The sequence below is a fragment of the Hyperolius riggenbachi genome, chromosome 3 (genome assembly GCF_040937935.1).
Source record: "Hyperolius riggenbachi isolate aHypRig1 chromosome 3, aHypRig1.pri, whole genome shotgun sequence".
Classification (NCBI taxonomy): Eukaryota; Metazoa; Chordata; class Amphibia; order Anura; family Hyperoliidae; genus Hyperolius; species Hyperolius riggenbachi.
Window position 1 is genome coordinate 438,511,121 of NC_090648.1, and position 72,089 is coordinate 438,583,209.

The following is a 72,089-nucleotide window of genomic DNA, read 5'->3' on the forward strand; positions in this document are numbered from 1 at the left end:
CAGCACAACAAGCTGCTTCCCCCCCAATGATGACCTCTTTACCTCACTCTCTTCTTGCTTCTCCTCCTACTTTGACTGCATGCTGTTAGTGTAAACACAGTACAAACATGCCGCCCCTGTAATCTCTGCGCCTGATGCAAATGTTTCATGAGAGAACCAGCCCTGTGCATTGAATAGTGGTAATCCTTAACTGTTTTCTTACTCTGATTACACCTCTGGAACAATGACACTATCATTGGTAAGTTTTTGAGGCTTCATATCAATAGAGTGCTTGGGGCCCCATGTAAAACTCGCACTGGGGTCCAAGCTCCTTAGCTATACCACTGGATCTTGTCCATATCTAACATTTGTTTTTCAAAAATAACACTGTTGTAACCAGGTAGTACAAGTGAGAGGCAGCACACCGTCCAGTTAAGCAAGCAGGATGTGCCACGGCTATCCGGTCACCAGACAGCTACTCAATGTAGATATGTGAAGCCGGCACCATCCAATAGTATCATGCTCTTTTATAAGGTATTCATAGCAGTCACAGAAAACGACGTGTTAACAGGAAGTAATGTGAAGCTCTTGCAGATCAGAGAAGCCCTTGCAGATCGGAGACCTCCGTGGTGAATGGAGGGAATTATAGCTGCTGCCGCAGCAGCCACTTAGATAGATGCAGGAGGGGGAGCGCAGAGGGGAGAGCCAGAGGTTAGGGAGGGGGGGACTGTCCCCCCTCCCCGCTGATGTGCAAAGCTCTCCCCTAATGCTGCGACCCCTCCTGCCCCCCCAAAATGGCCATGAGCGCCCCCCCCCCCCTATTGTTACGCCAGTGGTTGTAACTATAAAAATAAATAATTTTCTTGTCTAGGAAGTCTTCTCCGCTACATTCTGTCACCACAAAAACTGCCCCCACGTGCTCATTATCATTTTGAATGGCACAAGAGGTAAATATTAACATTATTGTGAATATTAACGTCAGTCACTAGGATATAATCTGCTGGCGGGTTTGTAGAGACATAGGCTATCATTCATAAAAGTGTGTTCAGTAAAAAAAATCAGTGTGGGAAAATACCGCATTCGGTATTTTAGACTTCTGTGTGCTTATTCATAAAAATGTTTACAGTTGCAATAGCAGTGCGGTATTTTCCCGAACTAGGCTGGCTCTAGGCAGGCGGTAGGCTTGCGGAAACACGAGAAGCTGCCTGAGTTGATTCATTTTCTCCTCCAGAGACAGCGTTACAATAGAACAGGCAGCCCCAGCATCCCTTTACATGTGCATTTTTTTAAACTGCCTCTGTTTGCCCTGAATCTGCGCTGAATCTATCTATTTAATTGCCACAACTTAGAAGAACTTCAAAAAAAGTTACACATGCAGGCTTTCTGATGTGAAATATATCTGAAAACAGGTACCCAAGGGGTTAAAAAACACAGCCTGGGTATTCCAGGATGCCTTTTTTTGCTCTGCTCTCACTGCTGCTGCCTGGGAGGTCTGTCTCCATTAACTTAGCTGTTATCCGCATGCTTATCGCATGAACCAAGGGAGCGGTATTCTCCGTGCTGATACCGCTTGCTCTAATCTTTATGAATTGACATATGGTGACCAGGGCCGGATTTGTACTTTCCAGCGCCCTAGGCCGGCTGTCACCAACCGCCCCCCCCATTCTGTCCAACTCTAACTAGTGATCACTGGGTTGAATGGGCTCCCCTCTTTTTTGCTGCTTTGCCCCCATATTCAACAAAGAAGCAGTGCATGCTCTGGCCACTCCATGTAATTTTGCACTCCAGCCTGGATGCACAGCAGCCGATAGTGTTCTAGGCTTGCATAATTCAGAAATGATGCTCATCTATGAGCAGCACTTGTCAAGTACGCATACCCATAACACTCCCAGCCTTGGCTGCTGTGCACATCCAGACAGGAGCGCGTAATAACAAGAAGCCCGAGAGGACAGAGCATGCGCTGTTTCTTTGTTCTCTGTGCGACAGGCTGCAGTCAGAGCCACAAACAGGGGGCAGGGCAGTGCAATGGAGAGAAGCCCATCCAAACCAGAGAACAGGTAAGTAGAAGGATCCCAAACTATACACACAGGCATAGATGTAGTATAATGCTAGGTACACACAATGCAATTCTGAAAGAATTACTGTCAGATCGATTATTTTCAACATGTCTGGTCTGATTTCTGATCAATTTTTCAATCGATTTTCCGTTCATTTCTATGAAAATATCATTCAGAAAATCTATTAGCTAGCAGATCGGACATGTTGGAAATAGTCGATCTGACAGTAAATCTGTCAGAAAATTGCATCATGTGTACCTAGCATAAGCTCAGGTATACTTTACACAGTGACAATTTAGCACTTAGGGCAAGTTAAGACAGATCTTAAAATCAGTCAGCAGGAAGTTTTAACGTTTTGTAATAGAATTGATAATATTTATTTGCTAACCAAAAGAAAACAGTGAGCCTTTGGCTAATGAGCCATCTTCAGACTTTGTTCCTGTATACAAGATGTTAGGACACACAGCTATATATACAGTCAGCAGGAGATGCATACATTGTTTTGTAAATATAAATAAATGTAATACAGTTGTCATTCTGTTTCAAAACATCCTGCTTTCACTGATGGCTAACACAGTACAATTTAAAAAATGTCAGGAAAGAGTTAAACTGTAGCACAAAGAATGTTGCTGTCGTTCTCTAGGAAAGAAAAACAAACCATAAATTTAACAGGTCTCAGGTCTTTAACAGCTCTGACCAAGTATTAAACATCAGTCTGGGGGAGAGGAGAGCAAATAATTTCTGTCCGTGAATGCGTGCATAAAGAAACTAATCTGAACTCAAAACTACTACTTGAGCTCATATATTTTTCTTCTCACAGCAGCTTGTATAATAAGTGGGGACCACTTATTATACTGGACAAGATCCTCAGATGACAACAGATGCTGACTGTCATCACACACACTCTGCAGTGAGAGAGATGCAGGGATCTCTGGAATTCAGGCAGAATAAAGCAAAGCAGAAGTGATTTACTTTGACATGTGACCTCTAATCTCTCCAAGTCCTGCGCCCTGCTGAATTTTATCGCACTAGGCCATGACCTTTGTGGCCTTCCCAGAAATGTGTGGAGATAATCACCGCACAAGGCGGTAATTTATCACTCGGCTCAGGAATGTCAGCTTTTCATGCGGTAACAGGTTTTATGAATACACATTTTGCTAAGTGCTCGGTAAATACAGCTGTTTTCAGCATTTCCGCATGCGGGAATGGTTTATGAATGATAGCCATAATGTAGAAAAGCTCCGATTGCAGCATGTTGTGCCATAAAATTCACTTGTACAGCAGAGTAGGTTTACTAGATAGAACCAGAAAGAAAGTTGCCTTTTTAAAAAATATTTGCAAATATTTTTGTTTCACATAAGCAGAAGGAACTCTCATGACGTGTCATTTCCGCTCAGTGAGTGAATATGCAAATCATTCCTTTATGTCCCTTGGAAGGCAACACACACTTTCAGAACTGCTGGTTTTTAGAGTGCTTGTGGACTTTACAGAGTCTTTCTAATCCAACCTGCAGATGAGAGCAGGAAACTTGGACTCCTGTTAGCAGCAGAAGATTGAGCGCCGCCATAGGGGCCTATTGTATTATTGGTAAGCAGGGAAAATTTGGTTGCCCACAGCACAAGATGAATATCAGGAATCAGGGCTGTGGGTGCCCAAGTTCCCCTGCTTACCGGTAATTCAATGTGCCCCTATGGTGGCACCCAAAAATGATTGTGTTTACAGGGTTTTTTTGTTTGTCAGTGGGGACGGTAAAGGTTAGCCATGGGAGGAAGGAGGATTGTGGTTAGCCTGTGGGGGTGGGTGGTTAAGGTTAGGCGTGGGGAGTGGGTTGTTAAGATTAGCCGCGGGGTGAGTTGTTAAAGAGACTCCGTAACAAAAATTGCATCCTGTTTTTTATCATCCTACAAGTTCCAAAAGCTATTCTAATGTGTGCTGGCTTACTGCAGCACTTTATACTATCACTGTCTCTGTAATAAATCAATGTATCTTTCCCCTGTCAGACTTGTCAGCCTGTGTCTGGAAGGCTGCCAAGTTCTTCAGTGTTGTGGTTCTGCTATGAACTCCTCCTTCCAGGCCCCTCTATGCACACTGTCTGTGTGTTATTTAGATTAGAGCAGCTTCTCTCTTCTCTCTTATCTTTTACAAGCTGGATAAATCGTCCTCTGAGCTGGCTGGGCTTTCACATACTGAAGAATTACAGACAAGGGCAAAGCTGTTTGCAGGAAGAAAAGAGCAGCCTGAAACTTCAGTGCATGGGGGAAAGAAACACACAAATGATCTCTTGAGATTCAAAAGGAATGCTGTATACAGCCTGCTTGTGTATGGATGTATTTTTCTATGTGTGGACATACTGTACATCAACCTACTTCCTGTTTTGGTGGCCATATTGTTTGTTTACAAACAAACTTTTTAAAACTGTTTTTAACCACTTTTAATGCGGTGAGGAGCGGCGAAATTCTGACAGAGGGTAATAGGAGATGTCCCCTAACGCACTGGTATGTTTTCTTTTGAGCGATTTTAACAATACAGATCCTCTTTAAAGGAAAACTTAAGTCCAAAAAGATTTTAACTTACCTGGGGCTTCTTCCAGCCCCCTGGATTCGTACTGTGCCCACTACGTCCTTCGGATACCCTCCAGCCAGCAGAGGCGACCCCACCAGTCAGCTGTTACTGCATACGCAGAACGCTCCCGATGGCAGGAGCGCAGCTAGGATGCACGCAGCTCGGGGCCTCACATGTGCAGTAGCTGCCAGCAGCGACAGGCCAGCTTTGCGGGGGCTGTCAGGAGGACGTTGTGGGCACAGTACGAGTCCAGGTGGCTACAAGAAGCCCCAGGTAAGTTAAAATATTTGTTTATTTGACTTAAGTTTTCCTTTAAGGTTAGGCGTGGATGGTTAAGATTAGGCGTGGGGGTAAGGTTGTTAAGGTTAAGCGTGGGCGGTTAAGCTTAAGCGTTGATGGTTAAGGTTAGGTGTGGACGGTCAAGATTAGGCATCGGGGGGGGGGGGGTTAAGATTAGGTATCCATAGTAGGATGGTTCAGTGTGAGAATAGGTTTATGTTTAGCTGTAGTAAAATAGCGCTATATCATACCAATATTTTACTATTTTTTCCCATTTCAATAGTAGAATATCTGTAAATGTACCAATATTCTACTATTGGCTTTTCTGGGGGCCCAAATTTCCAGGCGCCCTTTTTTCATGTACGCCTTCACCAGTGCAAGGCATGGAGTGACGTGGCTTTATAGGTGAAGCCCTGAAGACCAGCAGTGCCTCTGTAAAGCATCAGCCCCAGATCTGCTACCTGAGGGGTTGTTTACTAATCCCTGATGAGTGACAATCATTGCATTGCATGTATGTACTTAGCTGGAAGCCCTGAACACACTGGCTGAAATGGATTAAGATGAGGCAAAAGAGCAGTTTGTGCCAATGCTGATAGTCATCCACCAGGCCCCTAGACTCTCTCCAGGCCCTAGGCAACTGCCTAGAATTGCCTTGTGAATGATCCGGCACTGCACACTGTTATGCTTCTCCCTGCTTCTGACCACTTTTCAGTACTATTTTACTGATCATTACATGAATTGTCAAGGAATATAATGTCAAGGAATATAAGGAGATTGAGAAATATAATGCCTTCCTTAAAAGGACTAAACAAAAGAAGTTTGAGCAGGATAGGTTAGATTGGAATAGCAGGGAAAAGTTCCCATTGGGTAGCAAGACGAGTCGTAAACAACATCGTAGAGGGAAAAATCAACCACATCGTCCGGGAGAAACCTCTGGCTCGGAGTGTGACGCCTCGGAAGGAGAAGATCTAGGTAAATCAGTTTCTTTTTTAGAGGCCCCAATCGTGCCCAGAGGTATCCTAAAAGTGACAGCTCCAGGTGGAGCCCTTCAGGAGAAGGAGGTAGTAAAGGAGGAAATGTCAGTGAAAGCTTTGCAAGATCCGGTGGAGAATGGTGTGGGAGGGAGGGGATTGGAGGAGGAGGCCAAGATAGGGGGAAGGCAGGTGGAGAGTCAGATGGGGATGGAATTACGGAGTGGGAAAACGTGGGGAGTGGACACATCTCTGGGTCCAAATCTGTGATTAATCTGTCAAGTATTGCCCTCACTAAAGATCACCTCTCTCTCCTGGAGAAGGGGTTGTCTTTCTCCCCAGTAAAAGGGGCAGATGTGTTTACCATTTTTAAAGATGTTTAGATGTCCCTTAGAAGGGTTCAGTTGAGGTTGGAATTTGAAAATCTAAGTGGTGATCGGGGAGGTGATGGTGCATCCCCCGAAATCGACCATGTAACACATGATGATTGGCTATCTTTGGTTGAGTTTCCGGAACATGTGGAGATTCACCCAAAGTCAAAATACATGCCAACACTAAGTTCGAACCGCTATCTGAGTACTTTCTTGGAGCTTTTTGAATCAGAAATTCAGAAGTATAGATGGGATGCCCCAGGTGATTACGACAACCTTACCCCAGGGGAGAGATGGGCACTGGATGACCTTAAAGGTCAAAGTAAAGTGATAATTGAACCTAGCGATAAGGGGGGCAATATTGTTTTGATGGACAGAGATATGTACACTAAAGAGATTTACAGACAACTCAGTGATGTGTCCACCTATACCAGAGTACAACGGGACCCTTTTCAGCATGTTGTGGACGAGTTAAATTATCGGTTGCTCCTGGGTTTGAGGCATGGCATCTTAGATAACAATGAATATGGGTACATGATGGTGGGGGGATATACAAAGCCGACCATATATGTTCTCCCAAAAATTCATAAAGGTGTCATGCCTCCCCCGGGTCGCCCGATTGTGTCAGCTGTAGCAGGACCATGTGAAGCAGTTGGTAGATATTTGGACCGAAAATTACAACCCCTAGTAAGGAGGTTGCCCTCTTACGTACGGGATTCATTGGAAGTGCTAAATAAATTAAATGGTTTTGTTATGGAAGATGATTGTATTCTGGCCTCCATTGATGTGGAGGGTTTGTATACATCTATCCCACACGAGGTGGACCTAAGTGCCCTCGAATATATGCTATTTGAAACCTTCCCCCTTCATGATGAGCACAACTCATTTCTAGTTGACCTCATGTCGTTTGTACTGCATAATAACTTTTTTGTTTTTGAAGGAAAATGCTACCACCAGCTGAGGGGGACGAGTATGGGGGCGGCATGCGCTCCCGCTTATGCCTGCCTCCATTTGGGAGTGTGGGAGGAGCAGGATGTGTATCCGAGTGGTCTGTTCCGTGGGGGTGTGTCCCTCTGGCTGCGGTACATCGATGATGTGCTCGTCGTGTGGAGGGGAACCGCGGAGAGCTTTGGGGAATTCGTGTCAGCATTAAATTGCAATAGGCGTAATATACGCCTGACATTCACAGTACACCCAGAGAGGATTTCCTTTCTGGACCTGGAAATAGTCAAAGTAGGCAATAGGCTGACAACGAGAACATTCCGTACGCCAACTGCGGGTAACACGCTCCTCCATGCGGCAAACCATCATCCGGTGTGCGTGATCGGGGGGATCCCCACGGGACAGTTTTTGAGAATTCGGAGGAATTGCTCTGACATTGAACAATTCAAATGTGAGGCAAAGGAGATGTATAAGCGTTTTCGCGAAAGGGGCTATTCGCACAAAATACTTCGTCGGAGTTACAATCGGGCCATTCGCACTAATCGTGAAGATCTGCTCCGCCCCCGTACTCGTCCCATGGCTGGTGGTGGAGGCCAGGGGTTCACAAGAGTTGTGACTCAGTTCAGCGCACACTGGGGAGAGCTTGGTAGGGCCCTAGGTGTGTGCTGGAAGGTGGAACAGCTAGACCCAAGGATTGGCAAAATCGTTGGCCCAAGGCCACTAATAGCAGCTCGTCGAGCGAGGAACTTGTGAGATACCTTGGTTAGATCAGAATTGCCCAGGAGGGATGAAGGAACTTGGCTTGACCGTATTCCCCCTCCGGTAGGAATGCATAGATGCGGGTCTTGTAAGGCCTGCCCTTTTGTACTGAGGACAGATAGATTTGCCTCCCAGGATCAAACCAGAGAGTATAGGTTGCGAAAATTCCTAAATTGTAACTCAATGTGGGTAGTTTATCTCATCATATGTCCATGCAACAAATACTATATAGGCATGACGACACGAGTATTTAAAGCGAGGCTCCTGGAGCACTTGGGGAACATTACTGGTGGGGAAAAGAAATCGCCAGTAGCGGAACATTTTCAGGAAGTGCACGGTGGGTCAATTGTAGGACTTCGTGCGATGTGTATCGATAGTTTAGAGATGCCGACACGAACGGAGAGGACGGAGGCTATGTTGTTGCAACGGGAGGCCATGTGGATGTACCGACTGAGGTCGAGGCATCCACATGGCTTGAATGTGGATTTTTCCCTTAGGAGTTACCTATGAGGGGTGTATTTCTCTCCCTCAGGGTTTGAGTGAGCCCTGGCATAATGGGTAATGGGCTGTGATGGGGAGCATGTCCTGAAAATTCGGTATATATCTGTGCATTGAGCAGAGTGCTGGTGGTGAGAAGTGGATGCAGGGTTGGGCTAGATTTGCCTGTCTGTGGGCTAATAAATGATTAAGTTGGTGGAGAGTGGAAGGAGATGGAAGTGCCTCAACTGTACATTGGTGCTCTTTGTGCTCTGTTTTTCCCCTCTTCCCCCCCCCTTCTCCCTTTCCTGTTCCCTTGTTCCTTCTTTAAAGAGCGCATATATTCATATATAATGGAACAAAAAGGAGTAGAGGCTTTCTCACCTTAAGATGTGATTAAAAGAGTGGAATCCACTTTGATTTCCTCTGCTATGATCTATGTTGGAGGAGGAATCGAGAGAGAAAGAAAAGGATTAATTAACTGTGGACTTTGTTCTGGCTTGTTCGTCTGTTAAGGGAACTATGAACTGTGAGGGAACAACCTGTCATTGAACATTTCCTGCCCGGAGGAGTTTGACAGTAGCACTGTTTCAACTAGCGTGAAGAGGGAGGAGCTGAGGGAAGCCCATTAAGGCTCAGCCCCCCTGATGGGAAGCCACGCCCTGATGAAGACCGGAAGTCCCGGTCGAAACTAGTCGGCTACACACACTGTGCCGCTCTGCCGACCCGAACCGCCGCCCAGTTAGTTTTCCCCAGTGGCGTCCCACAAACCGCCTCAGCAGATTGCGCTATGTGCTATGCGCTTTGACACCGGGACTCTGACCCCGCGAGGAGTGGTTACGGAGGCCCAGGAGTGGGAGGGCTGAGTCGTTCCACTTATCACGCACTGTCTGTGGAGGTACGAGTAACCCAGGAGTGGAGATTGCATGGCTGGTGACGCACACGGCAGGAGGATGAGGTGATTGGGGACGCAGCTGATGGAAAGAAGTCAAGTGCATGCACAGATACATACAGGGGCCCCTGAATGGACTTGTTCGTCTGATCCTTGGTGAAGTACATGTGATCAAGGGCGTGAGTATAAATGAGCCGGACGGCTGCAGGCTTCATATGCTTTGGACTTTCTCTGCTTCTTGCTGTGATTTCAACGCTTTGCAGTTAGCTATATGTACCTTGCTGGACTGACTTGCAGATTAACGGTTTAGCCACTCCTCTGCACCATACAAATTGGAACTAAGAGAGGAATAATGGACTGCCTTTGACTTGGGCCCGCGTGCATGCCTGATGGATGACTGGGTGATGTGTTTGGGTATGGTAGGGTGCTGCAGCTTTTTACAACAGCGCTGTTGTTTTTAATGATGTGTCCAGGCACACTTTTATGTTTTGCATTGTCACTGAGTAACCAATAAACCAATCCTTTTTCACGATAACCACGTCACAGATGAATTCATTGTAAAACAATTGTGGAGGTTGGGTACTAAAAACCAAGTGGAAAATAAGGTAAAATGGTGGGTGTCTACCTCAATCCTACCCCCCCCCCCTTCCCCCATATATAAGAAATATAATGTTACCAGTAGAGATGGCCTGAACAGTTCGCCCGGCGGGTAGTTCGTGCAAACTTCAGCTGTTCACGTCCGCTGCAAAATGCGAATTCTTTTCAAAAAAGTGTGCGTTCACATTTTCCCATAGGCTTTAATGGCACCGACTTTAATGGTTAATAGCTAAGCCCCGACATGCTATAAACACCAACATTTGTTTTTTTCAAAAAGACCTTATAGTTTTTGAGAAAATCGATCTTAACGGTCAAAAGTGATTTTCAACCTTCCAGTGCTCATCTCTTTCATTTACCAATAGCTTAATCACTACTAATCACAATGAAATGATCTATATTTTGTTTTTTTCACAACCAATTGGGCTTTTTGGGGTTGATATTTGTTTTCAGTCATTACTTTATTTTCTATGCATTTCGAAAGGGAAATACAAGGAAAAAAAAGAAAATATACACTATTTCTCCAATTTCATCCCCTATGGTTTTAATATAAACACTGCTACTGTACATAAAACCCACACATTTTATCTGCCCATTTGTCCTGGTTATCACAAGATTTTAATTATGTCCCTACTACAAAGTATGGTGACAATATATTATTTGGAAATAAAGGTGTATTTTTTCTTTGGTGGTTTTTTTTCTTACTATTTTCACGTGCGCACAGCTGCAGCAGCACTGTCTGACCTATAAAAACGTCCTGGAGCCATTAAGAGGCTCTATCAGGACGTTTTTTTTAACGGTAAATGTTTATTAATTTTGATATCAGGACGTTTTTATAAGTCAGCTTGTCATTGAATGGTTAAAGTTCTCCAACCGACCGTGGGAAAATGAAAAGCTCGCCAGAGTACCCAAGAGTACAGAGTACCCCTGCCATTCTGCTTCATGGCTGCGGAGATGATTATGAAACACTTGTAACTAGTGAAGGCTCAAACCTCAGATTTTGGGTTCGCGAACCTCAAACGTGAATTTTTATAAAAGTTAGTGAACAAACTGTTTGCAGCGGGCACCATAGACTTTAATAGGAAGGCGATGGGCTGCCGACTTTAGCGGTTAATAGCAAAGCCCCCTTAAATACCAGGAGCACCAAATTTGAAAGGGTATGTGGAGGGAGACAGTGACTACAAGAGTAAAAAAATTTTTCAAAAAGACAGTATAGTTTTTGAGAAAATAAATTTTAAAGATCTTGTTCTGAGTGTGGGAAATGTTTCAACCACCGACTTTAGCGGTTAATAGCAAAGCCCCCTTAAATGCCAGAAACACCAGATTTGCAGGGTATGTGGAGGGGGACAGTGTCTACAAAAGGAAAAAAATTCAAAAAGACCTTATAGTTTTTGAGAAAATCAATTTTAAAGATCTCGTTCTGAGTGTGGGAAATTTTTTAACCGCCGACTTTAGTGGTTAATAGCAAGTCCCCCTTAAATACCAGGAACACCAAATTTGAAAGGGTATGTGGAGGGAGACAGTGACTACAAGAGTAAAAAAAAATTCAAAAAGACAGTATAGTTTTTGAGAAAATCAATTTTAAAGATCTCGTTCTGAGTGTGGTAAATGCTATTAACCACTAAAGTCAACGGTTGAAACATTTCCCACACTCAGAACGAGATCTTTCAAATTGATTTTCTCAAAAACTATAAGGTCTTTTTGAATCGTTTTCCTTTTGTAGTCACTGTCCCCCTCCACATACCCTTTCAAATTTGGCGTTTCTGGTATTTAAGGGGGACTTGCTATTAATCACTAAAGTCGGCGGTTGAAACAAGTCCCCCTTAAATACCAGAAACGCCAAATTTGAAAGGGTATGTGGAGGGGAACAGTGACTACAAAAGGAAAAAAATTTAAAAAGACCTTATAGTTTTTGAGAAAATCAATTTTAAAGATCTCGTTCTGAGTGTGGGAAATGTTTCAACCACCAACTTTAGTGGTTAATAGCAAGTCCCCCTTAAATACCAGAAACGCCAAATTTGAAAGGGTATGTGGAGGGGGACAGTGACTACAAAAGGAAAACGATTCAAAAAGACCTTATAGTTCTTGAGAAAATCAATTTTAAAGATCTCGTTCTGAGTGTGGGAAATGTTTTAACCGCCGACTTTAGTGGTTAATAGCAAGTCCCCCTTAAATACCAGAAACGCCAAATTTGAAAGGGTATGTGGAGGGGTACAGTGACTACAAAAGGAAAAAAATTCAAAAAGACCTTATAGTTTTTGAGAAAATCAATTTTAAAGATCTCGTTCTGAGTGTGGGAAATGTTTCAACCGCCAACTTTAGTGGTTAATAGCAAAGCCCCCTAAATACCAGGAACACCAAATTTGAAAGGGTATGTGAAGGGAGACAGTGACTACAAGAGTAAAAAAAAATTCAAAAAGACAGTATAGTTTTTGAGAAAATAAATTTTAAAGGTCTTGTTCTGAATGTGAGAAATGTTTCAACCACCGACTTTAGCGGTTAATAGCAAAGCCCCCTTAAATGCCAGAAACACCAGATTTGCAGGGTATATGGATAGGGACAGTGTCTACAAAAGGAAAAAAAATCTAAAAGACCTTATAGTTTTTGAGAAAATCAATTTTAAAAATCTCGTTCTGAGTGTGGGAAATGTTTCAACCACCGACTTTACCCGTTAATAGCAAAGCCCCCTTAAATACCAGGAACACCAAATTTGAAAGGGTATGTGGAGGGAGACAGTGACTACAAGAGTAAAAAAAACATTTCAAAAAGACAGTATTGTTTTTGAGAAAATCAATTTTAAAGATCTCGTTCTGAGTGTGGGAAATGTTTCAACCACCGACTTTAGTGGTTAATAGCAAGTCCCCCTTAAATACCAGAAACGCCAAATTTGAAAGGGTATGTGGAGGGGGACAGTGACTACAAAGGGAAAACGATTCAAAAAGACCTTATAGTTCTTGAGAAAATCAATTTTAAAGATCTCGTTCTGAGTGTGGGAAATGTTTTAACCGCCGACTTTAGTGGTTAATAGCAAGTCCCCCTTAAATACCAGAAACGCCAAATTTGAAAGGGTATGTGGAGGGGTACAGTGACTACAAAAGGAAAAAAATTCAAAAAGACCTTATAGTTTTTGAGAAAATCAATTTTAAAGATCTTGTTCTGAGTGTGGGAAATGTTTCAACTGCCAACTTTAGTGGTTAATAGCAAAGCCCCCTAAATACCAGGAACACCAAATTTGAAAGGGTATGTGGAGGGAGACAGTGACTACAAGAGTAAACATTTTTTCAAAAAGACAGTATAGTTTTTGAGAAAATAAATTTTAAAGATCTTGTTCTGAGTGTGAGAAATGTTTCAACCACCGACTTTAGCGGTTAATAGCAAAGCCCCCTTAAATGCCAGAAACACCAGATTTGCAGGGTATGTGGATAGGGACAGTGACTACAAGACTAAAAAAAAAATTCAAAAAGACAGTATAGTTTTTGAGAAAATGAATTTTAAAGATCTTGTTCTGAGTGTGGGAAATGCTATTAACCACTAAAGTCGGCGGTTGAAACATTTCCGAAACTCAGAACGAGATCTTTCAAATTGATTTTCTCAAAAACTATAAGGTCTTTTTGAATTTTTTTCCTTTTGTAGTCACTGTCCCCCTCCACATACCCTTTCAAATTTGGCGTTTCTGGTATTTAAGGGGGACTTGCTATTAATCACTAAAGTCGGCGGTTGAAACAAGTCCCCCTTAAATACCAGAAAGACCAAATTTGAAAGGGTATGTGGGGGGGGACAGTGACTACAAAAGGAAAAAAATTCATAAAGACCTCATAGTTTTTGAGAAAATCAATTTTAAAGATCTTGTTCTGAGTGTGGGAAATGTTTCAACCGCCGACTTTAGTGGTTAATAGCAAAGCCCCCTTAAATACCGGGAACACCAAATTTGAATGGGTATGTGGAGGGAGACAGTGACTACAAGAGTAAAAAAAATTCAAAAAGACAGTATAGTTGTTGAGAAAATCAATTTTAAAGATCTTGTTCTGAGTGTGGGAAATGCTATTAACCACTAAAGTCGGTGGTTGAAACATTTCCCACACTCAGAACGAGATCTTTCAAATTGATTTTCTCAAAAACTATAAGGTCTTTTTGAATTTTTTTCCTTTTGTAGTCACTGTCCCCCTCCACATACCCTTTCAAATTTGGCGTTTCTGGTATTTAAGGGGGACTTGCTATTAATCACTAAAGTCGGCGGTTGAAACAAGTCCTCCTTAAATTCCAGAAACGCCAAATTTGAAAGGGTATGTGGAGGGGGACAGTGACTACAAAAGGAAAAAAATTCAAAAAGACCTCATAGTTCTTCAGAAAATCGATTTTAAAGATCTTGTTCTGAGTGTGGGAAATGTTTCAACCGCCAACTTTAGTGGTTAATAGCAAGTCCCCCTTAAATACCAAAAACGCCAAATTTGAAAGGGTATGTGGAGGGGGACAGTGACTACAAAAGGAAAACGATTCATAAAGACCTTATAGTTCTTGAGAAAATCAATTTTAAACATCTCGTTCTGAGTGTGGGAAATGTTTTAACCGCCGACTTTAGTGGTTAATAGCAAGTCCCCCTTAAATACCAGAAACGCCAAATTTGATAGGGTATGTGGAGGGGGACAGTGACTACAAAAGGAAAACGATTCATAAAGACCTTATAGTTCTTGAGAAAATCAATTTTAAACATCTCGTTCTGAGTGTGGGAAATGTTTTAACCGCCGACTTTAGTGGTTAATAGCAAGTCCCCCTTAAATACCAGAAACGCCAAATTTGATAGGGTATGTGGAGGGGGACAGTGACTACAAAAGGAAAACGATTCAAAAAGACCTTATAGTTTTTGAGAAAATCAATTTTAAAGATCTCGTTCTGAGTGTGGGAAATGCATTTAACCACTAAAGTCGGCGGTTGAAACATTTCCCACACTCAGAACGAGATCTTTAAAATGGATTTTCTCAAAAACTATAAGGTCTTTTTGAATTTTTTTCCTTTTGTAGTCACTGTACCCCTCCACATACCCTGCAAATCTGGTGTTTCTGACATTTAAGGGGGACTTGCTATTAAAAACTAAAGTCAGCGGTTGAAACAAGTCCCCCTTAAATACCAGGAACACCAAATTTGAAAGGGTATGTGGAGGGAGACAGTGACTACAAGAGTAAAAAAAAATTCAAAAAGTCAGTAGTTTTTTAGAAAATCAATTTTAAAGATCTCGTTCTGAGTGTGGGAAATGTTTCAACCACCGACTTTAGCGGTTAATAGCAAAGACCCCTTAACTGTCAGAAACGCCAAATTTGAAAGGGTATGTGGAGGGGGTCAGTGACTACAAAAGGAAAAAAATTCAAAAAGACCTCATAGTTCTTGAGAAAATCAATTTTAAAGATCTTGTTCTGAGTGTGGGAAATGTTTCAACTGCCGACTTTAGTGGTTAATAGCAAAGCCCCCTTAAATACCGGGAACACCAAATTTGAAAGGGTATGTGGAGGGAGACAGTGACTACAAGAGTAAAAAAAAATTCAAAAAGTCAGTATCGTTTTTTAGAAAATCAATTTTAAAGATCTCGTTCTGAGTGTGGGAAATGTTTCTACCACCGACTTTAGTGGTTAATAGCAAAGTCCCCTTAAATGTCAGAAACACCAAATTTGAAAGGGTATGTGGAGGGGGACAGTGACTACAAAAGAAAAAAAATTCAAAAAGACCTTATAGTTTTTGAGAAAATCAATTTTAAAGATCTCGTTCTGAGTGTGGGAAATGTTTCAACCGCAGACTTTAGTGGTTAATAGCAAAGACCCCTTAAATACCAGGAACACCAAATTTGAAAGGGGATGTGGAGGGGGACAGTGACTACAAGAGTAAAAAAAAACATTTCAAAAAGACAGTATAGTTTTTGAGAAAATCAATTTTAAAGATCTCGTTCTGAGTGTGGGAAATGTTTCTACCACCGACTTTAGTGGTTAATAGCAAAGCCCCCTTAAATGTCAGAAACACCAAATTTGAAAGGGTATGTGGAGGGGGACAGTGACTACAAAAGGAAAACGATTCAAAAAGACCTTATAGTTCTTGAGAAAATCAATTTTAAAGATCTCGTTCTGAGTGTGGGAAATGTTTCAACCGCCGACTTTAGTGGTTAATAGCAAAGCCCCCTTAAATACCAAGAACACCAAATTTGAAAGGGTATGTGGAGGGAGACAGTGACTACAAGAGTAAAAAAAAATTCAAAAAGACAGTATAGTTTTTGAGAAAATCAATTTTAAAGATCTCGTTCTGAGTGTGGGAAATGCTATTAACCACTAAAGTCGGCGGTTGAAACATTTCCCACACTCACAACGAGATCTTTCAAATTGATTTTCTCAAAAACTATGAGGTCTTTTTGAATTTTTTTTCCTTTTGTAGTCTCTGTCCCCCTCTACATACCCTTTCAAATTTGGCGTTTCTGGTATTTAAGGGGGACTTGCTATTAAAAACTAAAGTCGGCGGTTGAAACTAGTCCCTCTTAAATACCAGAAACGCCAAATTTGAAAGGGTATGTGGAGGGGGACAGTGTCTACAAAAGGAAAACGATTCAAAAAGACCTTATAGTTTTTGAGAAAATCAATTTTAAAGATCTTGTTCTGAGTGTGGGAAATGTTTTAACCGCCGACTTTAGTGGTTAATAGCAAGTCCCCCTTAAATACCAGAAACGCCAAATTTGAAAGGGTATGTGGAGGGGGACAGTGACTACAAAAGGAAAACGATTCAAAAAGACCTTATAGTTTTTGAGAAAATCAATTTTAAAGATCTCGTTCTGAGTGTGGGAAATGCATTTAACCACAAAAGTCGGCAGTTGAAACATTTCCCACACTCAGAACGAGATCTTTCAAATTGATTTTCTCAAAAACTATAAGGTCTTTTTGAATTTTTTTCCTTTTGTAGTCACTGTCCCCCTCCACATACCCTGCAAATCTGGTGTTTCTGACATTTAAGGGGGACTTGCTATTAAAAACTAAAGTCGGCGGTTGAAACAAGTCCCCCTTAAATACCAGGAACACCAAATTTGAAAGGGTATGTGGAGGGAGACAGTGACTATAAGAGTAAAAAAAAATTCAAAAAGTCAGTAGTTTTTTAGAAAATCAATTTTAAAGATCTCGTTCTGAGTGTGGGAAATGTTTCAACCACCGACTTTAGCGGTTAATAGCAAAGACCCCTTAAATGTCAGAAACGCCAAATTTGAAAGGGTATGTGGAGGGGGTCAGTGACTACAAAAGGAAAAAAATTCAAAAAGACCTCATAGTTCTTGAGAAAATCAATTTTAAAGATCTTGTTCTGAGTGTGGGAAATGTTTCAACTGCCGACTTTAGTGGTTAATAGCAAAGCCCCCTTAAATACCGGGAACACCAAATTTGAAAGGGTATGTGGAGGGAGACAGTGACTACAAGAGTAAAAAAAAATTCAAAAAGTCAGTATCGTTTTTGAGAAAATCAATTTTAAAGATCTCGTTCTGAGTGTGGGAAATGTTTCAACCGCCGACTTTAGTGGTTAATAGCAAAGCCCCCTTAAATACCAAGAACACCAAATTTGAAAGGGTATGTGGAGGGAGACAGTGACTACAAGACTAAAAAAAAATTCAAAGAGACAGTATAGTTTTTGAGAAAATCAATTTTAAAGATCTCGTTCTGAGTGTGGGAAATGCTATTAACCACTAAAGTCGGCGGTTGAAACATTTCCCACACTCAGAACGAGATCTTTCAAATTGATTTTCTCAAAAACTATAAGGTCTTTTTGAATTTTTTCCTTTTGTAGTCTCTGTCCCCCTCTACATACCCTTTCAAATTTGGCGTTTCTGGTATTTAAGGGGGACTTGCTATTAAAAACTAAAGTCGGCGGTTGAAACAAGTCCCTCTTAAATACCAGAAACGCCAAATTTGAAAGGGTATGTGGAGGGGGACAGTGATTACAAAAGGAAAACGATTCAAAAAGACCTTATAGTTTTTGAGAAAATCAATTTTAAAGATCTCGTTCTGAGTGTGGGAAATGTTTTAACCGCCGACTTCAGTGGTTAATAGCAAGTCCCCCTTAAATACCAGAAACGCCAAATTTGAAAGGGTATGTGGAGGGGAACAGTGACTACAAAAGGAAAAAAATTCAAAAAGACCTTATAGTTTTTGAGAAAATCAATTTTAAAGATCTTGTTCTGAGTGTGAGAAATGTTTCAACCACCGACTTTAGCGGTTAATAGCAAAGCCCCCTTAAATGCCAGAAACACCAGATTTGCAGGGTATGTGGATAGGGACAGTGTCTACAAAAGGAAAAAAAATCTAAAAGACCTTATAGTTTTTGAGAAAATCAATTTTAAAGATCTCGTTCTGAGTGTGGGAAATGTTTCAACCACCGACTTTACCCGTTAATAGCAAAGCCCCCTTAAATACCAGAAACGCCAAATTTGAAAGGGTATGTGGAGGGAGACAGTGACTACAAGAGTAAAAAAAATTCAAAAAGACAGTATAGTTTTTGAGAAAAAGAATTTTAAAGATCTTGTTCTGAGTGTGGGAAATGCTATTAACCACTAAAGTTGGCGTTTCTGGTATTTAAGGGGGACTTGCTATTAATCACTAAAGTCGGCGGTTGAAACAAGTCCCCCTTAAATACCAGAAACGCCAAATTTGAAAGGGTATGTGGAGGGGGACAGTGACTACAAAGGGAAAAAAATTCAAAAAGACCTTATAGTTTTTGAGAAAATCAATTTTAAAGATCTTGTTCTGAGTGTGGGAAATGTTTCAACCGCCGACTTTAGTGGTTAATAGCAAGTCCCCCTTAAATACCAGAAACGCCAAATTTGAAAGGGTATGTGGAGGGGGACAGTGACTACAAAAGGAAAACGATTCAAAAAGACCTTATAGTTCTTGAGAAAATCAATTTTAAAGATCTCGTTCTGAGTGTGGGAAATGTTTTAACCGCCGACTTTAGTGGTTAATAGCAAGTCCCCCTTAAATACCAGAAACGCCAAATTTGAAAGGGTATGTGGAGGGAGACAGTGACTACAAGAGTAAAAAAAAAATTCAAAAAAACAGTATAGTTTTTGAGAAAATGAATTTTAAAGATCTTGTTCTGAGTGTGGGAAATGTTTCAACCGCCGACTTTAGTGGTTAATAGCAAAGCCCCCTTAAATACCGGGAACACCAAATTTGAATGGGTATGTGGAGGGAGACAGTGACTACAAGAGTAAAAAAAATTCAAAAAGACAGTATAGTTGTTGAGAAAATCAATTTTAAAGATCTTGTTCTGAGAGTGGGAAATGCTATTAACCACTAAAGTCGGTGGTTGAAACATTTCCCACACTCAGAACGTGATCTTTCAAATTGATTTTCTCAAAAACTATAAGGTCTTTTTGAATTTTTTTCCTTTTGTAGTCACTGTCCCCCTCCACATAACCTTTCAAATTTGGCATTTCTGGTATTTAAGGGGGACTTGCTATTAATCACTAAAGTCGGCGGTTGAAACAAGTCCCCCTTAAATACCAGAAACGCCAAATTTGAAAGGGTATGTGGAGGGGGACAGTGACTACAAAAGGAAAATGATTCAAAAAGACCTTATAGTTCTTGTGAAAATCAATTTTAAGATCTCGTTCTGAGTGTGGGAAATGTTTTAACTGCCGACTTTAGTGGTTAATAGCAAGTCCCCCTTAAATACCAGAAACGCCAAATTTGAAAGGGTATGTGGAGGGGGACAGTGACTACAAAAGGAAAACGATTCAAAAAGACCTTATAGTTTTTGAGAAAATCAATTTTAAAGATATCGTTCTGAGTGTGGGAAATGTTTCAATCGCCGACTTTAGTGGTTAATAGCAAAGCCCCCTTAAATACCAGGAACACCAAATTTGAAAGGGTATGTGGAGGGAGACAGTGACTACAAGGGTAAAAAAAAATTCAAAAAGAAAGTATAGTTTTTGAGAAAATAAATTTTAAAGGTCTTGTTCTGAATGTGAGAAATGTTTCAACCACCGACTTTAGCGGGTAATAGCAAAGCCCCCTTAAATGCCAGAAACACCAGATTTGAAAGGGTATGTGGAGGGAGACAGTGACTACAAGAGTAAAAAAACATTTTAAAAAGACAGTATAGTTTTTGAGAAAATCAATTTGAAAGATCTCGTTCTGAGTGTGGGAAATGTTTCAACCACCGACTTTACCCATTAATAGCAAAGCCCCCTTAAATACCAGGAACACCAAATTTGAAAGGGTATGTGGAGGGAGACAGTGACTACAAGAGTAAAAAAACATTTTAAAAAGACAGTATAGTTTTTGAGAAAATCAATTTTAAAGATCTCGTTCTGAGTGTGGGAAATGTTTCAACCACCAACTTTAGTGGTTAATAGCAAGTCCCCCTTAAATACCAGAAACGCCAAATTTGAAAGGGTATGTGGAGGGGGACAGTGACTACAAAAGGAAAACGATTCAAAAAGACCTTATAGTTCTTGAGAAAATCAATTTTAAAGATCTCGTTCTGAGTGTGGGAAATGTTTGAACCGCCGACTTTAGTGGTTAATAGCAAGTCCCCCTTAAATACCAGAAACGCCAAATTTGAAAGGGTATGTGGAGGGGGACAGTGACTACAAAAGGAAAACGATTCAAAAAGACCTTATAGTTTTTGAGAAAATCAATTTTAAAGATCTCGTTCTGAGTGTGGGAAATGTTTCAACCGCTGACTTTAGTGGTTAATAGCAAAGCCCCCTTAAATACCAGGAACACCAAATTTGAAAGGGTATGTGGAGGGAGACAGTGACTACAAGACTAAAAAAAAATTCAAAAAGACAGAATAGTTTTTGAGAAAATCAATTTTAAAGATCTCGTTCTGAGTGTGGGAAATGTTTCAACCGCCAACTATAGTGGTTAATAGCAAAGCCCCCTTAAATACCAGAAACGCCAAATTTGAAAGGGTATGTGGAGGGAGACAGTGACTACAAGAGTAAAAAAAATTCAAAATGACAGTATAGTTTTTGAGAAAATGAATTTTAAAGATCTTGTTCTGAGTGTGGGAAATGTTTCAACCGCCGACTTTAGTGGTTAATAGCAAAGCCCCCTTAAATACCGGGAACACCAAATTTGAAAGGGTATGTGGAGGGAGACAGTGACTACAAGAGTAAAAAAAAATTCAAAAAGTCAGTATCGTTTATGAGAAAATCAATTTTAAAGATCTCGTTCTGAGTGTGGGAAATGTTTCAACCGCCGACTTTAGTGGTTAATAGCAAAGCCCCCTTAAATACCAAGAACACCAAATTTGAAAGGGTATGTGGAGGGAGACAGTGACTACAAGACTAAAAAAAAATTCAAAGAGACAGTATAGTTTTTGAGAAAATCAATTTTAAAGATCTCGTTCTGAGTGTGGGAAATGCTATTAACCACTAAAGTCGGCGGTTGAAACATTTCCCACACTCAGAACGAGATCTTTCAAATTGATTTTCTCAAAAACTATAAGGTCTTTTTGAATTTTTTCCTTTTGTAGTCTCTGTCCCCCTCTACATACCCTTTCAAATTTGGCGTTTCTGGTATTTAAGGGGGACTTGCTATTAAAAACTAAAGTCGGCGGTTGAAACAAGTCCCTCTTAAATACCAGAAACGCCAAATTTGAAAGGGTATGTGGAGGGGGACAGTGATTACAAAAGGAAAACGATTCAAAAAGACCTTATAGTTCTTGAGAAAATCAATTTTAAAGATCTCGTTCTGAGTGTGGGAAATGTTTTAACCGCCGACTTCAGTGGTTAATAGCAAGTCCCTCTTAAATACCAGAAACGCCAAATTTGAAAGGGTATGTGGAGGGGAACAGTGACTACAAAAGGAAAAAAATTCAAAAAGACCTTATAGTTTTTGAGAAAATCAATTTTAAAGATCTTGTTCTGAGTGTGGGAAATGTTTCAACCGCCATTTTTAATGGTTAATAGCAAAGCCCCCTAAATACCAGGAACACCAAATTTGAAAGGGTATGTGGAGGGAGACAGTAACTACAAGAGTAAAAATTTTTTCAAAAAGACAGTATAGTTTTTGGGAAAATAAATTTTAAAGATCTTGTTCTGAGTGTGAGAAATGTTTCAACCACCGACTTTAGCGGTTAATAGCAAAGCCCCTTTAAATGCCAGAAACACCAGATTTGCAGGGTATGTGGATAGGGACAGTGTCTACAAAAGGAAAAAAAAATCTAAAAGACCTTATAGTTTTTGAGAAAATCAATTTTAAAGATCTCGTTCTGAGTGTGGGAAATGTTTCAACCACCGACTTTACCCGTTAATAGCAAAGCACCCTTAAATACCAGAAACGCCAAATTTGAAAGGGTATGTGGAGGGGGACAGTGACTACAAAAGGAAAACGATTCAAAAAGACCTTATAGTTTTTGAGAAAATCAATTTTAAAGATCTTGTTCTGAGTGTGCGAAATGCATTTAACCACTAAAGTCGGCGGTTGAAACATTTCCCACACTCAGAACGAGATCTTTCAAATTGATTTTCTCAAAAACTATAAGGTCTTTTTGAATTTTTTTTACTCTTGTAGTCACTGTCTCCCTCCACATACCCTTTTAAATTTGGTGTTCCTGGTATTTAAGGGGGACTTGCTATTAAAAACTAAAGTCGGCGGTTGAAACAATTTCCCCTTAAATACCAGGAACACCAAATTTGAAAGGGTATGTGGAGGGAGACAGTGACCACAAGAGTAAAAAAAAATTCAAAAAGACAGTATAGTTTTTGAGAAAATGAATTTTAAAGATCTTGTTCTGAGTGTGGGAAATGCTATTAACCACTAAAGTCGGCGGTTGAAACATTTCCCACACTCAGAACAAGATCTTTAAAATTGATTCTCTAAAAAACTATAAGGTCTTTTTGAATTTTTTTCCTTTTGTAGTCACTGTCCCCCTCCACATACCCTTTCAAATTTGGCGTTTCTGGTATTTAAGGGGGACTTGTTTCAACCGCCGACTTTAGTGATTAATAGCAAGTCCCCCTTAAATACCAGAAACGCCAAATTTGAAAGGGTATGTGGAGGGGGACAGTGACTACAAAGGGAAAAAAATTCAAAAAGACCTTATAGTTTTTGAGAAAATCAATTTTAAAGATATTGTTCTGAGTGTGGGAAATGTTTCAACCGCCGACTTTAGTGGTTAATAGCAAAGCCCCCTTAAATATCGGGAACACCAAATTTGAATGGGTATGTGGAGGGAGACAGTGACTACAAGAGTAAAAAAAAATTCAAAAAGACAGTATAGTTGTTGAGAAAATCAATTTTAAAGATCTTGTTCTGAGTGTGGGAAATGCTATTAACCACTAAAGTCGGTGGTTGAAACATTTCCCACACTCAGAACGAGATCTTTCAAATTGATTTTCTCAAAAACTATAAGGTCTTTTTGAATTTTTTTCCTTTTGTAGTCACTGTCCCCCTCCACATACCCTTTCAAATTTGGCATTTCTGGTATTTAAGGTAGACTTGCTATTAATCACTAAAGTCGACGGTTGAAACAAGTCCCCCTTAAATACCAGAAACGCCAAATTTGAAAGGGTATGTGGAGGGGGACAGTGACTACAAAAGGAAGACGATTCAAAAAGACCTTATAGTTTTTGAGAAAATCAATTTTAAAGATCTCGTTCTGAGTGTGGGAAATGTTTCAACCGCCGACTTTAGCGGTTAATAGCAAAGCCCCCTTAAATGCCAGAAACACCAGATTTGCAGGGTATGTGGATAGGGACAGTGTCTACAAATGGAAAAAAAATCTAAAAGACCTTATAGTTTTTGAGAAAATCAATTTTAAAGATCTCGTTCTGAGTGTGGGAAATGTTTCAACCACCGACTTTACCCGTTAATAGCAAAGCCCCCTTAAATACCAGGAACACCAAATTTGAAAGGGTATGTGGAGGGAGACAGTGACTACAAGAGTAAAAAAACATTTCAAAAAGACCTTATAGTTTTTGAGAAAATCAATTTTAAAGATCTCGTTCTGAGTGTGGGAAATTTTTCAACCACCGACTTTACCCGTTAATAGCAAAGCCCCCTTAAATACCAGGAACACCAAATTTGAAAGGGTATGTGGAGGGAGACAGTGACTACAAGAGTAAAAAAACATTTTAAAAAGACAGTATAGTTTTTGAGAAAATCAATTTTAAAGATCTCGTTCTGAGTGTGGGAAATGTTTCAACCACCGACTTTAGTGGTTAATAGCAAGTCCCCCTTAGATACCAGAAACGCCAAATTTGAAAGGGTATGTGGAGGGGGACAGTGACTACAAAAGGAAAACGATTCAAAAAGACCTTATAGTTCTTGAGAAAATCAATTTTAAAGATCTCGTTCTGAGTGTGGGAAATGTTTTAACCGCCGACTTTAGTGGTTAATAGCAAGTCCCCCTTAAATACCAGAAACGCCAAATTTGAAAGGGTATGTGGAGGGGGACAGTGACTACAAAAGGAAAACGATTCAAAAAGACCTTAAAGTTTTTGAGAAAATCAATTTTAAAGATCTCGTTCTGAGTGTGGGAAATGTTTCAACCGCTGACTTTAGTGGTTAATAGCAAAGCCTCCTTAAATACCAGGAACACCAAATTTGAAAGGGTATGTGGAGGGAGACAGTGACTACAAGACTAAAAAAAAATTCAAAAAGACAGTATAGTTTTTGAGAAAATGAATTTTAAAGATCTTGTTCTGAGTGTGGGAAATGCTTTTAACCACTAAAGTCGGCGGTTGAAACATTTCCCACACTCAGAACGAGATCTTTCAAATTGATTTTCTCAAAAACTATAAGGCTTTTTTTGAATTTTTTTCCTTTTGTAGTCACTGTCCCCCTCCACATACCCTTTCAAATTTTGCGTTTCTGGTATTTAAGGGGGACTTGCTATTAATCACTAAAGTCAGCGGTTGAAACAAGTCCCCCTTAAATACCAGAAACACCAAATTTGAAAGGGTATGTGGAGGGGGACAGTGACTACAAAAGGAAAAAAATTCATAAAGACCTCATAGTTTTTGAGAAAATCAATTTTAAAGATCTTGTTCTGAGTGTGGGAAATTTTTCAACCGCCGACTTTAGTGGTTATTAGCAAAGCCCCCTTAAATACCGGGAACACCAAATTTGAATGGGTATGTGGAGGGAGACAGTGACTACAAGAGTAAAAAAAATTCAAAAAGACAGTATAGTTGTTGAGAAAATCAATTTTAAAGATCTTGTTCTGAGTGTGGGAAATGCTATTAACCACTAAAGTCGGTGGTTGAAACATTTCCCACACTCAGAACGAGATCTTTCAAATTGATTTTCTCAAAAACTATAAGGTCTTTTTGAATTTTTTTCCTTTTGTAGTCACTGTCCCCCTCCACATACCCTTTCAAATTTGGCGTTTCTGGTATTTAAGGGGGACTTGCTATTAATCACTAAAGTCGGCGGTTGAAACAAGTCCTACTTAAATTCCAGAAACGCCAAATTTGAAAGGGTATGTGGAGGGGGACAGTGACTACAAAAGGAAAAAAATTCAAAAAGACCTCATAGTTCTTGAGAAAATCGATTTTAAAGATCTTGTTCTGAGTGTGGGAAATGTTTCAACCGCCAACTTTAGTGGTTAATAGCAAAGCCCCCTTAAATACCGGGAACACCAAATTTGAATGGGTATGTGGAGGGAGACAGTGACTACAAGAGTAAAAAAAAATTCAAAAAGACAGTATAGTTTTTGAGAAAATAAATTTTAAAGGTCTTGTTCTGAATGTGAGAAATGTTTCAACCACCGACTTTAGCGGTTAATAGCAAAGCCCCCTTAAATGCCAGAAACACCAGATTTGCAGGGTATGTGGATAGGGACAGTGTCTACAAACGGAAAAAAAATCTAAAAGACCTTATAGTTTTTGAGAAAATCAATCTTAAAGATCTCGTTCTGAGTGTGGGAAATGTTTCAACCACCGACTTTACCCGTTAATAGCAAAGCCCCCTTAAATACCAGGAACACCAAATTTGAAAGGGTATGTGGAGGGAGACAGTGACTACAAGAGTAAAAAAACATTTCAAAAAGACCTTATAGTTTTTGAGAAAATCAATTTTAAAGATCTCGTTCTGAGTGTGGGAAATGTATCAACCACCGACTTTACCCGTTAATAGCAAAGCCCCCTTAAATACCAGGAACACCAAATTTGAAAGGGTATGTGGAGGGAGACAGTGACTACAAGAGTAAAAAAACATTTCAAAAAGACAGTATAGTTTTTGAGAAAATCAATTTTAAAGATCTCGTTCTGAGTGTGGGAAATGTTTCAACCACCGACTTTAGTGGTTAATAGCAAGTCCCCCTTAAATACCAGAAACGCCAAATTTGAAAGGGTATGTGGAGGGGAACAGTGACTACAAAAGGAAAAAAATTCAAAAAGACCTTATAGTTTTTGAGAAAATCAATTTTAAAGATCTTGTTCTGAGTGTGGGAAATGTTTCAACCGCCAACTTTAGTGGTTAATAGCAAAGCCCCCTAAATACCAGGAACACCTCATTTGAAAGGGTATGTGGAGGGAGACAGTGACTACAAGAGTAAAAAAAATTCAAAAAGACAGTATAGTTTTTGAGAAAATAAATTTTAAAGATCTTGTTCTGAGTGTGAGAAATGTTTCAACCACCGACTTTAGCGGTTAATAGCAAAGCCCCCTTAAATGCCAGAAACACCAGATTTGCAGGGTATGTGGATAGGGACAGTGTCTACAAAAGGAAAAAAAAATCTAAAAGACCTTATAGTTTTTGAGAAAATCAATTTTAAAGATCTCGTTCTGAGTGTGGGAAATGTTTCAACCACCGACTTTACCCGTTAATAGCAAAGCCCCCTTAAATACCAGGAACACCAAATTTGAAAGGGTATGTGGAGGGAGACAGTGACTACAAGAGTAAAAAAACATTTTAAAAAGACAGTATCGTTTTTTTAGAAAATCAATTTTAAAGATCTCGTTCTGAGTGTGGGAAATGTTTCAACCGCCGACTTTAGCGGGTAATAGCAAAGCCCCCTTAATTGCCAGAAACACCACATCTGCAGGGAATGTCAAGAAGAACAGTGGAAAGAATAGGACATTTTTTTTCAAAAGACCTTTTACTTTTGGACAAAATCGATTTTAAAATTTTAAAGGAAAACAGTATACATTTAAATTCGATAAATGACTGTTCTTAGGGAAACAATTCCCGCCGACTTTAGCCCCTTAAATCCTAGAAACACCAAATTTGCAGGATATGTTAAAAAGATAGCGGGAAACAATATTTAATTTTTTTTAGAAGTGCTGAGTGTGGGAAATCTGAGGAAAAAAATGATGTTGGGTCCCCCCCCCCCCCGAGCCTCTTTGACCCCTTGTCCCCCATGCAGGCTGGGATAGCCAGAATGTGGGGCCCCGGCCGACTGGGGCTTTCTTACCCTGAGCTATACCAGCCCACATGGTCCATGGTATGGGGGGGCTTTGGGGGAGAAGGGCGGCCAAGCCTTCCCCTCTCCCCCTGAGCCCTTGTCCAATCCATGGACAAGGAGCTCTTCCCCACCTCCCATGCCCCAGAAAGAAAATAAAAACACAATGATGAGAAAAGTCCTTCAATGTTCTTAATTAACCAGAAATACTTACCTGTACCTTTAAAAAAAATGTTCCCACGCAAATATCCTTGAAAAAGGTCCCACGCCAATATCTGCTAATCTTGCGACCTTCTTCTGTAACAACTTGATTGAAGATAACCGCCGCAGCTCTCAGCTATACTAAGTATAGCTGAGAGCGCATCCGCCTATGTGGATGCATTGCCGCCAGCTCCCGCTGTCCTCCCTGCCCCCCCACCTGTCACCCTCACCCATGCTGGCACCCAGTGCACCTATGGGTGCCAGCATGGGTGAGGGTGACAAGTGTGAGAGGCAGGGAGACAGCGGGAGCCGACTGCAATGCGTCCGCATAGGACGCTCTCTCAGCTATACTAAGTATAGCTGAGAAAAAAGCATCTTTAAATTTCCCTCAAAAGCTTTCCCTCCAAAGGTTTCTTAACTAGAGATTGCCCGAACCGTTCGCCAGGCGAATCTTTGTGGGCCCGGTACTACTTCCGGGTCGCTATGACCCGGAGTAGTACGCCTGCGCTGGCCTGGCAGTGCGTGTCCTAGATTGCGCTCCTGTTGCCGGGCACTCTCTGCGCATGAGCGTGACGTCATTCATGACGTCACGCACATGTCATGTCATTCATGACGTCATTCATGACGTCACGCACATGCGCAGAAAGTGCCCGGCAACAGGAGCGCGATCTAGGACGTTCACCGCCGGGCCAGCGCAGGCGTACTACTCCAGGTCATAGCGACCCGGAAGTAGTACAGGGCCCAGAGATGTTCGCCGGCGAACGGTTCGGGAACCATTCGCAACATCTGTTCTTAACAGACCAATGGGGATCAGAAGGATTTTTTTTCCTATTGTTCCCACTGTTCTTCTTAACATTCCCTGCAAATTTGGTGTTTCTGGCATTTAAGGGGGCTTTGCTATTAACCGCTAAATCGGTGGAGGTTGAAACATTTCCCACACTCAGAACGAGATCTTTAAAATTGATTTTCTCAAAAACTGTAAAGTCTTTTTGAAATTGTTTTTACTCTTGTAGTCACTGTCCCCCTCCACATACCCTGCAAATTTGGTGTTCCTGGTATTTAAGGGGGCTTTGCTATTAACCGCTAAAGTCGGCAGAGGTTGAAACATTTCCCACACTCAGAATGAGATCTTTAAAATTGATTTTTCTCAAAAACTATAGTCTTTTGACATTATTTTTTACTCTTGTAGTCACTTTCCCCCTCCAGATACCTAGCAAATTTGGTGTTTCTACTACGCAAGGGAGCTTTGCTATTAACCGCTAAAGTGTCGGCGGCCGTTCGCCTGCCATTAAAGTCTATGGTGCTCGCTACGAACAGTTTGTTCTTGAACTTTTACGAAAATCTGTGTTATAGGTTCACGAACCCAAAATCTGAGGTTTGAGCCATTACTAGTTACCAGTGTTTCATAATCATCTCAGCAGCCATGAAGCAGAATGGCAGGGATACTGTGTAGCATCACCATGGTTACATTGGCATGGCAACCAAGGAGGAGATTCATCTTTCACCTGGAGATAAATAAATTGCATTCAACATTATTAGATGTGTGCTGATAAGAAGAAACTGCAATAGCATACATTAAATGAATACCCTCCTCACTAAATCTACATAATATTGTCTTCGTAACTTCAGTGTTTGCAGCCTGTAACTTACCCATCCAGAAATCACCCTTTAGTGTTTAGATTACTAAATAATAGCAGGACTATATGGTTTACAGTATAACCGAAGAATGGCTTTGTATATCCATCCCATAGCCCTTCTGTCTTTTATACTTTTTTTAGTAGGAAAGAGGCAGGTCAACTACACTCACCTAAAGGATTATTAGGAACACTATACTAATACGGTGTTTGACCCCCTTTCACCTTCAGAACTTCCTTAATTCTACATGGCATTGATTCAACAAGGTGCTGAAAGCATTCTTTAGAAATGTTGGCCCATATTGATAGGAGAGCATCTTGCAGTTGATGGAGATTTGTGGGATGCACATTCAGAGTCCCGTTCCATCGCATCCCAAAGATGTTCTACTGGGTTGAGATCTGGTGACTGTGGGGATCATTTTAGTACAGTGAACTCATTGTCATGTTCAAGAAACCAATTTGAAATGATTCGAGCTTTGTGACATGGTGCATTATCCTGCTGGAAGTAGCCGTCAGAGGATGGGTACATGATGGTCATGAAGGGATGGACATGGTCAGAAACAATGCTCAGGTAGCCCATGGAATTTAAATGATGCCCAATTGGCACTAAGGGGCCTAAAGTGTGCCAAGAAAACATCCCCCACACCATTACACCACCACCACCAGCCTGCACAGTGGTAACAAGGCATGATGGATCCATGTTCTCATTCTGTTTACGCCAAATTCTGACTATCGAGAATCATCAGACCAGGCAACATTTTTCCAGTCTTCAACTTTCCAATTTTGGTGAGCTCGTGCAAATTGTAGCCTCTTTTTCCTATTTGTAGTGGAGATGAGTGGTACCTGGTGGGGTCTTCTGCAGTTGTAGCCCATCCGCCTCAAGGTTGTGCGTGTTGTGGCTTCACAAATGCTTTGCTGCATACCTCGGTTGTAATGAGTGGTTATTTCAGTCAACGTTTCTCTTCTATCAGCTTGAATCAGTCGGCCCATTCTCCTCTGACCTCTAGCATCAACAAGGCATTTTTGCCCACAGCACTGCCGCATACCGGATGTTTTTCCATTTTCACACCATTCTTTGTAAACCCTAGAAGTGCTTGTGCGTGAAAATCCCAGTAACTGAGCAGATTGTGAAAAACTCAGACTGGCCCATCTGGCACCAACAACCATGCCACGATCAAAATTGCTTAAATCCTCTTTCTTTCCTATTCTGACATTCAGTTTGGAGTTCAGGAGATTGTCTTGACCAGTACCACACCCCTAAATGCATTGAAGCAACTGCCATGTGATTGGTTGATTAGATAATTGCATTAATGAGAAATTGAAAAGGTGTTCCTAATAATCCTTTAGGTGAGTGTATGTTCTAATAATACGAATAAGTATTTTCTGTGTACTTCCCCTCCTGATTCTGAACCGTGTGTTAAGGTGGCCACTAATGGTCCAATTTCTAGCAAAAAATCATTTGAGCGATCAGAAATTCTGATCGGAAGTGAAATTGTTCACTACAACATCAACAAACCAATCTTTGCTTTCTATCTATCACAACCAACAAGAAAATCCAAATTTTGATTCAACAAAAATCCAATCGGACGACTATTTTTATAATCATTCATATTCCATCTCATATCTCAGCTTCTGGCTCTCCCAGCTCCTTCCTTTGCTCAGTCTTTCGAGAACTGCGCATGCGCAGGAGGCTTACCACAACGCGCGTGATGGAGCCAGGAGCACGGCCAGGCTGCGCATTTCTCTGAAAGGACCACTGCTATGAAAAGCTGTTACATTTAAAATACATCTGTACACTTACATATACATATCTGTGTTTATACATACATTTATCCCTGAGTGCAATCCTACCTAATAAAACGCAAGTGTCTCTGCGTCCCATTTCCCTGTGTGTGTCTTTTTTTGTTGTGCGCATGTGCAGGGAAGGACGCAGAGACACTGAGGAGGTTGCTGGGGGAATGAATGACGCAGCTTGGAGAGGAGGACGGGGCCAGGAGGGCAGGCGTGTGAGCGGTGGATGAGCGTGACAGACCTAGCCCGGTTTTAAACGATCCGGGAACGGACCGTTTTTTTAACACTAATGTGAACTTGGTCTAAGTGACAGCGACATAGTAAAATGTTAATTTTACTATGTGAAGAAATGGTCTGTTCTAAATAGAAAAATATACTTTGGGGATGTGGGTCTGGGGGGATGTGGGGAAATGGAACAGAAGCAGCGGAAGGCAAATGGAGAGGCAATGGAGTGAAAACAGATCCGATCGACCGATGATTAGAGATGGCCCGAGCGGTTCGACGGCGAACGGTTCCAGGCGAATTTCCAGGGATTCGCGACCACGGAGAACCGCAAACTTTACCGGAAGTTTGGTTTGCCCCCATAGTGCACCATTAGGGTCAACTTGGACCCTCTACATCACAGTCAGCAGGCACATTGTAGCCAATCAGGCTACACTCCCTCCTGGAGCCACTACCCCCCTTTATAAAAGGCAGGCATCGCTGGCCATTTTACTCACTCGTGTGCCTGCAGTAAATAGAGAAGGGACAGCTGCTGCAGACTCTCTCATAGGGAAAGATTAGTTAGGCTCTTGTAGGCTTCTTAGCTTGCTCCTTGCTGATTCTTATTGCAAAAATAGCACCCCACAACAGCTCTTTTGAGAGCTAATCTTGTTCTTGTGATCTATTTTTTTTTTCTGTGTGTCCCACTGACACTCGTGTTGCTGACACTCGTGTTGCATAGACAGCCTTGATAACTCATACTGTGTGTGCCACTGCCAGGCCCAGCACATTCAGTGACTACCTGTGTGTGTGACAGGTGCACATTACCCATCACTGCATATACCTACCTGTTGTTCACTGTGCACCCACCCACCTACGTGAGCGCACGCAGTGTCACTGTGCCTGTCTGCTACCTGTCTGTGTGTGACAGGTGTACATTGTAATACCCATTACTGCATATACCTACCTACCTGTTGTTCACAGTGCCGCCACCTACCTACGTGAGCTGAGCGCACGCAGTGTCACTGTGCCTGTCCGCTACCTGTCTGTGTGTACAATTCACAAATCTGATTTGTACAAAATACACAAGGTTGATCCTTTCAGAAGTATATACTAAAACATAACTTATTTGTTTATATAAAATCGCTATAAATGTTTTCACTTTTCAGTACATAACAAGGTAGGATTTTAGGTACTTGAAAGAGCACACGCACCTTTTGAAAGAAGTTTTTGTGACAGTGCTCAAAAACCCTAGACCTTGATTAGATTGCTATTTACTTTCTACATATAAAACAGTACCCCCCACCAATTCATGTTTCGACTCCTTACATGGAGTCGTCGTCAGGGAAAAAAGTGCTTAGTGTAAAGGTTGCTAGTGCATTCGGAAAGAAAAAAGCATTATATATACATCAAATAAAGAAAACAAAAACCGAGAGCAATGTGCTCTCCTGCTCTGTCAGCAGAGCAGGAGAGCTGACAGAGCAGGAGAGCACATTGTTCTCAGTTTTTGTTTTCTTTATTTGATGTATATATAATGCTTTTTCCTTTCTGAATGCACTAGCAACCTTTACACTAAGCACTTTTTTCCCTGAAGACGACTCCATGTAAGCAGTCGAAACATGTTGGATTGGTGGGGGTACTGTTTTATATGTAGAAAGTAAATAGCAATCTAGTCAATGTCTAGGGTTTTTGAGCACTGTCACAAAAACTCCTTTTAAAAGGTGCATGTGCACTTTCAAGTACCTGTCTGTGTGTGACCCGTGCACATTGTAATACCCATTACTGCATATACCTACCTACCTAACTGTTGTTCACAGTGCACCCACCTACCTACGTGAGTTGAGCGCAAGCAGTGTCATTGTGCCCTTCCGCTACCTGTCTGTGTGTGACAGGTGCACATTGTAATACCCATTACTGCATATACCTACCTGTTGTGTTCAGTGCACTCCCCTACCTACGTGAGTGCACACAGTGTGATATACCACTCCGTGCATACCTGTAACTGCACCTGTGTGATTGCACATTGTATTAGTCAAGTCAGTGCATACCTTTCACTTCATCCCCCCCAATATGGAAAAAACAAAAGGCAGAGGTAGGCCACCTGGCAGGTCTGTTTGAGGTCGCGCTGTCGTGATTTCGACCTAAGTACAGTGTTCAGAAGAAGGAGCGTGCCATCAACCCCCAATATTGTCAGGACGCAGTTGACTATTTAACACAGAATACCTCATCTTTCTCAGCTTCCGCACGGAAGCGTGACATATCTTCCTCCTCCTGCTCTAATGCTGGCACCCCACTTAACACTCAGTCAGCCGCCACCACCAAAGTGCCATCACCCCAGTGCTCAGCGGTGTGGACATTTTTTTGTGTGTCTGCCTCAGATGAGAGCAATGCCATCTGTACTCTCTGCCACCGAAAATTGAGCCATGGAAAGACCAAGACCCACGTAGGGAGAACTACCTTACGAAGGCACATAATTACAAACCACAAACTGCAATGGGATGACTACCTGAGGAAAAGCAGCACACAAAAGCAAAGCTAAACACCGCAATGAAAGACCGCAATTTTTTCTCAAAAAAGGCGATACCTAAACTGTTAACCAATGTGGCAGATGCGCTCCTCTTAGCACCTATATCTCAAATTAACTCAGGCAGTACAGAACTGGCAAGTGGATCGCCACACATATGGGTGGGTAAATTCACCCTAAACAGACAGAGATTGATATTAGAGTATGGCGCTCTACACCTGTCACGACACGACAACCACGAGTGGCGAGTGGAGAGACGCTAGTGCGGTGGTGGTGAGGACGTCCTGATGCTGTTTTACTTACATGCGCATGTTCTGAGTTCTAAATGTGAGTGTATTACTATCTTTTAAAACCTTTTAATAAACGGAGTTATGCTATGATACTCTTTATTTGAGTTCATAAAGGGAGAAGGTTGCTGATTATGCATAAGAAGTCTGATGGAAAACGTGATTGCTGAACTGTCATGGTCAGCCATAGCATTTGGTGAGCCTTGAATTTTACTACACTTGGAGTGGTGGTGCTATCTTGTTTCCTAGCACGGATTGGTGCTATCACTGTTGGTGGAGGGCTGATTGATACCTGGTCTCCATATAGTATGACACTATCTGCTGTTCCTTGTCTTTGAGCTTTTATCAGGAGGAAGAGGCTGATCGTGAGTGGCCATATTACGATATAAACGCGATTGATGCTGACTTTAAATAATCAGCCCACCTATCTGGTGAGAGTGATACCTACTAACATTGCAACTGTATTCCAATATTGAAACGGAGTAGAGGATTGCGGCAACTTCAAGTTTAATCACTGCCTAGGACAGTGGTGCATGGACTTTTGTGCAGAGTGGGACTATATTTGTATGTAGGTTGTCGTGTACTGACAGGTGTAGAGCGCCATACTCTAATATCAATCTCTGATACCTAAACTGTACCGTGATGTTGAAAGGCAAGTGGTGACATCTCTGGCACACAGCGTTGGGTCAAGGGTCTATTTGAGCACGGATGCCTGGTCTGCAAAGGATGCTCAGGCCTGCCCGAAGACTAAGTCAGTCCCCACACACAGCATCTCTGCCTGCACGCTGTGTGACTACCTGCCCCAAGACTAAGTCAGTCCCCACACAACATCTCTGCCCGCAGGCCGGTTGACTGCCTTTTCCGCCACCACCAACAGGTTCCAGAACTCCAGGCGGATTCCTGAATTTTTTAGGCCGCTGCTAGCAGCAGCCACTATAATAATTTTTCTGGTGCGTGTACATGCCTGCTTAATTTTTCTGGCTGAACTGTGGCTGCAACAACAAAACAAAAGTCATGTACATGTGCCAATACCCCTTCGTGATCGTTACTTTGCCGCAGTGAAGGGACTTGCGTATCACAATGAAGCAATGACCGACGGCTATATGAGTGTGTCGGGGGGGGGGGGGGGGGGGGCACACCCACGAAAATAAGGTCGTTGCTTCATTGTGGACAGACCAAATTTGATCAGCTGGACGGTCACTGTTCTGTCATTCAGCTACCTCAGCCCGGCGACCATATGAGCTTGAAAACTGCCACGGCCTGCACTCTCGCCATGGTGCGCACAAGTCCAGCACGGCCGTCACAACACAAACAGCTGTTTGCGGTGCGTTGCACAGTGAGTTTGGTGTGTCAGTGTGAAGCAGTACTCTAATTACACTCCCTGATTGATGTATACACATGCAAGATGTTTGAAAGCACTTTAGGCCTGCAATTTAGCATTCAATGTGATTTCTGCCCTTAAAACGCTGCTTTGCGTCAAATCCAGATTTTTCCCCGGGCCTTTTGGCGTCAATCCCACTCCGCCATGCCCCCCTCCAGGTGTTAGACCCCTTGAAACATCTTTTCCATCACTTTTGTTGCCAGCATAAGTGTTTCTATTTTTCAAAGTTCGCCTCCCCATTGAAGTCTATTGCGGTTCGTGGAAGTTCGCGCGAACCAAACTTTTGGCGGAAGTTCGCGAACCGAAAATCGGAGGTTCAGGCCATCTGTACCGGTGATCAGATCCGTTTTCACGAATCCGTTTGCAACTTCAATGCAAGTGTGAACCGGGCCTTACAGCAAGTATTTTAGCAGCCAAACAAACTAAAACTTTGGCTGCAGGGCCACATTTTTTTCTGCTGCTGGGGAAATGTGCCTTCCCCAGCCTGGCAGGGTATGCAGAGTGGAACAGGGAGCTTTCATAGTTACATGTTCCAGATGATGGACCGCCTTCCTCTCTTCATCCACCCGTCGTGTTGTTTAGGATTTAGTTGACAAAATCCACTCCCTAGAAAAAAAAAACCACAAAAAAAGATGGGGCACAGGTTCATTTGGAGGAACTAGATGGAGCTAAGGCCGAAGTAAATAGGAATCTGAACAGTGGAGGCACCAAACAGTTCCAAAAACTGTTGCTTATATAGGTTAAACTCTAAGGGCTCGTTAACATTAAAGGCGCTTTTTGGATTTTTTAAATGCAGGTGATTTGTACAAATCGCCCTAAAAGTGCTTACCAATGAGATAGTTCTCAGTGGGCCGTTCCATTAGCTTACCGCTTACTGAAGCGCTGCATGGACCATTTTCAGGGCGATTTGCCCTGAATGGGAGGTGTAGGAAAAACACAAAAAGGTCACAAAATCGATTTGTGCAGCGTTTGCATTTTTAAAGAATAAATACACTGTATTTATTCTTTTCTGGATCAAAGAGTTCACTTCCTGACCTGCGCCAGGGAGTGCATTAAAAAAACACTCTGGAAAACCGCTTAAAAAATGCTTAGCAAAAACTCCCAGCACACAAAAATCGCCCCGCCAAAAAAGCATTAAAAAACGGCCAACGTGAACGCTATCGGAGTGCAATGTGAACAAGGCCTAAGAGATTGGGGAGGGTTCTGTCAGAACGATTACAAAGAGAAAAATCCCAAAAATGTACTAAATCCACATAGGAAAAAAACACCTGTGGATTTGCATGCATAAGCGAATTCGCGTGCATTTGCAGGCATTTTTTTCATGCGTATTCCCATTAGAGATGGCCCAGAATAGATTGCTGGCGAGAACTATTCGGCAAAGATCGCGTATTCGTGCTTGCCGTGAGCACAGAGTGCTGTTCGAGTCACCCCCATACAACATCATTGGGCTAAACTTTGACCCCTTACACTATCCAGCCACCCTTATGGCCCATACTCACGAGGGACTTTTGTCGCCTCAACACGCGGCGCGCGCGTGTTGCGGCGACAGTTCGCCCGTGAGTATGGGCCGTTGCCCGCGCGCGCACCCCGAACTATCGCCCGTCGCTCATGTCGCCATGCGATTGAAAGTTTCAATCGCATGGCAACAGTCGCCGCCGCACCTCCGCCGCAACTGTCGCTAGTCCGCGTGAGTACGCGGACTAGCGACAGCAACATGATAGTAAATAAACGGCGCTTCCGGCGGGGGGAGGGACAACGGCGACAGCTTCCGTCGCATCAGTTGCCAGGTCCCTCCGCCGTGTGTATGCGGAGGGACCTGGCGACTAGCTGTCGCCAGCATGTCGCAAGCACACTCCCGTGTGCTTGCGACATGCAAAAAAGTTGCCCGTGAGTATGGGCCATGAGGTGGCTGGATAGTGTAATGGTTAAGTGCTCTGCCTCTGATGTAGGAGTCCTGGGTTCAAATTCTGGCTCTTCCTACTCAGTAAGCCAGCACCTATTCAGTAAGGAGTTCATTGGGCAAGACTCCCTAACACTGCTACTGCCTACTGAGTGCGCTCTTGTGGTTACCTCACAAGCGATTTGAGACCGACAGGAGAAAGGCGCTATACAAAAAAAGGAATTATTAATTATTATTATTACATCACAGTCAGCAGGCGCATAGCAGCCAATCAGCCTGCACTCCCTCACGGATACCCCTGCACCCTATAAAAACACTGCAGCACCCGCCATGTTCCAGTCTGTGATTGTCTGGAATAGCTAGAGAAGGGGAGAGACATTGCTGGAGATAGGGAAAGCGGTAGTTAGGCTTGTTTATTTTGATCCTCGCTGGCTGATAGCAGTTTAATCATCACAAACAACCCTTCTGGGGGGGGGGTGTCTGTGTGTGTCAGTGTGTGTGTGTGTGTATGCATGCGTGCGTGCGTGCCACTCCACAGCCCACAGGCACCCACCATGGTTCCCAGCGCCCACTACAAGCACAATAGTGCTCCAGGGCCTGTGTTATTATCACTGTATTGTGTTTGAACTACTGTTGCAGCATTGTCAGTGTCTGTGTGTGTGTTAGTGCACAGAGCAACACACATGCCCACTTACTCTGATATTGAATTGTGTGCCATATAAAAGCACCTTTTTTCCACAACTGCTGCAGGGCCTGTGTTATTATTATCACTAAATTGTGTTTGAAGTGTTGGTGCCTATTCTCAGTGTCTGTGTGATAGTGCACAGACAGCTCACTGGCACACAGGTTGATTCACTAAACCGTGCTAAATCATAGCACAGCCGCGCTAGCGTTTTGCGCATGTTATAATGCGTGTAATGGTTTTTCGCGTGCAAACTTTTGTACGCGAAAACCGTTATGCGCGTTATAACGTGCACAAAACACTAGCACGGCAGTGCTATGAGTTAGCACGGTTTAATAAATCAACCCCTTACAGTGATAACGAATTGTATGCCATATAAAAGCACCTTTTTTCCACAACTGTTGCAGGGCATCTGTTATTATCACTACTATTATCAGAGACGCCCACATGCCCACTTACAGTAATATCACATTGTGTGCCACATAAAAAAGGACAAGCACAGTTTTACCACTAGTGCTCCAGGGCCTCTGTTATCACTGTATTGTGTTTGCACTATTGCACAGCTCTGTGTCTGTGTGATACTCCGCAGACAGAACACTGTCACTGACGCACAGGTGTGGCCCCATCTAGTATGAGAGAATAGTGTGATAAAGTAGAGTGACCAGACGTCCCGGATTGCCCGGGACACGTCCCGGATTCGGGGTCCGCTGTCCCAGGCTTAATGAGGTCCCAGGAAACGTCCCGCTTTCAGCAGCGGGACGTCCCGGCCTCGGGACTCTGGCCACTCTCTCCTCAATGAACTGGCAGCGGCGTCTATAGACGCCGTGCCAGTTCATTGCCCGCAGCCCCGCTCCAGCCTCCTCTTCCGGTGTCTGTTTCCGACACCGGCAGGCGAGCAGGGCTACGGCAAGATGGCTGCCGGAGCCCTGTACTGGAGACCTATTTGTGTCACTAGTACAGGGCTTCGGGCGCCATCTTGCCGTAGCCCTGTCAGCGCGGGAGAGAAGAGCAGGAGGAACAAGACGGTCCCGGGACGGAGCAGCGCGCCAGAGGCCGGACACTTCTGCCAGGTGAGTAAATGCTTTCTTTTCCAGGTGAAATGTTTGCCCGCATTGTTTCTTTTCCAGGTGAAATGTTTGCCCGCATTGTTTCTTTTCCAGGTGAAATGTTTGCCCGCATTGTTTCTTTTCCAGGTGAAATGTTTGCCCGCATTGTTTCTTTTCCAGGTGAAATGTTTGCCCGCATTGTTTCTTTTCCAGGTGAAATGTTTGCCCGCATTGTTTCTTTTCCAGGTGAAATGTTTGCCCGCATTGTTTCTTTTCCAGGTGAAATGTTTGCCCGCATTGTTTCTTTTCCAGGTGAAATGTTTGCCCGCATTGCGTTTCTTTTCTGGCGAAATGTTTGCCCGCAGTGCGTTTCTTTTCTGGCGAAATGTTTGCCCGCATTGCGTTTCTTTTCTGGTGAAATGTTTGGCCGCAGTGCGTTTCTTTTCTGGTGAAATGTTTGCCCGCAGTGCGTTTCTTTTCTGGTGAAATGTTTGGCCGCAGTGCGTTTCTTTTCTGGTGAAATGTTTGCCCGCAGTGCGTTTCTTTTCTGGTGAAATGTTTGCCCGCAGTGCGTTTATTTTGTACTGACATGTTGCCTGCATTGCGTTTATTTTGTACTGACATGTTTGCCCGCATTGCGTTTATTGTCTGGTGAAATGTTTGCCCGCATTGCGTTTATTTTGTACTAACATGTTGCCCGCATTGCGTTTATTTTGTACTGACATGTTTGCCCGCATTGCATTTATTTTATACTGACATGTTGCCGATTGCGTTTATTTTCTGGTGTCCGGGGTAACTGTTACTGCATTTATTATTTAATGGTCATAGATGGCTATGTTTGCTGCTTTGTGGTTACGGTATACTATTAGCATCACACAGTTTCTGCACACCCATGATACAAAGTCTCGTTTGTCCACATCATGGCGTAAACACTGCTTTCTTATGCCTCGCTGTTACATCATTACGTTAGCTCCGCCCATACAATGTCATGGCCACACCAATTTTTTCGGCGTCTTCGCCGCTGCGTGCTCCTCACTCCTTCCCACTTTTCGCCGCGGCGCGCTACGCGCGCCGCCCCCCCCCCCCGTCCCAGGTTGGACCCACAAAAATATGGTCACTCTAGATAAAGCCCACATTACACAAGCAGCAGACTACTACCACTGCAGCAGGGACTGTTACCACTGTGTTATGTTTGCACTATTGCATAGCTCTGTGTCTGTGTAATACTCCACAGACAGAAGACTCTCACTGAGTGGCTGGGGGGGGGGGGGAAGGAGGAGACCTTTTGTGACCTCAGTGAGGAAGAGAAGCTGGCTATCTCGGCATCCATCCTTGTTCAAGTGGGGTCTTTCATGTTGTCCTGCCTGTTGAGGGGGAGACCCCTGTATAGAAATGGTTAAAGGAGAATGACCTGTACTGAGTGGCAATGCTACTGGACCCTCACTAAAAGCACAAAGTGGTGGAACTGTTAGCGGAGGTCTCACCTCTTTTAACCTGCCTGGCGTTCTATTAAGATCGCCAGGCAGGCTGCGGGAGGGTTTTTTTTTAATAAAAAAAAAACTATTTCATGCAGCCAACTGAAAGTTGGCTGCATGAAAGCCCACTAGAGGGCGCTCCGGAGGCGTTCTTCCGATCGCCTCCGGCGCCCAGAATAAACAAGGAAGGCCGCAATGAGCGGCCTTCCTTGTTTTGCTTACATCGTCGCCATAGCGACGAGCGGAGTGACGTCATCGACGTCAGCCGACGTCCTGACGTCAGCCGCCTCCGATCCAGCCCTTAGCGCTGGCCGGAACTTTTTGTTCCGGCTACGCTGGGCTCAGGCGGCTGGGGGGACCCTCTTTCGCCGCTGCTCGTGGCGGATTGCCGCAGAGCGGCGGCGATCAGGCAGCACACGCGGCTGGCAAAGTGCCGGCTGCGTGTGCTGCTTTTTATTTGAGCCAAATCGGCCCAGCAGGGCCTGAGCGGCAGGCTCCGGCGGTACTGGACGAGCTGAGCTCGTCCAGACCGCCCAGCAGGTTAAACCCTTAGCTCCTCTTGATGTTTGTATGCCCCTCTTAGTAAGCATACTGTGATGCCCAAGCCCGGTTAGTGGGATACTTCCACTCAACACATTATCTGTTGTTTGGTTTGTTATTTCACTACTCCCCCCCCCCCCCCCCAAAAAAAAAATTCCTAAAATAAAAAATTATTTCAAGCTAAATCCGTTTTGGAAGAGATCTAGAGCATGATCCCTGGGCAGAAAATTAAAACCAAAAGGGAAGGCTATTCAAAGAAAGGTAATTTTGTGGGGGATGGGCTAAAAACTATGCCCGTTGTTCCCAACACTTAAAGAGAGTCTGAAGAGAGAGTCTTATTCTCGCTTCAGACCTCATAGATAGCAGGGGCATGTGTGCCCATGCTAAACCGCCGCTATCGCGCCGCTAAACGGGGGTCCCTTCACCCCCAAATCCCCTCGGTGCAGCGGGGGAGCGCTTCCTGGTTGGGGCAGGGCTAACCGCCGCAGCCCTGCCCCACGCGCATCTGTCAGCGCGTATCTCCGCCTCTCCCCCGCCCCTCTCAGTCTTCCTTCACTGAGAGGGGCGGGGGAGAGGCGGCGATGCGCCGCTGATAGATGCGACTGGAGGCAGGGCTGCAGCCATTAGCCCTGCCTCCATGAGCGACCAAGTCTGCGACCAAGTGTTGCAGAGGGGGGTTTTGGGGGTGAAGGGACCCCCGTTTAGCGGCGCAATAGCGGCGGTTTAGCAGGGGCACACATGCCCCTGCTAACTATGAGCGCTGAAGCGAGATTTATTCTCGCTTCAGAGTCTCTTTAAAGAAAGATGAGCTTATCACACAGCTGAGTGGAAGGCTCTTGATGAAGGAACTGCCCGGACAGGAAAGCCAGCTTGTGGGCATATTTACAGGGGCGCTGGCACTCGGATGGTCCCAGACCAGTTCCAGTACATGTGGCACAATTTTAAAGTCACCCTTTTTGTAGATAGCGACCAACAAATGCAGCAATTATTCCCATTATGAGAAAGGCTACTACCATTCCCACCTCAGCTGCAGCCACAATTCTGCCTCTTAAAGCGGACCTGAACTCAGAACTTCTTCTCTGCTATAAAAGATAAGTAACCAGGCCAGGATTTACATCACATGAGCCTATAGGCACAGATGTCTTGGCACCAGTGGCGTACCTAGGGCATCTGACACCCGGTGCTGGATATTAAATGACACCCCCACCCCGCCCCCCAAAACAGGAAAGGAGTGCGACATGCTAAGGGCCACAGTGGGTAATGCCAGGTATAGATGCCACCAGTATAGGTAGCCTGGAATAGTTGCCCAGACACTAGGTAGCCTGGAATAGAGTCCCCCAGTATAGGTAGCCTGGAATAGTTGCTCCCAGTATAGGTAGCCTGGAATAGTTGCCCAGGTAGAGATAGCCTAGAATAGTTTCCCCCAGTATAGGTAGCCTGGAATAGTTGCCTCCAGTATAGGTAGCCTGGCATAGTTGCCCCCAGTATAGTTAGCCTGGAATAGTTGCCTGCAGTATAGGTACCCTGGAATAGTTCCCTACAGTACAGGTAGCCTGGAATAGTTGCCCCCAGAATAGGTAGACTGGAATAGTTGCCTCCAGTATAGGTAGCCTGGAATAGGTGCAGCCAGTATAGATAGCCAGGAATTTGTGCAGCCGGTATAGGTGGCCTGGAATAGTTGCCTCTAGTATAGGTAGCCTGGAATAGGTGCAGACAGTATAGATAGCCAGGAATATGTGTCACAGGACCCCTAGTGGCCGGACCGCAAAATGCCTTCCAATCAGTTTCAGCACACAGACTATGCAATCTGTGGTCGCAATTGGTGCGCAGAAACCGCTGGAATTGTGGCAGCAGACCGACTAGAAGGGAGCCTGTGAGTTACGGTAATACAATTTACACACTATTTCAGGGTGTAACTGCCACCGCCTCTGTTACCATGGGACAGAGGAGCCCACTGACTGGCTGATTCTAGACCTGCAAATAAAATGGTTAAACACACTCTATTCTGTCTAGCTATCAACAATAGTAGCGACTCTTCAGAAGTCAGGGTTCAGTTGGTGCGGCTGAATAGCAGGGTGGCTGAATAAATAAATGACATTAGCGTCGTTTATTACAAATGCAACATAAATAATTAATATATACAGAAAATCATTAAAATCAACAATTGTAGAGACGAATAGCACAGTATAATAAAATAAAAGGGAAGAAAAACGGATACTTAAAGTTCATGGAAATATGTTTTCTGGGAAAACCTGTAAAGTTCCTTTGTTTCAGTTCAAGAGCAAAGTTCAGACAAGATGGCCGCTAACCACATGGTCCTCTGGCTAGCAGCATGCTCTCGTGAAGATGGAATTTGGAGGACTAAAGTCCGCCTGCTGCCAATGTGCTTTTGATGAAGCTGGTTCGGGGGTGTGGCAATGCCTGCCCCCTCTGACTTACAAACCAATCACAGTTCAAGTCCTTGGAGAGAGATTTAGGTTCAAACTTACCAAACGATGTAACTCAAAACCGACAAATGCCACATTTGCGCTGAAAACAGATTAATATTCCTCAGATTATGACAATTCCTATGACATCAAACTTGGGTGCTGTCGCATGCCCAGTTACGAAATAGCGGAATACCTCAGGTTCTGGTTATGTCAGTGGCCTCAATTTAATACCAAAATATTTACCAGATCCGGACCAGCAGAATGAGATAACGTTCACATCTCTCCTATGAACGGTATTCCTTAAACATGCTAAACATCATAAACTCTATGTACTTCTAAACTGGCTCCCTGGCTCCAGCAAGTCTGAGCCCTGGCTGGGGGAGCTTCCTCTGAATGAAAGGACTTTTGGCGTGGTAATTAACATCTGAGTTAGGGCTGGTTCAGACGGACGTTTGTGCAGCGTTTACTGCCAGCGTTCAGGGCTTGGCGTTAAACGCTCCCATTCAAGTGAATGGGAGCGTTTGTACCAAGCTTTCACGCGCGTTTACACGAACGCGGCGTTCGGGTCCCGATTTTCACTGGCGTTCAAGGAGCCCCTGGAAGCTACATGTTGCTTCCAGGGGCGGTTAACCGCGACGGGTAATGTTCCCCTAGGGGAAGAAAAAACGCGACCGCATCCGAACGCAATGTGAACGCTCCTGAAAGCCCGAACGCATTGCCGCCGCGACGCCAACGAACGCGACGCCTCCAAACGTCCGTCTGAACCAGCCCTAAGATCAGCTCTGACAAACTCTGACACCTCTGCTAAGGCCCAGATTCCAGTCACATGCTAATTAACAAGTCACTGGCCAGGAAGGGGACTCTTTGATCAAGTTAAAAAAAGAAAATGTCATTTTCTGATCGCTGCAAAAACTGAGCAAATCTAACCCGGGCGATCAGAAAATCGACTGCACGAATCTTCCCGATTCGCCTGCGTTTCTCACGGATGTTCCGTGACAATAGGTGCAACCAGTATAGATAGCCTGGAATTTGTGCAGCCGGTATAGGTAGCCTGGAATAGTTGCCTGCAGTATAGGTACCCTGGAATAGTTGCCTGCAGTACAGGTAGCCTGGAATAGTTGCCTCCAGTATAGGTAGCCTGGAATAGTTGCCTGCAGTATAGGTAGCCTGGAATAGTTGCCTGCAGTACAGGTAGCCTGGAATAGTTGCCCCCAGAATAGGTAGACTGGAATAGTTGCCTCCAGTATAGGTAGCCTGGAATAGGTGCAGACAGTATAGATAGCCAGGAATATGTGCAACCAGTATAGATAGCCAGGAATAGGTGCAGCCAGTATAGATAGCCAGGAATAGGTGTAGCCAGTATAGGTAGCTAGGAGTAGGTGTAGCCAGGAATAGGTGCAGCCAGCATAGGTAGCCAGGAATAGGTGCAGCCAGTATAGGCAGCCAGGAATAGGTGCAGCCAGTATAAGTAGCTAGGAATAGGTGCAGCCACTATAAGTAGCTAGGAATAGGTGCAGCCACTATAAGTAGCTAGGAATAGGTGCAGCCACTATAAGTAACTAGGAATAGGTGCAGCCAGTATAGAAAGCCAGGAATAGGTGTAGCCAGTATAGATAGCGAGGAATTGGTGCAGCCAGTATAGGTAGCCAGGAGTCGGTGCAGCCAGTATAGACAAAGCCGGATTTGTCTTTTTTACTGCCCTAGGCCAACTGTTAACATCACTCCCCCCACCCCATACAATAATGTAGTGCCATGGTGCCTCTGATTACCTGGACCCACTCAACTCAGGGCTGTTTCTGACCTGTTTGGTGCCCCTGGCAAGTCAGCCTTTATTACCCTTCTCCCGCATCCTCAGGAGATTGCTTCAATGTTCCTTGCAATGATTAGGCATAGATGGCAGATTACGTTAGGGTTAGGCACCTCCAAAATATGGGGATAAAGTTAGGTGCAAGTATCCCACATGAAGAAAGCTGAGGCGGGGAATTAGTGCAAGGCATTTGAACAAGTTATGCTGGGAACACACGATGCAACTTCCCGTCTCAACAACAGGAATCAGTTGATTATTTCTAACATGTCCAATTTGTTTCTGATCGATAAAGGGATCGATTTTGTGAAGTTATCATCAGACAATCAATCCCTTTATCAATTCAGAGCAGTTGGACATGTATACATAATACTACTGATCACCCATCGATCGGACGAGAAGTTGCATCGTGTATTCCCAGCATTAGGAATTAGTAGAAAGCATCAGGTTAGGCTTACTAATTGGGAGATAAGGGTGGTTAGATTTTGAGCTTCCCTGGGGACAGTCAGTGACATGACTATGTACTCTGTAAAGTGCCGCAGAAGATGTCAGTGCTCTATAAATACATAATAATAATAATAATAATACATTGGGACATTAGAGTATGGCTATGGTAGGGATTAGATTGTGAGCTCCTCTGTGGATGGTCAGTGACATGACTATGTACTCCGTAAAACGCTGCAGAAGATGTCAGTGCTATATAAATACATAATAATAATATGGTAGGACATTACACTTTCACTATAGTAGGAATTAGATTGTGAGCTCCTCTGAGGACAGACAGTGACATGACTATGTACTCCGTAAAACGCTGCAGAAGATGTCAGTGCTATATAAATACATAATATACAATATGGTATGATAGGTATGGAACAAAGGGAGAGTAAGTGGCAGTGCATGAAAATATTAGGGGGAGAGAGGAGAGGAGAGAGAAAGATTGGAGAATGGAAACACAAGAGACAGGAGAGCGAGACGGTGAAATGCAAGAGACAGGAGAGCAGGACGGTGAAACGCAAGAGACAGAAGAGCGAGACGAGGAAACGCAAGACACAGGAGACCGAGATGGGAAAACGCAAGAGACAGGAAAGCAAGACGGGGAAACACAAGAGACAGAAGAGCGAGACAGGGAAACGCAAGAGACAGATGACCGAGATGAGGAAGCGCAACAGACAGAAGAGCAAGACGAGGAAACACAAAACACAGGAGACCGAGATTGGAAAACGCAAGAGACAGGAGAGCGAGACAGAAGAGCGAGATGGGGAAACGCAAGAGACAGAAGAGCGAGATGGGGAAACGCAAGAGACAGGAGAGCGAGACAGAAGAGCGAGACAGAAGAGCGAGATGGGGAAACGCAAGAGACAGGAGAGCAAGATGGGGAAACGCAAGAGACAGGAGAGCAAGATGTTTCACCAGGACTTCAGTCTGCACCAGTCCCGTTTGGAAGGGACATGTTGAGAAAACAACCATCATCCCTGCACTGTGGAGGAAATAGAGGACAGAGAGAGGAGACCATGTGGTGGGACGGGGAGAGTGAACAGGCCAAGAACTATTCAGCTGAGGCAAGCTTCTTATCTAAATTGCAGGGAGCTTATTCTCTCTGCTCCATAACTACAGGCATCTGCAACCAGCTTGTAACACTGAACTCTGCAGCACTGGACTGCCCGCACTATTGATTAATCCTTCTGGTCAGCACATACGCTGATCAGAATAATTAATGAATAATGTAGGCAGTGGGTGTCACAGGAGTCAGTGTACACACACTGAGGCCTAGTGCACACCAGAGCGGTTCTGCTGCGATTTGCGATCCGCTTGCGGGTGCGGATCCGCTAGGGTGATGTATTTCAATGGGCTGGTGCACACCAGAGCGGGAGGCGTTTTGCAGAAACGCATACTCCCGGGCTGCTGCAGATTGTGGATTGCGGATGCGTTTCTGCCTCAATGTTAAGTATAGGAAAAACGCAAACCGCTCTGAAAAACGGCACTTCAGAGCGGTTTGCCAGGCGTTTTTTGTTACAGTAGCTGTTCAGTAACAGCTTTACTGTAACAATACATGAAATCTACTACACCAAAAACGCTTCCCAAAACCAGAAAATGCTAGGTGAAACGCTACAGAAAAATAAGAAAAAGCGTTTCAAAATCTGCTAGCATTTTGCGGATCTGCTAGCGGTTTTTGGTGTGCACCAGGCCTGATAGCTGATTTCTGTAGTGCGGGGAGAGAGCAGCTCCATTAGCACAGCTTACATGTCCACAGGGGAAGGCTGCACAGATAAGCTGCTCCCAGCCAGCCAAATCCCAAAATGCCATAAGGGCTGCAAACAACAAAGCCACGTGCTTCCTGCTGGAGACAGGAAGCTGTGTGGAGCCCTGATTTGCTGGCGTAATGAGGTGACCAGGGGGGTTCTGGGCAGTGGTATCCCCCAGCTGCAGGGGTTCAGCTGTCACCCCCTTGCCTGCTGAGAGGGGGATGGGCCGCTCCTGGCACCACCCCCTTAAGACGCCACTGCTTGGCACCCTTGACTTTGCCCTCCATGAACCTACAAACCCCCCCCCCACCCCGAACCGCATCCCAAGTGTGCTGACTGTCCCAGCTGTCCCCTCTCCCCTACTTCCCCTGCACATTGTAGGTAGCTACAGGTGCCCCTTAGCATTAGGTAGCCCGTGCTATCCTCAGTATTAAATAGCTAGTGGTACCCCTGACTAGAGGGAGAACGTGTCAGTGGAATGCCAAGAGCAGGGTGAGTAACCTCTCATCTACACTCTGCTCAGGATTCTGCATAGAGAAAGAGGGGGGAGGCACTAGGGGAGGGGAGTGAGCTGACTTTCCATTATCGGGCGCCTGTAGGCACGTGCCTACAGTGCCTTATGGTAAATCCGGCCCTGTAGGCAACAGCATAATAACCTTTACGGAAAAACATTTATTTGTTGCAGCCCACAGAACTCCTGCAAAAATCTGCAGTTCCTGGAAGCAGACAGAGGGTTAACATCCTGTGTTTACAAATTATCTTACGCATCTGAGATTCCTGTGCTGACACAGCTAAGAGCTCAAATTACAATTGTGATTATTGGCAGCTGATGGGGAATTAGATTGGCCCTTCACTCTAAGGCCACATACAGACATCAGACCATAGTCTTTGGAAAATGAAAGATCACAGACCAATCTTACCACCCTTCCTGTAGTATAAGAGCCATACTCTACACAGTCTTTTCTATGGAGCTGAACTCCACATCAGAAAAAAATCATTGCAAGATGCTGCACACACAGATGCTGTACAGACACAAAAGATCAGTATCTGCAAAAGATCTGTTCCTGCCAAAAATCCATTCCTGCAAATTGCAATGATAGTCTATGAGATCTGCAGATCATCATACAGGCTTAGTGCACACCAGAGCGGTTCGGCTGCGTTTTGCGATCCGCTTGCGGCTGTGGATCCGCTTGGGTAATGCATTTCAATGGGCTGGTGCACACCAGAGCGGGAGGCGTTTTGCAGAAACGCATACTCCCGGGCTGCTGCAGATTTTGGATTGCGGATGCGTTTCTGCCTCAATGTTAAGTATAGGAAAAACGCAAACCGCTCTGAAAAACGGCACTTCAGAGCGGTTTGCCAGGCGTTTTTTGTTACAGTAGCTGTTCAGTAACAGCTTTACTGTAACAATACATGAAATCTACTACACCAAAAACGCTTCACAAAACCGCAAAATGCTAGCTGAAACGCTACAGAAAAAGAAGAAAAAGTGTTTCAAAATCTGCTAGCATTTTGCGGATCTGCTAGCGGTTTTTGGTGTGCACCAGGCCACACACATGATTTAACTGACATTCATCTGCAGATCAGATCCACCAGGATGGATTTTCAGATCTGCAGATGAATGTCAGTTAAATCATGTGTGTATGATGATCTGCAGTTCTCATAGACTATCATTGCAATTTGCAGGAATGGATTTTTGGCAGGAACAGATCTTTTGCAGATACTGATCTTTTGTGTCTGTACAGCATCTGTGTGTGCAGCATCTTGCAAAGATTTTTTTCTGATGTGGAGTTCAGCTCCATAGAAAAGACTGTGTAGAGTATGGCTCTCATACTACATGAAGGGTGGTAAGATTGGTCTGTGATCTTTCATTTTCCAAAGACTATAGTCTGATGTGTGTATGAGCCTTAAACACAAACAGGGTGGATTAGTCTGTGTTTCCCTTGTGTCCTGAGCATGAATTCAAGTCCACTTTGTTTTTTAACTCTTTATTTACTCACAGAGATCAGAAAATACAGGTATCCGAGGTTTACAATATTTGAAACAAAGGCATACACAGAAAAAAGAAATAGTGTATTCTAACAAACAATTTATGACAAATTTTCAACTGACTCTCTGAAAATGTTTCCCCCTTTTTCAAACCGTCCCACCGCCCTCCCCTCAGCTCCCATCTAAAGGATTTTTAAGGTAGCATTTTACATATAAGCTATATCTGGGAAACTTCCCAAATATTCCCTTCCCCCCCAAACAGAACACCTCAGACATCCCCTTCTGGCACCCGTCATATCGGAGCCAGGGAAGTCCAAGGTCACACATCACAGCCATAAAACGTCTTCACAAAAAAGAAAAATAGAGTGGCCAAGGTAGGTCTGGATGTAGATATCAGGGTTAGGGTAAAAGACAACAAAGTCAAACTGTAGCAAAATAAAAGGAAAGAATCATGTCTCATCATCACTCACTTCCAGAGAGCCAAGGGACCCTGCAATCTTTCCTCTTAAGCTACATACTCACGGGGGACAATTGTCCCCCGTTGCATGCGCGCACGCGACCAGGGAGCGACAGCTCCCTGCCGGTGACAGCTGTCCACACGTCTCGCCAGAAAGGCAGAGACACGGCGGAAGCTGTTTGTGAATGGAGCATCCGCCGGCCGGATGCTCCATTCACTCGCGTAGGTCTCCTGTCGCTAGCCCGCGTACTCACGCGGGACTAGCGACAGTTCCGGCGAAGTTGCGGCGACAGCTGTAGCCGGTGATTGAACATGTTCAATCGCCTGGCGACAGCTCCAACGGGCGACGGTTCGGGGCGCGCGCGTTATACACACGGGCGACCTGTCGCCGCAACACGCGCGTGCCACGTGTTGCGGCGACGGCCGTACCCCGTGTGTATGGGCCTTTAGATACCAAGAAGTGTAGGTGAACGGTCTCATAATCTGTCTATCACGCTAGGTGCTATGTGGACCAATACACAATGGGCTCTATTCACAATGCCTTACCGCATGCGGTAAATTAGTATGTGCAAAATATCACCCAAAAGATCACCATTGTGTAATTCTCAAAGATTTATCTCCTTAATTTTCCGCATGCGGTAAATGTGCGGTAAAAAGGGACTACATTTCCTACACTTTGAAATTCTTAATTAAATAAATGTGCGGATAATTGGTGATAAATAAGGATTTTTTATCACCTATAGAGGGCAGGTGATAATTTTCATTTCTCTGCTGTTGGGCTTTAGGATGTAGCCTTTTGAGCTTTGTTTGCTTGAGTTTATATCAATTTTACAAAGGAGGCAGAGAAGACGAGTGTGTCTAATCTCAAGGCGCACTTTCAGACCTCGTACAGTCTTTTATATGATTTTATAGATGCTGAGGAGGAAATTCCTCTTTGCTCTAAAAGAGAAGCAATAGCATAAAAACCTTTAAAGAAAAACATTTTTGTTAAGCCTAGTGCACACCAAAAACCGCTAGCAGATCCGCAAAACGCTAGCGATTTTTTCTTCTTATTATGAAGCGTTTTGCGGTTTTGTGTAGCTTTTTTTGTGTAGCAGATTACAGATATTGTTACAGTAAAGCTGTTACTGAACAGCTACTGTAATAAAAACGCCTGGAAAACTGCTCTGATCTGGCGTTTTATCAAGCGTTTTGCGTTTTTCCTATACTTAACATTGGAGGCAGAAACGCCTCCGCAATCCAAAAAATGCTGCAGCTCGGGAGTATGCATTTCTGCAAATGCCTACCCCTCTGGTGTGCACCAGCCCATTGAAATACATTACCCAAGCGTTTCCACATCCGCAAGCGGTTCTAAAAACGCTACCAAAACCGCTCGGTGTGCACCAGGCCTTACAGCTGATACAAATCCTGCAATAAATCTCCAGTGTGCCTACTTCCTGCTTTTATGGAAGCAGACATATTGTTAACATCCTGTGTTTACAAATTAGCTGCTCTGCTAAAGCACCAAGATGGCACAGTTGAGAGCTCAAATTACAGTTGTGATTAGTCACAGATGAGAGGGAATTAGACAGGCTAAACTCTCTAAATACACATAGGGCTTGATTCACAAAGCGGTGCTAACTGTTAGCATGCCTGTGAAAACCCCCTTAGCACGTCTAAACGAGCTTTTCGTGCGCAAAACTTTATGCGCGTAAAGTTTTACGCGCGCACTGCACAGAGCACTCCGCGCGAAAAACTTTATGCGCGTAAAGTTTTACGCGCGCACTGCACAGAGCACTCCGCGCGAAGTGCCCATTAAAGCCTATGGGACTTAGCGCGCGCACAGGACTTTGCGCAAAACTTTGCGCGCGATCTGATTGAGAAATCCGGTGCTAACCTACTTAGCACCCTGGTTAGCACGTCTAAAGACTTTAGACGTGCTTAGTAGGTTAGCACCGCTTTGTGAATCAAGCCCATAGGGTGCATTTCTATAGGTTTTCCCTCTGTCTTGTGCAAGAGTTCAGGTCCACTTTAAATGTGGCAGGCTATCCTGGGTCATTTCTGTGTAATGGGTGGCAAGCATATGGCCTGCCCTACAGTGGTCAAAAAAGCATTACTTTCGTACATGTTACCGACCAATTACCAAACACTTAACACATTTACTGCAACATTACCTAACGATTACCGACCGTTTATCGACCATTTTACAGCACTTGTATCGAACATTTATCACACTCTGAAAATTTTTGTGAATACTCAAAAAAGTCGGTAATTATCACTGGAGGTAATTTTGCGACTCCCTAAAAAAAGTTACCGCATGATATTGTGAATAGAGCCCAATATCAGCTGGCTGCAGTACGGTGAGCTAGGCAGGATTGGAGTCGATAACAGGCTAGGGTCATACACGTTAGATCAGATGGCTGCAGTACAAAGGACTAGGCAAGAGAGTGGTCAGTATCTAAAGGTGCCCATACACTTGCACGATTTACCACCAACAGACAGCAGATTCAATCACTGTGATCAAATCTGCTGTGAAATTGATGTGCAAACATTGACCGTTTGACCGATTTCCGCCTGAAAATGATTGATCCCGTCGATCTGTCCACGTAGAAAATTTTGCTCGATCGCCGACGGGTCAGAAGTGCGTCGATAGCAGCGTTCAGATGTCTGACGACCATCGCTAGCGGCAATACATTACCTGTTCCACCGAAGCGTGTCCCTGCCGTCCCTTCTCCATACGTGGGCTCCAGCTGGCTTCACTTACTTCCTGTCGGGGGAAGTTTAAACAGTAGAGCGCCCTCTACTGTTTAAACTTCCCCCAACAGGAAGTAAAGTGAAGCTGGAGTCCAGAGCGGAGTAGAGACAGCAGAAAACGGGGGAGTCATGCCGGCCGGATCAGGTAATTTATGCAGGGGACGGCGACGGCAGTGGCAGCTCCACAGATTGTGGATAGGTTGCATAGTGAAATCGATTCAAAATCTGTTTGCAGTGTCGGCAGCCAATAGATCCCTCTTTGATCAGATTCGATCACAGAGGGATCTATCTGCTGGTCGATCTGGTGGCATAATCAACCAGTGTATGGCTGCCTTTAGTCAGTCTGGTAGTCACATTGAAATTCAATATGATTCTCACAGAGGGCTCTATTCATAAAAAACTTGTGGCGTAAATACTCGTAGAGGTAAAATACCGCAGCGGTATTTTACACTTCTGGGTGGTCATTCAAAAAAATCTTGCCAGCTGCAATGCAAGAGCGGAGATCTCCCGCTGAAAGCTGGCAGTAAGCTGTTGGAAGGCATGCGGAAACACTTCAGCCGGCAGAGTCCCTCCGTGCACTGCTCTCTCTGGGAGGTCTGTCCCATTCACTTGGATGTAATCCACAAAATCAGAGGAAGCGGTATTTCCCGTCCACATACCGCTTCCTCTAAAGTTTATGAATGGCCATTTTGTTACTTTTTTCTAGATAAATCTAGAAAAACACTGGAGAAGGTGGAAATTTCTCGCTCTGCTGGGGGATTGTAGATTTTCATGCGGGAACAGCTTTTATGAATGCCCACTTTGCTAAATGGACGGGAAAATCCGCTGTTTTGAGCGGAAAACTTGCGGTAACCTTTTATGAATAGAGCCCAGAGTGATAAAATACCCAGCAAAACCAGCATAGATTGCGATCACAGGCAGTGAGCAACTGAATCAAGAGAGCTTATACACAGGTGGAAAAGATCACAGACCAGCCCAGAAAAGGAACTGGCAAATCAGCAAAGGTTCCAGCAGAAGAGTGTCAGCTGACTAGTGTGTCAGCTGACACCCACTAGACCCGCCTCCTCAACCTATAAGAACTGCTCTGGGATGGGCGCGTTCCCCTGGGGAGGCTGGAGAGACGTCCATGCTGAGTCACAGCCGCAGGGGTGCTGGGGACGGAGCAGTGCTTTTCAGCGCTGCTAGCTTTGGGCGCAGCCAGCGTCGCCATAGACTGTAATAGGAATCAGTCTATAGCGGCGCTCAGTGAGGAAGGTCGGCTCCGTCAGAAGACGGAGCCGAAGTTGTTTAAAAAACACAATAATTCGGCCTCCAGCAATCGCTGGAAGCCGAATTATTTCATTCCCCCACTATCCATGTCGGCCTGGAGGGGGAATAGTAATTAAAACGCCCCGGACTTGTGCAGAAGCAGGACCAGCCATTTAACAGCTGGATCCTGCGCCCAAGTCTACCAGCGCCGTATTCAAATGTACGCGCTGGGGATGCCGCTGCAGAAATTGAAGAGGAAGCTTCCTGCAGCAGCCTAGTGCTGCCTGAGCGCTTGCTGGAACCTTTAGCAGGTAAGAGAGTTACACTGTCTGATTTCCACCCTAGGAGCAAATTGTAGGATGAATGGGCTCCAAAGCTTAAAGAGCTTTTTTGTATTAAGTGATTTTGTTTGCTCTGCATTGAATTTAGCTATATATAACAATTTACGCATCATATCTAAAACCTGTTTTTGGGAGGGAAGTTCAGAGTGCATCCATTGGCTCAAAATACATTTTTTTTGCTGCCAAGAGAAACAGATGTTCCAAAGGTTTTAAAGTAATCATTTTTTCTGACCCTTGTGAAGGCATGCTGTGAAATAAGAACAGCACCAGATCCAAAGGCCTAGTTATTTTAGTGATTACAATAAAGAAAAAATGTGTGCATCAACCAAGTTAAAACCTGATAAATCTGGCTTTGCAAATTTGGCCTAATTGGCTAATCACGAGACATTACTCATGCAAATATGCATTTGCTTCCGCATGCCAAAATATGCAGGGTCTAAAACTACTACCGCAGAGCGATTGCCCTCCGGGGATTAGTTGATGCTACATTAGCACTATCCAGCAGTGCCAGGGCCGGCCTTAGGTTTCACAGCGCCCTGAGCAGAACCAGATTTTGGTGCCCCCCCCCCCCCCCCCCAAATTCATCCTCTTCGCGTGTGAGCGCACCACACACATACACTAATGGGGGGGGGGGATCTGCTGCCTAAATACACTAAAAGGGGATCTGCGACTGTAAGACTAGTAGCCTAAGCCTATATACACTAAAGGGGGGATCTGCCTACAGTAAAGGTTAGATAGGTAGCTGCCCCCAGTATAGATTAGATAGGTAGCTGCCCCCCCCCCAGTATAGGTTAGATAGGTAGCTGCCCCCAGTATAGGTTAGATAGGTAGCTGCCCCCAGTATAGCTTAGATAGGTAGCTGCTGCCCCCAGTATAGATTAGATAGGTAGCTGCTGCCCCCAGTATAGATTAGATAGGTAGCTGCTGCCCCCAGTATAGATTAGATAGGTAGCTGCTGCCCCAGTATAGATTAGATAGGTAGCTGCCCCCCCCCCCCAGTATAGATTAGATAGGTAGCTGCCCCCCCCCCCCCAGTATAGGTTAGATAGGTAGCTGCCCCCCCCCCCCAGTATAGGTTAGATAGGTAGGTTCCCTCAGTATAGTATAGATAGGTAGCTGCCCCCAGTATAGGTTAGATAGGTAGCTGCCCCCAGTATAGGTTAGATAGGTAGCTGCCCCCAGTATAGATTAGATAGGTAGCTGCCCCCAGCATAGGTTAGATAGGTAGCTGCCCCCAGCATAGGTTAGATAGGTAGCTGCCCCCAGTATAGATTAGATAGGTAGGTGCCCCCAGTATAGGTTAGATAGGTAGCTGCCCCCAGTATAAGTTAGATAGGTAGCTGCCCCTCCAGTATAGGTTAGATAGGTAGGTGCCGCCAGTATAGGCTAGATAGGTAGGTGCCCCCAGTATAGATTAGATAGGTAGCTGCCCCCCCCCCCAGTATAGGTTAGATAGGTAGGTGCCCCCAGTATAGATTAGATAGGTAGCTGCCCCCCCCGTATAGGTTAGATAGGTAGGTGCCCCCAGTATAGATTAGATAGGTAGCTGCCCCCCCCCCCAGTATAGGTTAGATAGGTAGGTGCCCCCAGTATAGATTAGATAGGTAGCTGCCTGCCCCCCAGTATAGATTAGATAGGTAGCTGCCCCCCCAGTACAGGCTAGATAGGTAGGTGCCCCCAGTATAGATTAGGTAGGTAGGTAGGTGCTCCCCTCCCCTCATACTGGAGGGGGAGCCGCGGGGAGGGCAGCCCGACCTCTCCCTCCCTTCCTCTCCGGGCCACCCTCCGTGCTCCCCCCTCCGATGCTGCTGCAGACTGCAGAGAGAACAACTCACCTCCCTGGTTCCGATCGCCGGCGCCTCTCACGGTGTATCACTTGCCGCTGGTCTCCTCTTGTACATTGACACTGATACACAGTAAACTTCCGGCGATCGGAACCAGGGAGGTGAGTTGTTCTCACTGCTGGCTGCAGTCTGCACTCTGCAGGGGGGAGCACGGAGAGCGCCCGGAGAGGAGGGAGGGAGAGGACGGGCTGCTCTCCCCGCGGCTCCCCCCTCCATCACGGTGGCCGCACGGGGGGGGCGGAGCGAGACGGACACAGCCAGCTACATGCGGCCAGGCGGCAGGAGCGCCCCCTGGAAGCCGCCGCCCTGAGCGATCGCACAGGTCGCTCAGGTCAAAGGCCGGCCCTGAGCAGTGCCACGGGGAGGCTCCCCAATGCCCCCATACAACCGGGGGGCACTACTGGATAGTGCTAAAGTAGCATGAACTAATCCCCACAGGGCAACCGCTTTGCGGTATTAGTTTTAGACCCTGCATATTTTGGCATGCGAAAGCAAATACATATTTGCATGAGAAATGTCTCGTGATTAGCCAATTAGGCCAAATTTGCAAAGCCAGATTTATCAGGTTCAACTTGGTTGATCCCTGACCTATTTTGAAGTATTTAATACTCCCGTATAGTTCTGATATCGATATCTTTTCTGTTACATTACCTAGCAGTTTCAGAAAGCTGTCATGATTTGGCAATGCTCCCGAACGTCCGAATGTAGATTTAAAGAAGTGCTGAAGCTGCAAATAAAGAAATATATGTGAGCCAGAAGAAAGACGAAAACGAGATCACAATTCTGAAAAGGTAAGTAAAGTCCCTCTCTGACTTATATATGTGACAGGATCGGTACCCCCTTCTGATGCCAAGATTTCGCCATAACTCCTCCTTGACCACCTGGGAAAGAAGGAGAAGACCAAAGGCATCGGAGGGGAAACATGACCTCAGGTCAGCTTTGAAGAGACACTGAAGCGAAAAAAAAATGATGATATAATGAATTGGTTGTGTAGTACAGCTAAGAAATAAAGCATTAGGAGCAGAGACATAAGTCTAATATTTGTTTCCAGTACAGGAAGAGTTAAGAAACTCCAGTTGTTATCTATGCAAATAGCCATTGAGCTCTGCAACTTTGAAAGTGGTGGAGAGCTCTGACTTCTGATGGTTTTTATCTCAACTGTATTGTTTTTTTCTTTTGCAGAAAACGGTTCAGGACAGGCCAAAAGTTCACTGCCTGTTCTGCAAAAACTTTTAGAATGCTGATTAATGTGTAAACTGCAAGTATTAGAGAATGATGCAATGTTATAAAAAAAAGCCGTATAACTGAAAATATTTTTTTTTTTTTGCTACAAATATTCTAGTAATTACCCCTACTACACAACCCATTCATGATATCATATTTTTTTTTGCTTCAGTGTCTCTTTAACCCTCCTGGCGGTCTCAGAAAACGAAGAAGGTCCGCACGATGCTCCTAAGATCCTTTGTCTTTATTTATGGACGTATCCAAAAGGGTCAACACATAACACCAGCTGGTGTTATGTGTTGACCCTTTTGGATACGTCCATAAATAAAGACAAAGGATCTTAGGAGCATCGTGCGGACCTTCTTCGTTTTCTGAGTTTTGTATGAGATTGGCAATCCTGGTCTGGCACTGCCCTACCGGGGGTGAGCGGTTTCCACCTTCCTTTCTACCTCCTGGCGGTCTATTAGAAACCGCCAGGGGGCAGCGCAGCACTATTTTTTAATTTTTTTTTTAAATCATGTAGCGAGCCTAGGGCTCGCTACATGATAGCTGCTGTACAGCGGCATCCCCCCGCCCGCTTCGATCGCCTCCGGCGATCTTTGATCAGGAAATCCTGTTCAAAGAACGGGATTTCCTGAAGGGCTTCCCCCGTCGCCATGGCGTCATGACGTCTAAGGGAGTCCCGATCCACCCCTCAGCGCTGCCTGGCACTGATTGGCCAGGCAGCACACGGGGTCTGGGAGGGGCGCGGCATGGCGCAGCGATTTAGTGCGGGGCGGTGGCGATAGGAATGCACACGCAGCTAGCAAAATGCTAGCTGCGTGTTGCAAAGAAAAAGCAAGCAAATCGGCCCAGCAGGTCCTGAGAAATCCTCCTGCGTGGCGAAGTGACAACATTTCCATGAACACCCCCCCCCACCACCACCACCACCACCACCACCTCACTGGCCTCCCAGGATTTTTATTGTATGGATGGAGATTCACTTTAAGTGGAAGCTGAAAGGCTCATGCTCCATCAAGTGTGCGCACCCTTGCATAAGACATTCCTGGCAAGCCCGCAGCTGCTGTTTACAGCCATTCAGGAGCACAATCTAAGAGGGCATTTGAAATGGAGAATGTCACTGCACCCACCTGCTGCCATGCTGTTATTCCTATGACCCAATCACAGTGCAAAATAGGGAGAGCTCTAGTCTTAATGGGGCCAGAGCTGTCTTGTCTGAAATAGATTAAATAAAATATGGGAGATTTACCATACCTACCTAAGAAGAGGAACAACTCTGGATTCTTTAAAGGCTTCCCTCAGAGTTCTCCAGTCCCCCGTTGCCGCTTACAGGCCCCCAAATATTCTACTACTCTTCAAGCACTAGTGTGACAGAAGTAGGTGATATCTTTCAGGCCAGAGCTGTCTGGTCTGAAAGAGTTTAAATAAAATAATTCAGCTGCAACTACCTACTCCTAGGGGTCTCTCCTGTGCACCCCTGAGACAATGCAGTTATTTTAGTCACTCAGCATCTCCATTTCACCCCCCCCCCCCACCACACACACACTGGCAGAGAGTCTTCAGGACCAAGTGGCAGAGATTGGATGGCTGTCATGTAGGATGGGAGGCAGACCCAATGCTGGAGGGGGTAGGCTAAGTAGCATAATCAGGACCATGCACGACCACTGTGCCTGTATGCAAGTGTAGGAGAAGAGAGATGACAGTGGTTGAAGCACAGGAGGGGTCCCCAAGGAGAGGGAGGGGAGGAATGAAAGTAAACGTTTGGACCCATCTCCCAATAGCCATAAGATGTATACCTAGCACTGTGCCTACTGGATCAGGCCTCCTTCCACCACGATTGCAGGTCTGCAAGGGTGATTGTTTCACCACTGATTCAGATGCAATGATCAATGGAAAAAGTTAATTTGACTTTTCAATACAACAATTTTACTGAGTAAACTTACTTCAATTATGTCATTCTGCCTTGAGTGACCACCTTTTAAAGCAAACCTGTGAGGTTTGAATCTCATCAGTTTAGATACATCTCATCAGTGTAGATACGTAGCTACTGAGGTGGGAAGCCGCTGGATCCCCCTCTGCCAGGCCGATTAACGCTGGGAAACCCGGAGTGCGGCTGCACTGCACCTGCACAATAGTACGTAGCTGCTCTATGCGGATAAAGCCAAGTCTGATCAGGTCCATGCTACTGCACAAGCAGCTCGCATCTGAACAGTAACATGAACTTCATCGCCCAGCTTTTTCCGCCAGAGCCCAAGCAGGTCAGTGTTACTGAGCATTCACGAGCAGTCGACAAGTGGTTGTCAGCGGTTTTCAGAGTGACCCAGTGGAGGAACGTCAAGAAGGAGCAGTATGGGGGAAGGCTCTAAATTATCCAGAGGTTACCCTCTAACTAGGTAATTACCCAAATTTGGTACTTTTTTGCCCCTGATTTTCCTTTAAAGCAATCCTTTGACTTCAGGGTAAAAAAGTTAGATACGCACCTAAAGCTTTCCATGTCCTCCTTTAGACCACTGCCCAGGGCCTTCTGAAAGTTTGTGGCTCCACTCCCATGTGTGGACAAAGCAAGAAACTTTGAATCAGGATGATACCATTTATTGGCTAACTTAGAAGAAAAGCAGTAAGCTTTCAGCAATTAAGCCTTCCTCAGACTGATTCCTGAATGAATACACTTCAATTATGTTGTTCTGTCTTGAGGAATCAGTCTGACAAAGGCTTCATTGCCGAAAGCGTACTGATTTTCTTCTAAGTTATCCAATAATTGGTATCATCCTGATTCAAAACTTCTTGCTTTTACTGATGGCTAACACGGTACAACACTCTACTGCTTCATCTGTGGATTAGCACAGATGAATTGGCCTCCACTCTGCACAGGCGCTCATACATGGACAGAGCACAGCCACACAAATCAATACAACAAGCCCTTGTCAAATACATTCAGGAGTACATTTGAGATCGGCGCCGGTAGACTTGGGCGCAGGATACAGCGGTATATAGCTGATCCTGCTTCTGCACAAGTCCGGGCCGATTTAATTACTATTCCCCCTCCAGGCCGCCATGGATAGTGGGGGAATGAAATAATTCGGCTTCCAGCGATTGCTGGAGGCCGAATTATTATGTTTTTAAGCAACCTCGGCTCCGTCAGAAGACGGAGCCGACGTTACTCACTGAGCGCTTCAATAGGAGTGATTCCTATTGAAGTCTATGGAGGCGCCGGCTGCGCCCAAATCTACCAGCGCTGAAAAGCACTGCTCCGACATTCAGAGGACCCCAGTGCTGGAATGGTGAGCTTGAGGGGACGGAAGAAGCCTCTGAATCTCTACTGAGGTAAGTATTTACCTTAGGCACTTTTTCCCCTACAGATGCAATTTTTCAAAGTGTACCTAGCTGAGAATACACAAGGATTTATACTTACTTCTGGACTTCTTCCAGCTCCCCTTACTGGCACAATTATGGGACACTGAATATGCACGGTTCTGGTCACATGTGCAGTTGGCTGTGACTGAGCTTGAGCCCATGCCCAGCAACCCAGCTGGATTGTGTACTCCACTGCAGGAGAATGGAGGGGATTGGGAGGACAATGATAAAGCAGAGGGGACTACAGTGGGGCTGTAGTTAGTGCATAGTTCATACTTAGTGCCAGGCGGGGGCATTGCTAGGATCCTAAGAAAGCCGGGGCACTTTTGGGCACTCCAGCTGAAAAATTAGTGTGACCATGCACCAGAATGCGGGTGTAGCCATGGGTGGAGCCAAATTTACATTAACTTAACAGTGGTCTAAGGAGGCCTGCCCAGCAAAGTGCTGAATGAAGCTACCCTCTCCATTAATGCAAACCCCCCACCCAAGGAAAAAATGCAGCATATCACATAAATAGGCAGTGTTACCTGGCTTCTGTGCTGGCTGGTCTGGCCTTCTGCTGGGCCAGCCCTCCATAGCATGCCCTGACCTTAAAATGGACCCCTTCCCATGCTCCCATGGGCCTCCCATTGATGCACCTCAACTTCCAGCATGCCCCCGTAGAAGAACCACATCTCCCTGCATGCCCCCATAAAGGTCTTACAGCCAGGGCCGGATTTACCATAAGGCACTGTAGGCACGTGCCTACAGGCGCCCGATGATGTAAAGGCAGCTCACTTGCCTCCCTGAACGTCTCCCTCACTACTTCCCTATGCAGAGTGCTGATGAGTGTAAATGAAAGGCTACTCCAGTGCAGTTTCTAGGCTAAAATGCACCCAGGGCGAGGGTGTAAAAATTGCGCCCCCCCCCCCCCCCGCAGCAAGGTATGGGTGCCCGCAGTATAGGTCAGCCAGGTCTAGTTGCACTCAGTATAGATTCCCCCAGAATAGGTACCCCAGTATAGGTAGCCAGCTATAGGTCCCCCCAGTATAGGTAGCCAGGCATAGGTGAGCCAGTATAGTTGCCTCCGGTATAGGTTAGCCAGGTAGGTGCCTCCAGTATAGGTAGCCAGTATAGTTGCCCCCAGTATAGCTTAGATAGGCAGGCGTCCCCGGTATAAATTAGATAGGTAGTAGGTGCCCACAGTACAGGTTAGCTAGGTGGGTGCCTCTAATATAGGTAGCCAGAATAGTTGCCCCCAGCATAGGTTAGATAGGTAGGTCCCCCCAGTATAGGTTAGTTAGGTAGGTGCCTCCAATATAGGTAGCCAGTATAGTTGTTACCTGTATAGGCTAGCTAGGTAGGTAGGTGCCCCCAATACAGGTTGGATAAGTTAATGCTCCCACTATAGGTTAGATAGGTAGCTGCCCCCCAGTATAGGTTAGATAGGTAGGTGCCCCCCTGTATAGGTTAGATTAGGTAGCTGCACCCTCAGTATAGGTTAGATTAGGTAGCTGCCTCCCAGGTTAGATAGGTAGCTGCCCCCCAGTATAGGTTAGATAGGTAACTGCCCCCCAGTATAGGTTAGATAGGTAGGTGCCCCCCAGGATAGGTTAGATAGGTAGCTGCCCCAATATACCAATATAGGTTAGGTAGGTGCCCCCCAATATAGGTTAGATAGGTAGCTGCCCCCAGTATAGGTTAGATAGGTAGGTGCCCCCCAGGATAGGTTAGATAGGTAGGTGCCCCCCAGGATAGGTTAGATAGGTAGCTGCCCCAATATAGGTTAGGTAGGTGCCCCCCAGGATAGGTTAGATAGGTAGGTGCCCTCCAGTATAGGTTAGATTAGGTAGGTGCTCCCCAGGATAGGTTAGATAAGTAGCTGCCCCAGTATAGGTTAGGTAGGTGCCCCCCAGGATAGGTTAGATAGGTAGGTGCCCCCCAGGATAGGTTAGATAGGTAGCTGCCCCAATATAGGTTAGGTAGGTGCCCCCCAGGATAGGTTAGATAGGTAGGTGCCCTCCAGTATAGGTTAGATTAGGTAGGTGCTCCCCAGGATAGGTTAGATAAGTAGCTGCCCCAGTATAGGTTAGGTAGGTGCCCCCCAGGATAGGTTAGATAGGTAGCTGCCCCCCAGGATAGGTTAGATATGTAGGTGCCCCCCAGGGTAGGGTAGATAGGTAGCTGCCCCAGTATATGTTAGGTAGGTGCACCCCATGATGGAGGGGGGAGCCGCAGCCGCGGGGAGGGCAGCCCGACCTCTTCCTCCCTCCCCGCGGCTGCGGATCCCCCTCCATCACAGCGCCCCCCTCCCAGCAGCGCTCAGTGCGGCGGCACAGGCCGCACGGCTGTAGAAACGGCCCTGGGCTACTCACCCTGTTCTCTGCAGTTTTACTGACAAGATCTCCCTTCAGTCAGGGGCATCTCTAGCTACTTAATAGTGAGGAAATTTCTGGCTACCTAATACTAAGGGGCACCTATAGCTACCTATGACGAGTAAGGGGAGAGAATTGACAGCTGCACCAGCCAGCACACTAGCGTGCGGGTCCACGACGGTTTGTAGGTTCATGGAGGGTGAAGTGCAGTGGTGCCCACACTTTTCCGGCTCACAAGCTACTTTAAAACTTGCAGAGTCCATGAGATCTACCAACATTTCAAATGTTGCAAACTCCAGCCCCCCCCCCCCCCACCGCCGCTGTCATGAACAGCCCCCAGGTACAAATGCCCCTCCAGTATATGTAGCTAGCTATAGGTCCCTTCAGTATAGGTAGCCAGGTATAGGTGGTAATTAGGTATAGATGCTTTCATTATAGGTAGCCAGGTGTATGCGCCTTCAGTGTAGGTAGCCAGGTAGATGTGCCCTCAGTGTAGGTAGCCAGGCAGATGTGCTTTCAGTGTAGGTGGCCAGGTAGATGTGCCCTCAGTGTAGGTAGCCAGGCAGATGTGCCCTCAGTGTAGGTAGCCAGGTTGATGTGCCCTCAGTGTAGGTAGCCAGGCAGATGTTCCCTCAGTATAGGTAACCAGGCAGATGTTCCCCCAGTGTAGGTAGCCAGGCAGATGTGCCCTCAGTGTTGGTAGCCAGGTAGATGTGTCCTCAGTGTAGGTAGCCAGTCTGATGTGCCCTCAGTGTAGGTAGCCAAGCTGATGTGGCCTCGGTGTAGGTAGCCAGGCAGATGTTCCCTCAGTGTAGGTAGCCAGGCAGATGTGCCCTCAGTGTAGGTAGCCAGGCAGATGTGCCCTCAGTGTAGGTAGCCAGGCTGATGTGCCCTCAGTGTAGGTAGCCAGGCTGATGTGCCCTCAGTGTAGGTAGCCAGGCAGATGTGCCCTCAGTGTAGGTTGCAAGGCAGATGTGGCCTCAGTGTAGGTAGCCAGGCAGATGTGGCCTCAGTGTAGGTAGCCAGGCAGATGTGCCCTCAGTGTAGGTAGCCAGGCAGATGTGCCCTCAGTGTAGGTAGCCAGGCAGATGTGCCCTCAGTGTAGGTAGCCAGGCAGATGTGTCCTCAGTGTAGGTAGCCAGGCTGATGTGCCCTCAGTGTAGGTAGCCAGGCTGATGTGCCCTCAGTGTAGGTAGCCAGGCAGATGTGCCCTCAGTGTAGGTAGCCAGGCTGATGTGCCCCCACTGTAGGTAGCCAGGCTGATGTGCCCTCAGTGTAGGTAGCCAGGCTGATGTGCCCTCAGTGTAGGTAGCCAGGCTGATGTGCCCTCTGTGTAGGTAGCCAGGCTGATGTGCCCTCAGTGTAGGTAGCCAGGCTGATGTGCCCTCAGTGTAGCTAGCCAGGCAGATGTGCCCTCAGTGTAGGTAGCCAGGCAGATGCGCCCTCAGTGTAGGTAAGCCAGGCAGATGCTCCCTCAGTGTAGGTAGCCAGGCAGATGTGCCCTCAGTGTAGGTAGCCAGGCAGATGCTCTCTCAGTGTAGGTAGCCAGGCTGATGTGCCCTCAGTGTAGGTAGCCAGGCAGATGTTCCCTCAGTGTAGGTAGCCAGGCTGATGTGCCCTCAGTGTAGGTAGCCAGGCTGATGTGCCCTCAGTGTAGGTAGCCAGGCTGATGTGCCCTCAGTGTAGGTAGCCAGGCTGATGTGCCCTCAGTGTAGGTAGCTAGGCTGATGTGCCCTCAGTGTAGGTAGCCAGGCTGATGTGCCCTCAGTGTAGGTAGCCAGGCTGATGTGCCCTCAGTGTAGGTAGCCAGGCAGATGTGCCCTCAGTGTAGGAAGCGAGGCAGATGTGCCCTTAGTGTAAGTAGCGAGGCAGATGTGCCCTTAGTGTAGATAGCCAGGTAGATGTACCCTCAGTGTAGTTGACACTTAACTTCCTCCAGCGGCGGTGTCTGGGGCTTGTCCTTGTCGAGGCAGGCTGAAGTGCAGGGCGGTGGCAGAGGGAACGCTCCAGCGGGGGGGCGGCGGCCAGCATGCGTGGATACGTTGTGCCTGGTGCCGCCCCCAGCCATGATATCACGGTCGCGCAGCCTCTCTCCGCTCCTGCTCTCCTTATGGCTAGCGGCCAGCAGCAGAATCTGATGGGAGCTGCCGGCTGCAAAATTTTATGTGACGCAGCCACATGGCCGCGATCTACCAAACAGGCGGTCGCGATCTACCGGTAGATCGCGATCGACCTATTGGGCACCCCAGTGAAATGTAAGGTGCCAGGACATCTATGCCTATAGGCTCCTGTAAGGTAAATCCGGGCCTAATCACAGCACCTAACATGGCATCACAACACCCAATATGCCCACATAGAGGCACCATAGCACCCAGCATACCAGCCATTGCCATGTGCTGTAGTGCCATGCTAGGTACTATGGTGTCATGCTGGGCGCTATGGTGCCTTTATGGGGCAAGCATGGTGCTGTAATGCCATGCAAGGTGCTGTGGTACCATGCTGGGTGCTGTGTAGTGCCATGCTCTGGTGCCTCTGTGGGGCATGCTGGGTACTAGGTGGTGCCCTGCTGGGTGCTGTGGTGCCTCTACTCTGCCTGGGGGACATGTGGGACACCCCAGAATAGATCCAGGGTACGTGCCACTGATCTTTGGTGCTAGCAATGCCCCTGGTGCCAAGTCACCCCTTACTACGGAAGCACAGGTCCAGCGGCATCCTTGATGCTCTGTGCACAAGTCACTGCATATTGTCCTTGCACGGGAGCGCGATCAAGGACGCACGCTGGCATGCCAGCAATCGTGCAGCATTTCGCAGCCTGGCGCAATGTATGGAGGCATTTACGATGGAACTGAGGACAGTTGGGGGAGCAGTGGGCATGAGGACTGCTGCCCATACATGCCTGCTTCCTCTATTTATATATCGGGTATCCTTTAGGCCCCTTTTACACTTGCAGGTGAAACCTAGGGATGATCAATGAAAGGCAAATTTGTATGCAAATGTATGCAGTTTGAAATGGACTAATAAATATAAACCCAGGTTGAAATTGATTGGGCAATTTTCAAACAGCATACGTTTGTATAAAAATGTGCATACATTTGCACCAACCCGGAAATATTTGCATCTCATTGATAATCCCTAGTGAAACCTGCTTTGCATTACCCTATATTACCACAAGGGGCCTCAAAAGCAATGGAAGACTATGGAGACTTTCATACTTATTGCAGTCCGTCGGAAGTATCTGATCAGTCACAAGAGTTACAGCATGTTACCGCAAACACCGAGCTTAACACACAGATATGGGATAATGCAAATCTATGGGCGACGCACATAATGTAAACGACTGAGCACTCGTGGACTGACGGGAATCCCAGTGAAGTACGCGCTGTTTGACCCTGTTGGTGTATTCTGCTGCAGAGTCATATAATTGATATTTTTTTGTGTTGCATTGCAAAAACTACATGTAAAACCGGTCTTAAAGAGAACCTGTAAGGAAAAAAGAGCCCCCTATGAGGTACTTACCTCAGGAGGGGGAAGTCTCTGGATCCTAAGGAGGCTTCCCCGTCGTCCTGTGTAGCTCCAATCCAGCACTGGCACCCCTGAAAATCCTCCAAGTTTGGCAGCGGATGCACACAGGCACACTAGTGTCTGCAGCACATGGCAATATTTACCTTTGAGATCTAGAGCAGAACCACCTTTCCACTCTGGGCTCCAGTGAAAATAGCCGACGCTAATTGGGTCCGCTCTACTGGTGCAGACACGTGACACCAGCACAATAACTCCAATGGAAATAGCCAAGCCCGATCGGGGAGTAGACCCAATGGAAGTCTATGGAGACTTTCACACCTATTGCAGTCCATCGGAAGTATGCGATACAACGCTAGGGCTGCAGTGCATTACTACAAGCACCAAGCTTAACACACAGAACTTGGGATAATGCAAGTCTATGGGCGATATACGTCATGTAAACAATGGAGTGTGGTGCGTCGCACATGCGCAGACCGACGAGGATCCCAGTGACATACATTCTACCTGGTACTTCTTCCAGTGTCCCACTGGCAGCCTCTAAGGACCCCAATGGGTTGGCGTCTTCTGCGCATGCATGGGTGTGTGCCTGCCCCGCGCAAGAACAAGCCAACGTCACCTCGAGCATACTGTGCACAGGCACTGGATGTTCCTAATGACAGGGCGGCATTCTTGCTCATACATGCCCACACAGAAAACACAGAGGGGGTCGGCGATCCTTAGGGGCTGCCAGCTGGACACCGAAGAGGACTGAACAGCGGCGAGGGCCCCAAATGACTGGAAGAAACCCCAGGTAAGTAAAACTGCATTTCCTAACTCGCATCGGAAGTTACAGGTTTTAAAGAGAATCTGTAAGGAAAAAAGATGGAGTACTTACCTCGGTAGGGGCAAGCCTCTGGATCCTAATGAGTCTTCCCTGTCCTCCTGTGTAGCCCTAATCCAGCTCTGGTCCCCCAAATATCTGCCAAGCTTGTCGGTGGATGCACACGAGCGCCTGCTAGGGTTGCAACGGTATGAAATTCTACAGTATGATAACCGCGGTATGACTGTATTACAGTATTATACAGTTAATTGAACCTGGGACCCCCCGCACATTAAATAATGTGCCCCCTCCAATGTGGGGTGCTCCACTCCCTCACCATACATATGATTATGCCGCCAGGAGATTTGGGGCACCGGGTAAAACTGTAAAAAGGATCACCCTGCTCCTGCAAAAGTCCTAGTGGAATTAGAGATAGGTGTAGCCAGTAATATGTGGCCGCAGTATAGGTAGCCAGGGATAGATGTAGCTAGTAGTAGGAGGCAGCAGCATAGGTAGCCAGGGATAGGTGTAGCCAGTAGTAGGTGGCCGCAGCATAGGTAGCCAGGGATAGGTGCAGTAGCTGGCCACAACATAGGTAGCTAGGGCTAGGTGTAGCCAGTAGTAGGTGGCCGCAGCATAGGTAGCCAGGGATAGGTACAGCCAGCAGTAGGTGGCCGCAGCATAGGTAGCTAGGGCTAGGTGTAACCAGTGGTAGGTGGCTGCAGCATAGGTAGCCAGGGATAGGTGTAGCCAGTAGCAGGTGGCCACAGCATAGGTAGCCAGGGCTGGGTATAGCCAATATTAGGTGGTCGGCAGCATAGGTAGTCAGAGATAGGTGTAGCCAGTAGTAGGTGGCCCCAGCATAGGTAGCCAGGATAGGTGCCTGCTGTATATAGAGCCGGGGGGAGGGGGGACGCAGCGGCAGATATAAATAAATACTCACTTGCCGGCGGGTCCTACATGCGCGTACTGGCTTCATTCTTATTCCTGTTCTTGCGTTCCCTCTCCTTATAACAGCGCCCAGGTATCGCTGTTTCAGGGAAATGGGACGCAAGAACAGGAAGGAGGAAGAAGCCAGTACACGCATGCAGGATCCGCCAGCAAGTATGTATTTATTTATATTTTATGTAGTATTTGTGTTTGTGCACCCGCAGCTGCGTCACATCCCCGCCCCAAAGTCGCCCTGCCCCCGACAACCGGTAAACCGTGATTATGCATGGTATGATTACTGTGCACAATTGAACCGCGTTATACTGTCATACCGCGGCAACCCTAGCGCCTGCAGCACACGTCAATATTTACCTTTGGGATCAGGCGCAGCAGTACCAGCTTCTCCCTTGGGCTTCAGCAAAAATAGCCAAGCTCAATTGGGTCAGTTCTACTGCCACAGGCATGAAATGCCTGTGCAGTAACTATGGTGGAAATAGCCGAGCCCGATCAGGTTCACCCTACTGCATAGGCAATGAGACGCCTGTGCAGTAAGCTGATCAGTCTACACCAGAGCCCCAGGGGGAAGACGGTACTACTATGTCGATGCTGGATTACAAAGATAAATATTGCCTTCTGCTGCTAATAGAGGAAGCCAGCACTGGATCGGTGCTACACAGGATTAAGGGTGAAGCCTCATAAAGCTACATACTCACTTCGCGATGCAGGGAGATGGATCCAGCGATGTCTCCCTGACGATGATCGCACCCTGATCCACTGTTAGGACTGTTGGTAAGCGCAACATCAAGCGAGGCGCGTGAATGAGACTTCATTAAAGATCTGATCTGCCATGATGGTTGTTATCACCACGCGAAGCTAAGCAACGTTCGTGTGATCGTGCAGCTGTACCCACGTGGAGTACATGGAAACGACCGTTCATCGCTCCAAAAATTCACCGGATGTTGGGAAAATCGGCAGAAAAATCGTGAGGTTGGTACAGGACTTTATGATGAGGCTTCCCCCTCCTGAGCTATGTACCCCTCAGGAGCACTTCTCTTTATTACAGGTTTTCTTTACTTGCTCTGATATGAAGAATAGACATAGAATAGCTTGGAACAGTCTTTCTGTCACGGACTTGGTTAAGGGCTGGTTCACATGGACAGCAGGCGGCCAGAAGCCGCGTCGTCCTGTGACGTCTCATTCAGGGGCGGCAGTACGGCAATTGTCGGCTTCCCGTCCGGCGTTACAAAGCCGCGGCAGTTAGGATGCACTGCACAGGATGTCGCACGCGGCTTCTAGGGCCAGCCGAAACGTTAAATGTGGATCAGAACGCCGCATTTGCGCAATGTACGGTAATCGTGCGATGCTAAACGCTCCCATTCACTTGATTGGAAGCATTTAGCCGACGAGTCCCGAACACTTGGTGGTAAATGTCAAGCATCCGTGTGAACCAGCCCTAAGGGCCCATTCACACGAGTGTTTTTCTGATAGTTTTGTGATTGATTAGCATTTTTTAAAATCACTCCCATTCACTTTCATTAAAATTGCGGTAAAAATCGCTATTGTCACATGCGCGATCGCATCGATTTTTCCGCGATTTTAATGAAAGTGAATGGGGCCCGATTTTTAAAAACCGCTAATCAATTGCAAAATGCTCAGAAAAGCGCTTCTAGGGCTCGATCCACTAAAGAGGGGTAACTGCTATTACAGCAGTTATTACGTGAACTGCCACGCACAAACAGTGTTACTTTGCGTGATAAGCGAAGGTTTACGCGGGATCACGAGCACCTTTCACGTGAAAAGTGCACGTGACCGCGCGCAAACCTTTGCTTATCACGCAGAGTAACGCTGTTCACGCACTAACCTTTGCGCGTGGCAGCTCGCGTGATAACAACTGTGATAGCAGTTATCACACTTTAGTGAATCGAGCCCCTACTGTGAATGGGCCCTAAAAGAGCGGATGTGAGCTAATGTGATGGCCTGCAGAGGACAGTGCTGTCTCTTCCCACCTAGGTCTGCTATATTTAGATAGAACAAGTCACTTTCTGCACACTAGAATAGACTTACTTTGCTAACAGTCAGCGCAGCTTCCGAGCTGTAATACTACTGGCTGCTAGAGGTCACATGGCATATTTTACACTAAGCCTGCCCATACTGCTGGGTCGCTGAGAGTAAACCAGGGATTGGCTCAGGCTCCGTGGGCGGGGCATGAAGTAAAGGTCAGGCCGACGGGTTTTTATTTTTACATTTATTTTTTTCACAATTTATTTATCAAAACTTAGTTTCTGAACAGAGCTGGATTTAGTTATCAGCTCAAAAAGTTATTTTGAACATTTCTAAAGTTTGCCAGTTCAGTCACGTGATTGTGTGGAGAAAAAAAAAAGCGGCAAAAAAACCGCGCCAAATCGACCGGGTGGGCGTATAAATACTTTGGTTTTGGCGCGGCTCTAGTTTAATGAATGATTGCTGTTCGGCGGAGCGCTGTGCAGTATAGGTGAGATGTGTTTACTGCAAAAGTACCTGTGTGTTATTGTTATAACTTCTGGTGTGCCTCGGGCTGCGTGCTCAGCTGCCCTGCAGGCTTCTATTGGTCAGAGGCTATTGAGAAGGATGCATGTAACCGCTAGAAGCTTACAGTGGAGCTGTGCTACCCTTCTAGAAACCTGATCCTCTTCATCGGCACGCTGTGTGTGATAAACGCCCTTGCTACACGTGGGATGACCAGAGGGAAGTAGTAGTGTGTTCAAAGGGGGTGGATCGTTTCCAGTGATAGGAGCTGCTCGTTCCAGGCCATTTGCTCCTCCCATCATCGAGCAGAGTACATGCCTGGAAGGACTCTGTAGTAAATCCAGCTGCCTGCTACAGCAGCACTCTGGGCAGGGGACAGTATTGATACTGCTGGGGGAAGCTGCATAATGTGAAGGTGGCACTGAGGCTTTAGAATTCAGCAGTAGTTGATAAAGGAACTGAGCACCGTAACTGGAAAATGCAAAGAAATCGAATGAACTATGAAGTGTTTGGGGTACACTGTGCATTTACTTATGCTTCCTAGCCCCTCCCATCTGTATCTGGGCCTCCATCTTGCTTCTACTAGAGATGCAGTACTGCAGCTGGAAGTAGCCACGGTAATGGCATATGTACCTGGCAACCGCAATACATGTGACTGGGAGATGAAGTCCATTAATGTGACTATAGCTCCCTGCTGGGAGATGTATGCACATTAATGAATTACATCCTCTGGCATGTATTGCAGCTGCCTTGGACATGCAATATCACCATGATTGTTCACACTGCTTTATCTGTGGCACAGGTAGAAGCAAGATGGAAGCCTGCATAGAGATGAGGACTAGGGAGCTGCCCAGTGCCCACCACATATAAGTAAATCCTTGGTGTCCCCCCAAAACATTTATGAACATCGCTTACTGGGATGGTTGTTTTTGACTGCCAGCCACAGCTTTACTGGTACTATTTGCGCAATCAGTTATGACCTACCACAGGTTGATCTGTGTGTCAGGTCAGAGCTAAAGGGAACCTTAACCGTAAAAAAAAAAAAAAGTTTCACTTACCTGGGCTTCAACCAGCCCCCGGCAGCCTTCCAGTGACAGCGCAGTCATTCATGGATCCTCTGGTCCCCCGCCGCCAGCTAGTTTTTTCACCGACTGAATCAGTCTGCGGCCACTGCACCTGCGCAGGCCCTTGCCATGTGCATTCTAGATCACGCTCCCATCATCATGGCCGTCCTCCACATGCGCAGTACACATACTGCGCCAGCGGCAGGAGCGTGATGAAGGATGCGCATGGCAAGGGCTGTGCAAACGCAGTGGCGAAAACGAAACTAGCTCGCGGTGGGGGACCGGAGCGTACATTTGAAATCGGCGCCGGTAGACTTGGGCGCAGGATACAGCGGTA